General features: G+C 35.4%; 2 protein-coding genes and 1 long non-coding RNA gene across 5 annotated transcripts; 1 reads left to right on the forward strand and 2 right to left on the reverse strand.

Moving 5' to 3' along the window:
* Positions 1-4,110: 4,110 nt before the first annotated feature.
* On the reverse strand, positions 4,111-9,669 carry LOC145332677 (uncharacterized). 2 transcript variants are annotated; one of them, XM_080177687.1, is made up of 7 exons: positions 9,498-9,669; positions 7,850-7,897; positions 7,258-7,324; positions 6,696-6,758; positions 6,108-6,151; positions 5,233-5,332; positions 4,111-4,529 (listed from the first exon to the last, which is right to left on the reverse strand). In XM_080177687.1, exons 1-7 carry the CDS (start codon positions 9,626-9,628, stop codon positions 4,416-4,418), a joined length of 567 nt encoding a protein of 188 aa, XP_080033813.1. In that variant the 5' UTR covers positions 9,629-9,669; the 3' UTR covers positions 4,111-4,415. The 2 variants fall into 2 exon arrangements, with proteins under 2 accessions (XP_080033813.1, XP_080033812.1); XM_080177686.1 differs by having other exon boundaries at positions 6,696-6,765; positions 7,265-7,324; positions 9,498-9,668.
* Positions 9,670-10,339: 670 nt separating this feature from the next.
* Positions 10,340-12,014, reverse strand: LOC145332678 (uncharacterized). The gene is made up of 2 exons (XR_013884260.1): positions 11,796-12,014; positions 10,340-10,459 (listed from the first exon to the last, which is right to left on the reverse strand). It is a non-coding gene; the product is annotated as an uncharacterized LOC145332678 (long non-coding RNA).
* Positions 12,015-19,211: 7,197 nt separating this feature from the next.
* LOC145332679 (uncharacterized) lies at positions 19,212-52,741 on the forward strand. 2 transcript variants are annotated; one of them, XM_080177688.1, is made up of 10 exons: positions 19,212-19,307; positions 24,388-24,568; positions 32,302-32,385; positions 34,620-34,715; positions 35,123-35,283; positions 36,474-36,544; positions 39,140-39,213; positions 39,837-39,975; positions 49,876-49,995; positions 51,648-52,741. In XM_080177688.1, exons 2-10 carry the CDS (start codon positions 24,544-24,546, stop codon positions 51,676-51,678), a joined length of 801 nt encoding a protein of 266 aa, XP_080033814.1. In that variant the 5' UTR covers positions 19,212-19,307; positions 24,388-24,543; the 3' UTR covers positions 51,679-52,741. The 2 variants fall into 2 exon arrangements, with proteins under 2 accessions (XP_080033814.1, XP_080033815.1); XM_080177689.1 differs by lacking the exon at positions 49,876-49,995.
* The last annotated feature ends 5,352 nt before the right edge of the window (positions 52,742-58,093 follow it).

Genomic DNA, 58,093 nt, shown 5'->3' on the forward strand with positions numbered 1-58,093 from the left:
TTAAAGATTTTATTGAATTTTAAAAACTGGCAAGCAAAATAGATATATGACTATAAGATTATTCAATAAAATTGACGCCAGACTTAATCACCGCCTCTACCAGCCTCCTCAACCGCCGGCAAGTCCAGGTCAAAATGTACCTGTCCAAGCTGGCGTAGTTCTCCTTGATAGTGGCAATGAGGGAGGTTTTTTTCGGTATGGGCACGTCTATTGGTGCATGCTTCAAAGTAGCCCCAGGCCCAAAAGTCCATTTAATTAAGATCGGGCTGCTGGGAGACCGCATTTCCATAGGAACGTGAGTAACCGCAGGATCCAAATTCCCCAACTTTCAAGCTACCCTTATAGACGGAGGCTCTTATTTGGACCACAGTTGAGCTAGAACGACGTTCTTTACCTTTTTAGAAATGGCATGAAGTTTCAGCTAGGGTTGTCAGCGCAACCTATAGTCTAAAATGAGTTTTAAAGTTCCATATGGGTCCCTAAAGTCAAGAACAGAGAAATTTTCACGAATTTTCACGGTTTTTGACGTTTTTTACATCTCAAAATCTGCCCCGTTCCACTTTGCTGGAGTACTACGGCCAAGCCATTTCAGATAGAGAGCTCTAGTCTTTTCTAGTGTCTTACTTATGTATTTAACAGTATCCCCAGCGAGTTGCATAACTCTACCTCACCTACAGATGGGCTGAGGTCAGATGTAGTGGGCCCTAGTCGTGAATCAAGATTAAACCACCGGCGCATTTGGAATCTGCCTTGTTGAACATATGCGCGGCCAGCACGTTGTACACGCCCATCTTCGTCCAAAGATTTTTTTGTGCTAAAAGGTCATTACCTAAGCTTTTTATAGTGTGGTCAAACGTCCTGATTGGTCAAGTAGTTTTGACGCTATGGCCGTTGAAAGTTTGTCCGGTCTTATTTGCCCCACCCTGTATATAATTGATTTTGTATTGATGTTTTTCCCAGAAATAAAGGTGACGCTATATAAAATCCTTTGCTAAATACACTTGTGAAATAAATGCTTTGTGTTTATTGATGTAAGAGTGAAGCTTCTCTAGAAAGGAATCAAAATGAAAAGCAAAGTAATCAGGCTTAATCCTTTAAGTGCCTCTTCCAGAGCAACCCCCTCCCCCCTCCCTCCTTATTGTTGAACATTAAAAAATAAGGGGATTATTCAGCTTTGGATAGGGTTAAATTATGCATGAATAGAAATAAACATCTCTTCTTGCCAATTGCTAATATTTAAAGATCTGAATGATATTTACACTGTTTAAAAATATTAATTTTCTTTTTTTTCTAATTTTGTTAAGCAGGGGTACCATAGGTAATTAATAATAAATAAGACATTGATGAGACAAGAGACATGAATGAGGCATGAGGCATGATTGAAACCTGAGGCATTTGCAATATATTAGACATAAATGAGACATGAGAGATAATACATGAAGCATAATACATGAAATAGACATAAGGCATAACACATGAATAAGACATGAGGCAAACACATGATTGAGACATAGTACATGAATAAGACATGAGGCATAACACATGAATAAGACATGAGGCATACACATGAATGAGACATGAGGCATAACAAATGGATGAGACATGAGGCATAATACATGGATGAGGCATGAGGCATACACATGAATGAGACATGAGGCATAATACATGGATGAGACATGAGGCAAACACATGAATGAGACATGAGGCATAAGACATGAATGAGACATGAGACATGAGACATAAGACATGAATGAGACATGAGGCATAATACATGAATGAGACATGAGGCATACACATGAATGAGACATGAGGCATAACACATGAATGAGACATGAGGCATAATACATGGATGAGACATGAGACAGACAAATGAATGAGACATGAGACATAAGACATAAATGAGTAATGAGGCATAATACATGAATGAGACATGAGGCATACACATGAATGAGACATGAGACATAAGACATGAATGAGACATGAGGCATAATACATGAATAAGACATGAGGCATACACATGAATGAGACATGAGACATAAGACATGAATGATACATGAGACATGAGATGTAAATCAGACATGAATGAGACATATGAAATGAGTGAGATGCAAGACATTAATGAGACATAATACATGAATAAGACATTTAATTGAAAATAGGAGGAGGGACATATTTATTCCTAGGTCTAATCCCCTGAATTGGGGCCTGACCCTGTCAAACCTACATTTGCCCAAACTCAAACCCTACATTGCTACCCAGTTACTAAAATAACCTAACCTAACCAAAAGTAAAACCTGCAGATATGGCTTAGTGGTTTAACATCCGCTTATCTGTTGGGGAGGTGTCGGGTTCGAGTCCCCAGACCGCATCAATACTAAAGATGTAAAATTAGTACCTACTGCTGCTCTTTCAGGTGTTAGAGATTTGGAGTAAGAGTCGGGGGAAGCCTTAGCCCTAAATCAGGTATGCAATGGTGGTCCTTGGCATGGTGCACTAGTGATCGAAAAACGCTGTAAGGTCATAGGTTGATTGAAAAATCCTTGTGGACTAGCATTATGTAGTAGCTCACTAGTGTATTAGTGGTGTTTGTTAGTTCAACGACTAGGAGTCATGTTTTGATCCTAGGTTGCATTGAAAAGTCCCTAGGATTTAACGTGGCTTCAGTCATTGCTAATACAGCGTCATGTTCATGCTTTGGTTGCATTAATTGTCGCAATGATACCGTGACCAAAAAATCACGAAACCTTAACTATCCACTCATAAGGTTAAAGTGTAAATTACCCACAAGTCCTAATTAAAGTGCCAAGGAAATTGATGGGAAGGATGCAACTCGAATTCGCATCATACCAAAGACGTTAATAATGGTACCTACCTGCTTTGTTTGGCACAGGACATCAAAAAGTAGAGTAGGGGGAATGCCTTGGCCCCAAACAGGCGCAACTCATTACCATGCACAGTTAGGATCTCCAGACAAAGATCGTGCAATCAAAGGGTTGGTTGTCTGTAATGTACTGTACCACGGGTATGAGGTGAAGGACCAAGAGTCTGGCCTTTAGTTGACAAGTTGACTATTCAGTCCAGGTGCAACTCAACCACACGACAGTACCATTAACCAAAAGTAATAAACAAAGAACCAAACAAAACTAACTTCCTCCAGTTTTAAAGAATATTTAAAATAAGTTGGAGGGGGGTGGGATTTTTTGTTCACGACAAGGCACTTTAAGGGATTAAGCCTGATTATTTTGTTTTTCATTTTGATGCCTTTCAATCTTTAGTGCAAACAACTATTTAAAGCACACTGTATCATGGATAGACTGTATTGCTCTTCTCAATGCCAACATTACAGTAATTATTTAGCTTGTATTTCTCAGTTTCATTTGTTGTAACAAACATATGATTAAATATTCAATATATGTTTAAATTCCAGCTGAACTAACCATTAAAAACTTAACCCTACGAAAATCTGTATTAATATACATATATTTTCTCGTATTCATTCGAATCCGGTGGTTAGGAACCGGTTCTCATCCAAACGAAAAAACTATGTCTAGCATCGTATTATATCCAGTTTTCTACGAATATAGAAATGTACAATCATAATTGTACATTCTATATCCGCGGAAAGCCGTTTATAATACGATACGAGAAATAACTATTCTCGTATTTATTTGAATCCAGTGGATAGGAACTGGTTCTCATATGTCATACATACGAAAAAACTATGTCTAGCATCGTATTATATCCAGCTTTCTACGAATATAGAAATGTACAATCATAAGATTAAAACCAGTTTTTTTAGCCGGTGCCCTCGAGAAATAACTATTCTAGTATTGCTTCAAAATCAATTAATATATATCAGCTGGATTAGACGTGGTTCTGAGCCATACGGAAAAATTATGTATCTATATATGTTTATAATACGATGCGATAAGTAACAATTGTAGATCTTTAGATTAACCCTGAATACTTATTTCTAAATATTGAATATTTTCTTATGCTACGCTAGAGGCATAACAAATGTGTATAATTAAATAAATTAAAATAATTTTAAATCTGAAAATTAAAACATTTTTTCATTTATTCCATCAAAAAATTATTAACCAAATAAAATAATTAAAAAGAAAATTTATTTATTACTATAATATTTATTACAACAATGGTTAGATTTAAAATTCGTGGATATATTGACAGTGGAAAATTTCTTTAACTTAGGTTACTACTATGGACCTCATTTATAGATCAATTCGTTCATCAAGTAGCAGTAGGAAAGGGGGGGAGTAGAAGAGGTGGATTTGAGGTATATATTATATTGCATATGTTTAAAGTCAAATTTTATTGATATGATTATTTTATGTCAAAATTTTCTTCCCAAATGACAGTTTCCTAAAAGGTAGGAAGTATGCAGTAATGTGTATTCACACATTGTTTTCATACAGGCCATTAATAAACTCAGGATTGATATAAGCCACAGCTGAACCAATACAAAGAGATAAGATAATTCCAGCAACCGTCAGGCTTCTTGACACCTCCTTGCCACATTTTAAGGTTCTAGCAATAGTTGAATAAGAAGACAGACAGATGAACAAGGATGACAACACCCATGAGTATAAAAGCACAAAAAAACATTGATTAACAAACAGACAAAGTCAGTTATTTAGCAGATGTTCATTCAAAAAGAAGATAGAGAAAAAGAAGAAAAAAGCTTGCTGTTGTTAAAGGTCTTTTATATGTGGCAAAACAGCATATAAAATCGGTTTATAAATAAGAACCAGGATAACAACATCCATTAAAATTATCAAAAAAAAATTATATATGAAAATTCGGACAAGGAGATTTTAGGAGCATTTGTTAAATAGGGTACACTAAATCTGTCGCCACAGCTAAGCCCCGACCACTAGTGGATATTCCTTCTAGAACATGATAGTTCACTCTATGCTTGACACGTAGGAAAAGACCACGTAAAATTATCTCTACCTATTGAGGAGCTGAAAAGCAGTCCTACCCCTGTGAATATTTCCCATAGAAAAGTAGTCCACCAAGGGTGTTTTATAGTTCATAATTCTCCTTAATGATGTGAATGTTGTCAAAATGTTTTAGCCGTGTATTTTGATTAGGAACTCAAAAAATCATGTGTCCCCTAAACCGTGTCATACGGACAGAAAGATGACGGACAATGGGAATTATAGAGTAGCTTTGCTTCTAAAGATATGAAGCACTAGAAACTTGAAATGCCTGTTTCATTCTGGTATGAAGGTCGAACTTGAGGAACTGATCCACAATATTGCTGCTGGTACCCCCCACATTCTCCCGGGGGAAAGGAGTGTCAGGTACCTCCTGTAGGACACCATTAAAATCAAGAACAAACCCCAAACTGTCCCAGTTTTGAGCAAGACGATTCCTGTGACGTCATATAAAAAGGGAAGGGGGGAAGAAAATCTCTTCCCTTTTCTCCCATCTCTCTTGAAGAGATTTTCTTCCCCCCTTCCCTTTTTCTTTCCCGAAACGTATATGACGTAACTGGAATCGTCTTGCTCAAAACTGGGACAGTTTGGGGTTTGTCAAATCAAGGTGTAAACATAATTATTTAAAAGTGAGTAAATGAATGATTCTGTTTAAGGACATATTTATATTTTTTAGGATAATATAGATGCTCCGCTTACACTATTGAATCTAGTTTGTTCTAGGAATCATTGTTACAAAAATACAGATGAATAGGATAATTATATCATGGAAAAAAACCAATAAGTGTGTTTACATAGTTAAATTACCCCCCTCAAAAATTTTAACATGTGGTACAATTTTTAACTTCTGGTTATATTTACTCCCTTTAACAGATTTTAGGGGGTTAATTAACCAGGAATAAGGTATAACCAACAAGGGATATAAATATAAAATAATATTTGGTGGGCAAATGGAGAGGTCATCAATTTTTCGATATGTTGCCCCCCAACAACAGCTGAAAAACACATATAGGTTTCGTGATTTTTTTCCTGTTAAGATTTTACCCCCCCTCAAAAAAGCCTGGAAGTACACTACACATGATAATTGTAAAGCAGCTTTAATATTTATTTTTTAATGAGCTTAATTAAGAATATAGATGATGTCTTTCCTTTCCAAGAAATTTGCACAAGTTTTGCCAGCCTTCACCAGTCTGAAATAAGTAGATAGCATAAATAACAATGCTATGTTTTATTCTCAAATGCTAATTTATTAAGAAATATATTACTATTTTCTTTTAGAATGGTTATTTTTTACTGTTTCCTTTCTTTCTCTCAATTATTTTTTTTTTTCTTTGTGATTTTTAATTTTCTGACATTCAATACATTATGATGCTTTTGCAACGGCTAACCCAGGTTATGAAAGTACCAAACCATGCATAAAATTATGTAAATAAGTGTAATAATATTATTTTTAGGTGCGCTTATATTGAAAAACATATCTATCTTTATGTTTCAATATATAACAGTTACTATTGAAGGTAATCATTCTTGTTTCAATGCTGGTATTTTACCGTATACTTATACTATGAAGCAGCTTATAGTGCCTAATCAAAATGACGTAATATAATACAAAAGACCAATGATATGTCATTATACATTTTAATTGACCAATTGTAAAATATATACTAGTCTATTAATGGTCATTTGTATTGTTGACGTCATTTTTTATTATGCGCTATAAGCTGCTTAATATACCTTAAATACAAGTAGTTGATCAGCAGGAACTAGTTGTTTTACTGCAGCGTTGTGCATCTCATACTGATATTTAGAGATTAAGGATTAAACGTTGGTGCTTTGCATATTGAACACTAGACCCCCACTACTACTTATTAATTAATTTGAAAGTAAGAAAGAGGTTAGTTTTTTACCTAAACTACTGCGTGGCTTATGAACTTGGTTCTATACCACAGCGGGGCTACCATGTACTAAATATAACTTAACTTAACCCGATCTACATAAAGTAAATCAAAAACACTTGAAGAGCTACTCCCTCTCCCCCCCCCTCCCTCCCACTCTGATTTTCAGTTTATTTAAAATAAGAGGTAAAGGGGTCTATAGTGCTCTGTTAGGGATACCACCAATAAGTTTGGGTACCCCCCACACCTTTATTTTTTTCAAATGGAAAGTAAAACAAATTGGTTGGGGTTTATTTTTCTAGGGGAGATTTCTCTTGGGAAGGTTGTGACACCCTCACCTAAAATATTTATAAACCTTCCTAGTACCTAATTCCTAGTCTGAATTCCTAATCCTGTCATTCCTGATACATCCAGCACTCTTTGCTAACAGCTTTCTGTTCCCAATATGGATCTCTGAAAGCAGCTGACCTTTGGGGTACAGGGATAATTGGAGCTTAGTGAATTTTATTCCAGTTTGACTTCGAAAATTTAGTTAGCCCGGACCTTCTGCCCCTCGGGTCTAGCAAAACTGGTTTTCGTCATTTTTATTTTAATATCCACGAAAAGCTGTATAATACGAGGCAAAATATTTATTATCATATTTAGAACAAAAGTGTATGTTTATCCATAAAAACCTATCCTATTATATGAAGTAGTAAGCTTTTTTTTGTAGTGAATGATCTCGTTAACCACCGAACCCATTTGGTTCTCTTTTATAGTGAAGCTGAAGTATAATTTTTTTTGAAAGGGTATCTCCAACCTCCCATGAGAAATTGTCCTAAGAAAAATATTACCACCCCCGAAAAAAAAAAATTGAAAGCAAGGAATGGGGGTGATCGACACCATCTCCTACCTAAATTACCCCTAGAGGCTTATAGTTGCTTTAAAAATAATACTCGAATATGCAATACGATATATTAAGTATCATCTTTGTTTAAAGTTATTATCCCGCACCTCATCATGCAATGTTCTGCCAACTTTAACCATTTAGTATAGGTTGGACTTCCAGACAATACAGATAAATATACATACAATCTAAGCAAAGACGTCCAATGGCGGGAGGGGGGGGGGTAAATGAGTGATCCCTCCCCCCCTCCCAAATTAAAAAGCTTAGACGCACTTGTATCCCAGGAATCTAAAGGGATAAGACAAAGGCCGATAAATTGATGTATATCCCCAATAATGATAAACAACATTAACCCTTTTTTAGATCACATGAAATGTTTGGACACTCAACTTTATGTACCAATCAATCAAAATTTAATAAAGGTTCCAAAAGTTGTTAAGTCAACAAATAAACGTTAGTATAAAACTTTGGGGATTGGTGTAATAAACAACTCAATGTCCTCTCCCTCCATGGATCTTTGAGGGGGTATGCTAGGATCTTATTAAACTAAAGGGAATATCACTAAAGACTTCAGTTGTACCTTTTTTACCTTCATTACCCTATCCCCTACCCTTACTTTTACTTCCCTTTAAAAGCGACGCATTTCTATAATTAAGGCCCTTTTTGTTAATTTAGGCATGTTAGAATTGTCCTATCGACTTCAAACTTTGCATGGTGATAAGTGCTTAAACATTATCCTGTATTTAAATTCTGATTAATTATTAATCTTCAGTTTTGTTTACCCAACTTAAAAATAAAAACTTAGCATATGTTGGACTATTTGTTGCAAAACTTCTTAAATGCAGAATTCTGTTTAAGGACATACTGACATTTTTAATACTTTATTATAGAGATACTTTGCTCATAATATTGTACCTTATTGTAATAGGAATCAGTAATTAAAAAATCAGATCAATCGGATGTTTTTATCACATAAAAAATTGTTATTAAAAAAGTAAGAAAATCAACATGTTTAAAATGGACGTACGGACATTCTGGTAACGATTATAGAGTTGCTACGCTTTCTAAATCGTACCTAACTACTACAGGAATAACCATGCAAAGTTTGAAATCAATAGAACAATTCTAACATGCCTAAATTAAGGAATAAAAGCTAACTATCTCGGACGGACGTACGGACGGACCGACCCTAATTATAGAAGAGCTTCGCTTTTAATAAATATACATAGAATTAGAGGAGTGCAGAAGGTGGGTTTATATCCCCTAGGTGTTTGTCTTCTTGATCAGGATCTAAAGAGGGTTGTCGAGCTCAAAAAGTAACCACCCACTTAAAATCATTTGATGACATTTCTTCAAAAATCGCTTAAAGTTTAAAAAAAAAAAACAATGGTAAAACTTTTTTTTTTGATGATATAACTAGCTATATTAAACAGAAACCATATTCACCAAAAACAAAACTAAAAATCCCTTCTTGAAGGTGCATAGTTAGGTTTCATCTAATCAGGATATACAGTAGCTGTGTTTACTGCCCTAGGAAAATGGGGATAAATGACACAGCTTTTGGCCTACCTATTCTATTGACGTTATAGTAGAGGGAAAGATAAAGGGAAGGGGAAAAGAAAACCCCTAGAAAAGAGATGGGGTATAAAGAATTTTTCGACGTCAATAGAATAGTTAGGCCAAAAGCAGTGTTATTTATCCCCATTTTGCTAGGGCACTATAAACAGCTACGAATATAAATATGTAGATTTATTCCTGATAATGGGGAGCAAAGCATGTGAAAGCGAAGGAAGATTTTTTTCAAACCAAGAAACATTTTTTTCTGTATAATAGTCTAGCATTTTTATGTACGAGTTGTACCAAACTTCAGCACTGTCCCTTTCCATCAAAATCACCTTCACAGAAAAAAAAGAAATTATTTCAAGAAAGTGTAAAAGATAAAGTAGAATGATGCCCTGTAGTCTATCTGTCCCTTATGGTCATGCTAACCCAGAGAGAGGAGGGGGGGGGGGGGCATTGGGCTGTTTATTAAACTTGTCACCAATGTTGTATAATAACGTTTTCTCTATATGCTGGCTTAACAACTTCGGGGAATTCAGTAAATTTACATTGGTTGGATCATTAAGTTGAGTGTTCAAACGTTTCAACAATTAATTTTAATCTACTGAAGGGGTAATTTTGATTATTTTTATTGGGGATTTACATCAACTTATCGGCCATTGTCTTTTCCCTAATGCTAACCACTTAACTCATTGTGTTGTGCTTTTCAGAGATTTTACCAACAAGCCTTTGCAATGATGTTAACACATTTTTCTGGTAGCTGTCCTAGGAACCTCCCTATTTGTAAAATTCACCTTAACCTAAATATTTTTCCTACAAATAAAAGTACAACAATTTTAAAAATATAATGTGGCATTTTTAGGTATTTTGTTGCAGTGGCCCTTAAAGGGTCTAGGTCCGCACAGAACCTCCGCCCCCACTTAAAAAAAAATCAATAAGGGAAAAGTGGGGGGGGGGTAGTTTTTTGTTTGTTTGTTACTTTAGGTTAGATCGCTTTTTATCCCCTAAATTCCCCCCCCGCATAGGAAGCCACGCTGAGAAACTAAAATGAAACCAATTATTTTCAATTTTTTTTCTTTGCCTTCGCATCCGGATAGTTGTTGAAGAAAGTGAGCCACATAGTACAAGTAGGCTGATCAGTGCAGGCATCAATATTTCTAAACAATAGGATTAGTTTTGATTAAAAGTTTTTAAAGATAATGGCGATTTTAAATATTTTTAGTAAAACAAAGTTCTTTTACTTCAATTTTATTTATCTTTGACTTAAAGTTTCATGTTTGTGCAATCTTCAGAAAGAAACTAAAAAAATGAAATTTTTTACAGGAGAATTAGATTATGTTTTCAAAATATTTTAGGAGATTTGTAACAAAATATTTAATTAATCATAAAAATGCCAATTTTAAACAGCTACATTCTTAAGTTTCTTTAGATGATGATATTTTCTATGGATGCATTTAGAAAAGATTTCATGGAGTTTATTGATAATAAATTCTGGATCTACTGCAGTTCACGGTAAAATATTGTTGGTAACGAATATTGCCAAAAATTTATGAATTTAAAAGGCTGCTAGCTGCCAAACGGCTGAACGTACAGATCATGCCCGCACATAAGAAGGCCTACAAATAATCTGGAATAGACATAATTCAATAATGCAAAATTATCTCGCAGTGCAGAGAAATGCGCGATAAAGGCCTATTTTACGCTTTTTTTCTTTAGTGAAGCTTTCCCTGTGCATCATTGGATCTTGACTATTCCAGATTATTTGTAGGGCTTCTTATACCGCTTAAAATGGTGTGCGGGTATGATCTGTACGTTCAGCCGTTTGGCAGCTAGCAGCCTTTAAAATTCATAGATTTTTGGCAATATTCGTTACCAGCAATATTTTACCGTGAACTGCAGTAGATCCTAGATTCTTTTTCTGAATATAAAATTGCAACTTTTTCCATAATACACAGTTGGCATTTATTAGAATCAGGATCAAAGGTTGGCTTCACATATGTTCTACATGTACATTGTGCTTTTTCGAGAAGAAGAAAAAATGTGCATTAAGTGGGAAAAGCTGTTTTAAAGCAGTCGAACTGCTATGGATATTATATACTTAAATATGCCACATAATGATGGGAAAATTGGCAAAAAAAATCAGAGGCCTAGCTTTAATAGCAGCTGATTAAATTCAATTACAGAATGACATAATGAGTGATTGACGGACTGACAGACAAAATGAATTATAGAGTAGCTTCAGTACTTATAATATAAGATGTGTGTGTAATACAAGTTGACATTTTATTGATTTTTTTTGTAGAGTAGCTTTGCTTAAAATAAGAAATTTGAAGCTCTTTATCAACCTATAAAAAAATGACGTCATACTATTCAAATGACCAATGATAGGCCAATTTACAGACTAAATTGCCAGTGACAGGCCAGTCTACATTTTATTGACCAATGGTATTCCAGTATGACTTCATTTTTTATAGGAACTATAAAAAGATTTACCTATAAGCTTCCATCAATTCTGAAGAATCTTTGTATCCATCGAAATAATCGTTGAACTTATCCATATTTTCTTCTAAATGCTCCTCAAAATCGTAAACAGTGTAGCCTAACTCTCTCAGAGCCTTGGCCATTGACTTGGTCCCAGTTTTTGGGAAACCTGCGCAGATAATCTGCATTTTTTAAAAATAAGGTGTTTATCTAAAATCAAAGACTGCATCAGTGCATATGGTCATACAACGCTAAGATCATATAGAACGCAATCTATAATACAAAGTAGAATAATGTCTTTCCGTCTGTTCCTTAAGATCTCGGTAACCACTGAACCGATCGGATTCTACTCTTCAGGGAATATACCTACTGGTCCTGTGGTGGCTTTAGGCTATTTTCTTGGGGGGTTGGGGGAGTGGGACTCCCCCAACCCCCCAAAAAAAACAAAATAACAAAGTGGGGGCACCTCAAAATTTTTTTTTTTTTTTTTTTCATTTTCTTATATTTATTTCAGTTACCTCATGGGGCATTATATACTCCAAGTAACCATTTATCTACTACACTTTACATCACTATTAAATGTAGTTTATGTAGCTTATATTCCAAAGACTATTTTTAATTAAGCTAAAATTTAATGCACCCAAAATATACAAATATACCTATATAAACTTAATTATCTAACTCCAAGGGGCTAAGAAATACAATTTTAAAAAGTTTTGTAACAAGTATCAAACTTAAAATTCAAGAAAAAACTTCATTTTTAAAACTTGAGTATACTTCAGAGGATAGCTCAAAAACTAATAATAGTACAAAAACGTTATATACCAAAATGAAAACTAAAGGTTATGAGCTTTCCAATGGTGCTGAGAAATGACATGTTTATAATGTCTGTTTTTTTTGCAGGCTTGCCAATGTGAATTTTAGGTTAAAAATAGCTAAAATCTTTTTCCCGGATTTTCTCCCAAGAAGGAACGCTTTTGATTTCGTTTTTTGCATTTTTCATTAGTCTTTATGTATCAGAATCTGTAATAATCTTAAATAGCCCCTTTCAAAAATACTGCTTTTCCTTTCCGGCGTCCAGCGATACAACAGACACTAGTATAAATGTAGATAAAAACATGTATTTTAAACGAGAAATGTAGAAAAACTATATAAACATGTTTCATCACTAAGAGACAGAGTACAACTTAAGAATAAGAATAGACAAGTTTGGAAGTATTTTTGCACCAGGCGTTTCGTGTTGAGGGGGGGGGGTGTGTAGAGGGTTATCAACAATCAAAATGTACAGACAAAGGCGTGCCGTAGGAACAGGGAAGGAGGAGACAAAATTGGGCTGTTAATTACACAAGTCCCCAAAGTTTTATGATTATGTTTTTTTTTATTTGTTTGTTTAACAATTTTGGGGATTTCATCAAATTTTGATTAATTGCTTCATTAAGTTTAGTGATCAAACGTTTTAACCACAAATTATAACCTACTAAAGGGGTAATCTTGTGCATAATCATTGGGGTTGTATATCAATTTATCGGCCATTGTCTATCCCTGTAGATTCTTGAATATCAGCAACAAAAAATGAAATTTAAAAGGCCTGCCTTACCCTTTTAAGTGTCCAAACGTACGTTTCGTCCATTAATTGCAATCTACTAAAGGGGTAATCTTGGGGTTGTACATCAATTTATCGGCAATTGTCTTATCCCTATAGTTCCCTGAGTATCAGCAACCATGAAATTTTGAAGACCTGCCTTTCCCTTTTAAGTGTCCAAACGTACGTTTCATCCAATAATTGTAATCTACTAAGGGGTAATCTTGTGCATAATCATTGGGGTTGTACATCAATTTATCGGCCTTTATCTTATCCCTACAGATCCTAGAGTATCAGCAACCATGAAATTTGGAAGGCCTCCCTTCCCCTTCTTAACTCTCTAATGCTTTCACGACTTCAATTCAAGACAGCTTTTTATTCAAATGGAATCTTTTAAAAATCATAATTTTTTATTCACATAACCCTATAATTAGCCTTTAATCAAAATGTATTTTTTTTTAAAATTTATTTACACAATTTTCCATACTTACTAAATTAAGCAGCAAATTTTATTTGCACTTGTATTCACGTTTCTTGAGGGATAAGACAATTGACAAAAAATTTATATACATCCCCAATTATGATAAACTAGCGGCTTCGCCCCTAGCCTCTAGGGGCTTTGCCCCAAGAGATAATTAAAGAAAAAAAAACAATTACCTCTGGTTATGCTCCCACAAATTTTAAATAATTTAAAAAAAAGAAATTAAGTACCTGATGAGAAGCCCCCACTCCACCACTAATTTTAAATAATTAAAAAAAGAAGAAAAAAAATGAGGGGGGGATTTTTTCATTTTTATGAGGGTTGGGGGTGTTCCACCCCCCTAAAAAATAGCCTAAAACCACCACAGGACCAGTAGGTATATTCCCTGAAGAGTAGAATCCGATCGGTTAAGTGGTTACCAAAATCTTAGAACCCAGTATTAGTGTCGGACTGATTATGACGTAACAAAAAAAATTAGCCAATGAGAGGACACTATGAATTTTACCATTGGTCAATAATGTCCTCTCATTGGCTAATTTTTTTTGTTACGTCATAATCAGTCCGACACTAATACTGGGTTCAAAATCTTAAGGGCCGGACAGACGGACAGACATCATTCTACTTTGTATTATAGATAACATTCTCACCATTTTTAGATTGGAATTATTGGTTGAAAAGTTTGGGCACTTCTAGTTTGAGCCAACTAATCAGAATTTAAAGTACCCAAAGTTTGAAGCTAGCGAAGGAGAAAGCGCTATCATAAAACTTTGGATGTCATGATAATTTTCGATCTAATGTCCCCTCCCTCCCTGACTTGTACTGTGTAATTCTTACATGTGTAATAAAAGTTAGTAGCAATGCCCCCCCCCCCTCGGGTTTTTTCTATCTCATTTTCTGTGTGTAAAAGATAAAGAGCCCAAACTGCGTGACTTTTCAAGTACGGGTATGACACATAACTGAGAGTCCTGCAGGTCCTGATCCTCCAGGTCTCCAGATATCTTTAAAAGGCTCCTGTGGCCGCAATTTTTGACTTAGAGACTTCAAATTTGAAACTTAAGCTTTTCTGACATGTCTACATAACGTATTAAAATTTCATAAAGATCCGCCGCCGTTTTCCCGCCGACCGCCGACTTCAGCAGCTGGCAGCTGCCAAGTACAGCTGTGGCCGCTGAAATTTATATTTTGATATGTAAAATTTACATAAAGATAAACATTTTCTGGAAAAAAATTGTTCTTCTAGCTTCAAAAATAAGAAAATTACAGCCGTTTGAAATTTTTCAGTAAAAAAAATACCTAAAAACAAAGGTTGTTAAATAAAAGGGTGAAGGAAGCGAAAATTGACTTAGACTTATAAAAGGTCGGAAATTTATTATCAAACAGGGGACTTGCACAAAAAAATTTAGCCCTTTAGCTTTAATAGGAACTGATATAATAGGGGGGGGGGGCGTTGAACGACCGCCCCCCCCCCCCCCCCCCCGACAGTTAAAGGTGCGGCAAGGGGCCCGACTGTAAAGGGTTATGGATGCTACTAATATGGACCTCATTAATTTTGTTGTACAGAAGAGATTCAATGCAGTAAGAACTGAAGAAAGGCAGTTTTAAGGCTGTGTTTGTAAATCAATTCAAATAATTTGAGATTTAGTTTTCTGCTTTTGAAGACATTTTTTTCAGCTGTTATCAAATATATTTTATAGAATGCTGAAATTTTGTGTACAGATATAAACCCTGAACCACTTCACTATGCAATCTACATTTTCCTGGATATTTTGTCTGTGGTAGTCCATAAGTGTACAGCTTTAAGCTTGTTTCTATTTGTTAAAGCAACACGTATGTTAAAAGAAAAAGATTCTTTTTAAAGTAAAATGCTTATATATCAAGCAAAATCTAATTTTTTTTATTTTTTACTGGTCCACTTCATTATGCAAATCAAAAGAAAATCAATGGGAAAACGTTTGTTTTGCAATTTTCTCCACTTTTAAAAATTGATTCTGATAAAATAATAATTTTTAAGGGATTTATGCATTAATTATTATGAAAAACTGTTTAAAGTAGATTTTAATGATTTTTCTAAATAAGAAATAATTGAAAAAAAGAAATTCTATCCCTATCACTTTAGAGGACAGCTGCTGACCCCCAGTCTTATGGATGAACCTAAATACATATTAAAGATAAAAATTACCCTGAAAAGTATACAAAAATGTTTTTTGATGTGTTAAAAAATCCAATTTAAAATCTTGATTTTGAAGATGATGGCCGTTAAGATGCTCTTACTGGTAGTGATGATGAGCTAAATGTTATCTAAGTACATGACCATTACAACAACTTGTCTATTAACCAATGTATCATTTTTTGTAGTCATATCAGCCTCCAATGGAGCCTCTTGACATGAAATATAACCATTATCTACAAACTACATTATTTACTTTATGAATTTTAGTAATCAAATTTGCAATTTTTTTTCTTTTTTAATATTGCTTGGTTGGAGGCTGCTATGACTACAAAAATTGGATCATAGTTCAATATATAAGTTTTCATAATGGGCCTGCACTTTGATAACATTTAGCTCACCATCACCACTAATAAGAGCATCTTAAAGGCTGTCTGTTATTCTTTTCTTTTCCTTCTCTGTGTTTACTTCTATGATTTGAGCTTCACTACTCATGTATACACTTTTAACAGTTATAAATTTATATCAACCATAACATTAATAAATTAGTAACTACTGCTGCTTCACAAAGAAATATATTTCAAAGAAAAAAGATCTTTATCATCAATCGCATCTGTAATAGAAAATAACAACATAAATAAATATAAAAAAAATTAAGACTGATGCAAAAGGAGTAAAATTGTTAAAAAGTATCATTAAAAAAATCACAACTAATGTATACATTTTTTATTGTATAAAAATCAAACAAAAAATGAGGAAATGCAGTCAAACTACTTATGAATGTTTTCATCCTTGTTTTGTAAGAATACTGTCCTCTAAAAGGTTAAATAATTCTCATTATCTTGCATCTCGATTACACGAAAGATAAAGTGACAAAAGTTACACAAAACAACAGAGATGACGATATCTGTGAAAGCGAAGCTCTAAAATCAGACAGTGTGACAAATAAACTTGTAGAGTGTCAGAACAGAATATTGATATATAAGTCTAAACAAAATTATAGGTTTCAAAATTGATGAGACAGTTATAACATAACTAAATTAACGAAAAGGGCTATCCGATACGGACTATTTGATAGAGAAGCTTTTCTTTTTGAAGATAGGGGCAATGAGGAAAATTATATCCATAAGTTGCGCAGCAAAAAAGTAATGAAACATTTGTATTCATTTATTTGTAGCTTGTCTAACACTCAACCCGCGACAGTAGCGCATCCGCTCGTCGTTGGGGAAGTTATGGTTTGGAATTCCGGCCCACACTGCGTTATTAATTTGTACCTACTGCTATGTCAGATGCGCGACTGTAATAGTATACTAGTAAAGGGAATGTCATGATCCAAAAAATGTCATTACCAATACCATACATAGTTAGGACTTCCATACAAAAGTTGAGCAATTAAAGGGTTAGTAGCCTACTATTAAGTGGCTCGATACTAAAAACACTAAAAATTATAGGGAGGACATTGGACTTAAAATCATACTGGCTCCCAAAGTTTTGCAAACACAAACTCCTATAAGTAGGCCTAAAAACTTTGGATACTTCTAATAATTCTTGATAACGTTGTACAAACCTTAAGTCCCCAAACTTTTCAACGAGTGTGCAATTTTAGATGTACACCAAATTATCGCACTTTTTCTTATACCTTAAAATCCATGGGGAAAAAATGACACGCCATGTCAAAAACTAAAAACATTTCTTACAATTGAAACATTTAGAAATGAGCAAGGAGGGAGAGGACAATGGCTGAAAAAAAATTCAAGCTTTTAAAAAAATTTAATTTGTGATAATCTATTTTCTTTTCTCAAATTTTAGGTGTCCTATCAAGTACTAGATAATATGCCCCTAGCATCCAGGGTCTAGAAATATAAGTTAAAACTATCCTAGATTCTTAAAATAAAATAGCCTAAAACTGTCACAGGGCTTATGTGAAGCTTACCAAAAATAGAGAACACAATCGGTTTAGTAGTTATGGAGATATTTAGCGCCAGACAAAAAAAACATTACTCCTTTAAATAATAGGAATAAAATAAGGCTTTTTATTTTAAAAAAAGCTTTTTATGGAAAGCATAATTAAAATTTCAGTGATCTTAAAGAACAAAAAGACATAAACCTTTATTTATTTGTTGTTTATAAGATATTGTTAATTCTAATATGTAAAACTTTAAAAATCCAGTTTTGCTTAAATCTAAGTAAATTTAAATTATGTAATTTTAAATTGTTTAAAAGTAAAAATAAATTCTTTTGACGGCGGCTAAATATACGATAATGTCTGAAGGTGCTATGCTTCAAAAACAGGCGAGCAAATCGTAAACACTAAAAAAAGAGTGGGTCTATTTTTCAATGTGTTTTTTTGTTATTTTGTCTTTTTATATGTTTGTTTGTGTGTGTGTGTGTGACTAATTTTATTTGTGCTTGTGTGTTTGTGAAATCATGGAAAGAAGATAAATAAATTATCTAAAAGTTTAAATGAATTTCTTGGGGTATAGTCCCTTTCGTAACATATCTCCTTATGGGGCGATTCTTCACAGTAGCTTTTCTCCTATTTCTAGACCCTGCGGGGAGCTCTAACCCTGCGGGGCCAATTACCTAACCCTGTTGGGCAATCACCTAACCCAATATAACCTAACCTAACCTAAAATAACCTATAAAAAGCCATTTTAAAAATACGACGAATCGCCACTAATGGGGCGATGTTACGAAAGGGACTATTCCCATTTCTTGTTATTTTAGGATGAGCTTTGTACTAAACTACAGATACAAATTGTTTCTAACTTCAAACTTTAGGTTAGGTATATTGGGTTTTTAAGATGTATACCCTGGAGGGTTAGGGGGAAAAATTAACCTCCCCTACCCTTATTTTCAATTAATCTAAAAACTAAAGTGAGGGGTGGAGGTTTTTAGTGACTTAAATAAAGGAAGGCTTCACTGAAAAGCAGTCGTAAAACAGTTCAGCTCAACGGTTTCATCTTTTTAGGAAGCAGGATAAAATATATTATTATTTCATAATTAATAAAAAATTTTAATTGCAAAAGGAAATAAACTACTTAATTGTACTTAAATTAAATATTTAATTACACCAAAAATTTAATTTGCTTAAGTTTCTCATCCCTTTAACCTGGGTAAAACTGCATGCGCCCCCCGCCCAAATCTATCCATTGTGTGTGACGAAACTGTATCAGGTAGGATAGATAGACAGATAGCAAGATAGATAGATAGATAGCTAAGGTCGGTGTTAGGGTCAGCCCGAGATTGTAGTCCAGTCCCAACCTCCAGTCTGACACACAAGAACATTTTTCGGTAAGCCACAGAATTAAAGATAAAACACACAGTATTATTTAGTGATTAAATGTATAGTTATTTATCGCATCGTATTATAAACAGCTTTCCGCGGATATAAAAATGTACAATTATAAGATTAAAACTAGTTTTATCAGCCCCGATTTACCAAAGGTAAAACTGGTTTTGATATTATGATTGAACATTTTTATATTCAAGTGGATATAATACAATACGATACATGATTTTTCAGTATGCTTAGAACCGGTTCTAATCTAGCGGATATTAATCGGTTTCGGAGCCATACTGGAAATGTGAATTATCAGCATAAACCTAATGAATAAAATAATTTGCAACAAGTTGCCTGCAAAAAAAATTACCTACAAAAGTGAGCCTAACATTTTAGGACAATTAATTAATTTTTAGCCAATTATATTCTGAAAAATGCAATTTCAAACAGTTAAATTGCTTTCCTTAAAAAAGGTAAATAAAAGTTTAAAACGACTTTCAAGAAATAAATGTTTTTAAAAGCGAAGCTTTTCTATAATTAGGGTCAGTTCTTCCGTTTGTCCGTAACGGTTAGCTTTATTCCACCTTAATTTAGGCATGTCACAATTTTTCTATCATTTTCAAACTTTGCATTGTGATTCCTGTAGTGGTTAGGTACAATTTTGAAAGCGTAGCAACTCGAAAATCGTTACCAGAATTTCCGTACGTCCATTTTAAACATTTTGATTTTTACCTTTTTTAAAAACAATTTTTCTTTGATATAATTATCCGATTGATCTGATTTTTGGAATGCTGATTCCTTGGACAACGCATTACAACATCATTAGCGAAGCAACTCTATAATCAAGTGCTAAAAATATAAATACGTCCTTAATTTTGTTTAACTTTTATATATTTATATTCAGATTATTCCGCTCTGACACTCTGCAAGAGTTAAAGTTCATTTGTACTACCGTCTTAAAGCTTCGTTTTTATGGATATTGTCATCCTTGTTTGTTTTGCATGACATATTTAGTTGATATTAAATTAGCTTTGTTTGCACGAGATAACAAAATTAATGCAACTTCAAAATATTCTTGAACAGTCTTTCAATCAAAGGTCTTTATTGAAATATTTTCTTCTAAATAAATCACTTGTAGCATTAACAAGAAAGATAACATCCACAAAAGCGAAGCTCTGACGGTAGAGAAAACTTAAATTAATTCTTGGCAATCTTTAAAAAAAAATAGTTTTGAATTATAGTATAAACAATTAAAATTTGTTGCAATATTGCTTAAATACAAGATACAGTTTACATACATTTCATGATTTTATTGAAGAAATGTTTTGCTTAAAATATTGTACCTTGTTGTCTTAGAAATCATTGTTCTACAACTCAGATGAATATTCTATCAAACACTAAATTGTTGTTTAAAAAAAGGGGCGTGCAAAAGGCTTTCAGTGGGGGAGGTGGTAAATTTTTACCTTAAATCCCTCATTGGCTATTTGAGGGGGTTGTATACCTTTGACAATGAGGTGCAGGGAGGTGGATACCTAGAGGGTATATCCATCGGGCCCTTAATTTTCTTGGATGGTGGATTTACCCCTTATGCACGCCTCTGCTTCTGACCATACCCTTGATAATATATTAAAAGCTTTTTGTAAAAAAACTAGGCAAATTGGTTTTTGTGTCAAATGTTTTTCTAAATTCAAACTGATAAATAAACCAAATAAAATCAAATTATTATTTCCAAAGATAATTGGTTGCATGCAGAAAGTGTTATGCCCATTTATTTAGGAATCCTAAAGGATAAGACAATGGTGGATAAATTTATATGTACTCCCTATTTTAAGTAAACAACCCGATAAACAATATTGAATTCAGTACCATTGTATAGAAGTTCTGGTGTACATGGTAGTTGAATTAGTTAAGTATTCTGTAAATTCAAAGGCATTTCTTCTTATATTTAAAGCGAAGCTTTTTTTTCGGTCCGCTTGACGTCCGTCAGTAAGTCCGAGACGGAGAGCTTTTTTCGTTAATTTAGGCACGTTAAAATTATCCTATCGATTTCAAATTTTGCATGGAGATACCTGTAGTAGTTAGGTTTCAACAAGTTGATTTTTTCACTTTTTAACAACAAATTTGTACACGATCTAATTATCCGATTGATCTAATTTTTGGTATACTGATTCCTGGAACAACAAAGTACAATATTATTAGCGAAGCAACTCTATAATCAAGTCCTAAAAATGTAAGTGTGTTCTTAGACATTATCCTGCATCAAGCAATTTTTCAACAAATTTACTTTAAATTTTGCTTCAGTTCTGACACTCTACAAGTGTTAATGCCCTTTTGTCCAACCGTTTCAGAGCTTCGCTTTTATGGATGTTGTCATCCTTGTTTATTTGCAGTTCGCTTAGCGCTTATCATGACGTGATGAGAAGTGGCTGTTAAAAAAATAACTTCGTACTTTATGTTTGGGGTTAAGTTACTTTTAGGAAACGTTTCTATGAAAGGTTAATTCAAATTGAATTGTTTATCATTATTGTATCTCTAATTTTCACAACAGCTAAACAATTACAAACAAAAACTTGGCAACAGAGAATATTTTTGCTCGTTAATTTTAGCTTATCCTTTACCTTTCAGAAGAAAAAAACAAAGTGTTTTTTAAACACTAAACTAACGGTCTGTTAAGAAAATTGTAAAAAGTGTTATGCTTTAAAAGTAAAAAAGTTTTAAAAGTAAAAATAATATTTAGCGTTATCTCAGCAGTACATTGCAGGGACCTTCCTTGACATTATCAAGTGAAATAGTTAATTTATAATTATTTATTTTTTTAATTAATAACCAAATTTAAATACTTATTGCATTTCTTGACATAATGGAATTGAAATATATTTTATGATTATTATTAATAACGTTTGTAAAAGGACTTAAAATATTAATAATTTAATAATACTATGTGTTATTTTAAAGTTGGATAGCCTCTGGAGGACAGGATACACCATTTGTTCTTAGTAATTCTGATCCAAATCTTGCTTATGAATTGGATGATTAGACATCCATACATCCTAAAGGCAACTATAACTTTGATTACACAACCATTGTCTTAAAGTCCTAACTTTGCATGGTAATGACTTTTGCCTTATTTTTTGCTAAGGAATTCCTTACACTCAAACGTTGAGCACCTACATAGCAGCAGTAGAAACGATTTTTAATGTCTTTAGCTATGAGGCGGTGTTAGACCGAGAATCAAACCCGACAACAAGCGGTTGAGCTATAGTCGTTGGTTTTCTCATATAAATTATTGATTGAGAAACAAACCAAAAGCCTAATTAGTTTTTAAAAAGTTTTTTCACTAGATATTGCTTTTATTACATTTTAAAGAACAATTATAAAGTTAAGCTTAATATTTTTATTACTTTGTTACTAAGGCTGAAATATAAATATGTGATTATTCTTCTAAAAAATTTAGTTATGAACAGAACGGCTAAAGATTTATTTTTTTACTTATCTTTATTATTTATTAAAAAGCGAAGCTTTTTTCAAGACGTGTTTGTTCATCTGTTTGTAACCTATAGCTCTTATCGTTAATTTTGGCATGGTTTGTTTAGTTTTAAATCGTGCTCGAAGATTCCAATACAATAAAAATTACCTATAAATAAAGAATAAGGAAGGGGTTATTTTTGTGAACACTGGAGGGATTACCAAATTTTGCGGGGCTACCCTTTACCATAAATAATCTATCCTGTCCTGACTTACAGTAAAACAAAAACACACTCCCCCAACCATCATGTATTTGCGACTTTTTTTCAAAGTTGTTTTTTATATAGATTAGGCCCTTTGAGGGAAACCATCCTATAAATAGTGTTTGGTGTTTAATTTTCTCAAATCCTCTGGCCTTTGCTGTTTTCTAACATTTGTTTTGAATAATATTATTCTCCGCCCCTCAAACAGGTCAAACACAGTTTGAGTATTTTTTTGGTGTGTCACAAAATCTGCTTTCAACACACAAGCGCACACACAAAAAAAATACTCACCTTACTACCATACACACACACACACATACACAAACACACACACACACTCACATACACAAACAAAAAGACCTCCACAAAAAGCCACCTCCAAATATGCATAAGAAAAACACATACAATATTTTTCGCACGCTCGCAAAAAAAGATAATTTGGTGGGAGTGCATATTTTTGGTCAGATTTAACACAGGGTTAGTTGTGAAATAGCAGCCTTGAAACTCAAACAACTATAATAAATATTGTTAAAGCTTTAAGTGCTTGGACAGTTTTTTACAAAATTTTGTTTTAAAAATTTTTAAACTAAAGTTTTATGATGTTTAAAATGCAAGGAGGGAGAGGAAAAAGTTATACATAACTTTCACTCGCTTAAAACTTTTGGTATTTAAAAAAAATCAAACTAGTTTGTTCAAACTAGGAGTGTCCTAAATTTTCAACCATTAATTGTAGTCTACAGATGGGTTATTTTTCAATTCAATGTCTATTGTCTTATCCCTTAAGATCCCTGCTGAGTGGTGTAAAGCAAACCATAAATTCTATTATTTCCTACAGCCGTTCGAATCTGTAAGTTTAGAGGTTCGATTCTCGGCCCAATACCAAGTCATTATGTGCACAGTTAGGTCCACCAGTTAAAGGTCATGTAATCAAAGGATTTGTTGTCTCTAAGACTTTTGGCCGCGTTAAAATGCACATTTCTACCAAGATTTGGACCATAAATAAGACCTAATGAAGTAGCCCGTTATTTATTTTTATTTCTATCAACTGCCATACAAAAGTCTAACTGTTTAAAATTAAAATACATTTCAAAATGTTGCAAAAGGGTTTTCCAATATAGTAAGCTTCGAAACTATCTAAAATCCGGTGGAATAGAACTGGTTCTTAGACATACTAAAAAATCATGTTTAGCATCGTATTACAGACAATTTTCCACGGTAATCAAAGTAAAAATCATAAAATCAATAACAGTTTAGCCCTGAATTTTTTTTATTTTAATACCCGCGGAAAGTTGTCTATAATACGATGCGATAGATAACTATTTTAATATATTATTTTCACAAAATAATTTCTATTTAATTTCAGAAATCTTGTGGAAGCTTATTGCGAGGGGATTAGACTCCCGAACCTGACCCGCGATATATCGAATCAAAATACGACAAAGCTAACACAAAAATTGTAAAAAAAAATTGTAAAAAATATTAGTTTATCCCGAAGACCCCACAGGATTACAGTTTCACCATGTCTTACTACAGATACATCACTGGTAAGTGGAGCAGTTTTAGTAGTGCAGCTACTCTTTAAAGATTTATTGCTTTATGTCTAATATAACATTTAATTCATATTACTTCATTTAGACATTAAGATGCTTTTAAAGTTTTAACTTCAAAGTAAAAAAAGATGATTTTGTAAGTACAGATAAAAAACAACAATAAAAAGCATAAGCAGAATAAAGGAAGATAAATAAATGAGGGATTTTGTTATTGAATGAGGGAGACGAACTTTTCTGCTCTGTGTGTGTAGCCATAGTTTCTTAGTGTTGAGAACTAATTGGTCATGGAGTATGAGGAGACACTTTTGAATAGCCACCAGGGCTAGCTCAAGCTCCACGTTCATTATGAATTGACTTTTATGCTGATTGCTAGCAACCACAAATTTTAATTCCTTCATTCAAAGATTAAACGTGTAAAGTTTTGATTGATAACTAAAGAGTTATCTTATTAAAAATGTTGAAAATAACGACCATACAGTCTATAAAAGGTTGGTTAAATTCTAACCCTAAGCTAGTTTTTTAAATAGTATACACTTTATGAGAAGTTGCGCATTGAAAACAATATTTCACCAAAAATCTATTACCCTAGAGGGTCAATCAGACACAATAACATTTTCAATTTCAGAATATTATTGTTAGGACAAAAAAATTCCCAAGCAAAGTTTAATACTAAGAATAATTATTTATCGCATCTTATATAAACAGCTTGCCGCAGATATAAAAATGTGCAATTATAAAAACGCACGGTCTAACAAAACTGGTTTTAATATAATGTTTGTAAATTTTTATACTCGTGGAAACCTGGATATAATACGATACGATACATGATTTTTTTAGTATGGATTAGAACCGGTCCAATCCTGCGGATATTAATCGGTTTTGAAGTCATACAAGAAATTATATTCTACGAAGAAAATAAAATAATAACCGGACTTTTATACAAAAAAAATGTGTTCACTTTACTGTCAATGGGATATTTTTAAGCTGTACTCCTATTGGTCCAATTAAGTGATTAGGGGTTTAGACTTTCTATATTTATTATTTGACCTTACCAATGCACTAAAACTACGCTACGGGGGGTTAATCCTTTATCTCATGAGTAAGTGAGTAGTATCAGGGATGTAAAGGGATAAGACATTGGCTGATAAATTGATGTGCATCCTCACTTATGATACACCAAATTACCACTTCTGTAGATTAATATTAGTGGTCAAAAACGTTTGAACACTCAATTTATAAACCAATCAATCATTTTTTTAAAAAGTCCCCAAAGTTGTTGAGCCAACTAACAAGAAAAATTTTAGGACTATTGTAATAAACAGCCCAATGTCCCCTCCCTCCCTGGGGTTAGACAGACAAATGGAAAATTGCATTTTACTATCTTTGTAAAAGTGTCCATCCGTGACTGCTTAAAATACAATTCAAAGTTCTCATCACTTTTTAGAGAAGCTTTATGATAATTTCAGGCTAATAGAAACTTATCTTATTAACACCCAGAAGGGTGGGAGGGTAATCTTTCCTCCAACATATTTATTATTTTTGTGTGTGGGGAGGCTTCTTTTTCTAAGGGCAATATCTCAAGGGGGGATCTAAAATAAACTTTTCTGAAAGTGAGAGCTTGAGATCTTAGCGGACTTACATAAATACCGATAGATAGACATCATGTTACTTTATTATTATATGGGATCGTAAACAAGAATGACAATCTCCTTAAGTAAGTAAAAAAAAATCTGCAAACTGAACTGCTTATATATACATTAGCAGTTCAGTAAATCACATTTCCCTTATTATATCACATTACCCTCATAACATCAATTACGGACGGATAATCAAATTTACAGAGTATGTTATAAAGAAGATTCGCTGAAAAAAATATATTCACTTTTAAAAGGAAAAGTAAAAGAAATATTTACTGTATTTACTGTTTTTTGACAAAAAAATACCAAGGATAACAAATACCAAAATTCTATGGCGATTTTCATAATTATGTAAGTTTTACACTATATATGTATATTACATAAAGATAAGGTTTTTTTTATCTGAAGCAAAAGATTTCCATGATTACTGAACCGATTGAGTTCTCCATTTTATGGAAACTTCTCATGGGTCTGAGTTTTATTATTTATATTATTTTTATAATGTAGTTTTGTGATGGTTTCAAGCTATTTTTGATAAATGTTTAAATACAGAGCTCCTGGATGCTAGGAGCGCAACAGAAGTAACATTTTTGTCTGTCTCAACAGATCTCAAATAACTTAACTGAGTTTTTAACTTTAATAAAAAAATCATAAAGGTATCGGAATGGTTTTATGCTATTTCTTTTATTCCCTTGTTATCTATTACAACGGTTTCTGTGCCTTTATGAAAATCGGCAATCTAACTTTAAAATGATAGAGTAGCTTTCAAGAAATGCAAATTTATCTAAACTTAATACAAAAAAAATATAAATAGAAACAAATATTTGTTGAGTAGCTAAGCAGCTTTAAATTTAAACATTTTTTTAGAAAAAATTTTAAAAGACAAACTTTCTCTGTTTATGTACTTTTAGTTATTTGTGATAAATCTTGTGTGTGTGTGTGTGTATGTGTGTGTGTGTGTGTCTGTGTGTGTGTGTCTGTGTGTATGTATGTGTGAATTTGTAAGTGTTACTATACTCCTTGACAATTCTGAACTAACGAAATTGCATCCATCTCTAGCGAAGCTTTAATAGAATTAAAATATATTTATGTTATGCCTAGTGGCGAATATTTCTTTTTTTAAAAGTGTTATTCAATACTGAAAAATGTTAAAATATTAAATTTTTTCTGTATAATACTTAGCTGTTTTTTTTTTAATGTTAATTGTCGGTTATGCTTAAGCCACTTATTTACGTAAAGAGGCATCTAGGGGTACTTAAGGTTGGTGGGTTGAAATCGAACCCCTTATTTTTTATGAAAAAAAAGTTTTAATTTGGAAGAGGTCTTTTTTGGGAGGGGGTAGGATTTAAATATTATTAACCTTCCCTAGACCTATGAGATCTATATTGTAAAGGAGAACCAAATCGGTTCAGTAGATGGCGTGATCCTTCAGTAAAGACAGACACACACATACATAGAGATCCTGTTACTTGATTATAAGGATGAGAAATTAGAGTTGCTATGCTGCTAAAAAAAATGTAGCTACACAGCATTGCGTAATGAATACTTCACTTTCTACTAAATAAACTCGACTAAAAAAATATAAAAAGAATGCTTGTTTTATCTAAAATGACCTAGGCATAATATTAAGATGACTTCATTAGCTTACTTAATTTACTTTTGATGATCTTATTTGTCAATTTAAACATTCTAAATTTAAAACAAATTAATCTTTAAAACTTTTTTTTTAAAGTAAAGTTATTTTTAAAAGGACTCTCCACAGAAAAATCAACTTTGGATTTTTGAAAATCTAACCTGAAACTATTATTCTCTGTTCAATTTTAGGCATTTTTTGTTTTTGTGGCATAGCGATCGAAGCCCTTTGAAAATTTTGTCCGCCGCCTATTTGTACTGCAGCTATAACAATATATACTACACTTTCCTCCACTCAATATATGTTTGCCGCTAAAGAACATTTGCTCCATTGCAACCGGCCGCTCTACGATTTATCCTCTTCCTTGACTGGACAATCCTGCCGCCTCAATTTTGTGTTCGCCTCCGCCAAATATAACCATCTTTTGCAGCAGTTGCCGCATTCATCGCCCTTCTCCGCCGCTACTCCGCTATACATTGCGTACGTCGCTATACACAACACCCCCAGCCTCCATTTAATTTCTGAACAAGGGAGAGGGGAGCATGTATTGAACCGCGACATACAGCAATGAATAGCGGAGTAGCGGCGGAGAAGGGCGATGAATGCGGCAACATAGAAGCTAAAAATCACTAAAGCAGCACAAATTGAATGGCGGGAGGATTCACTTAAAGAAGGTAAAAAATTTCAAAGGGCTTCGATCGCGATGCCACAAAAACAAAAAATGCTTAAAATTGAACATAGAATAATAATTTCAGGTTAGATTTTCAAAAATCCAAAGTTGATTTTTCTGTGGAGAGTCCTTTTAAGAAGGTTAAATACAAGTAAAACAAAGATGACAACATCCATTTTCCCGTAGAGTAAAGGACTGACGAACGTACAAAGTGAAATATGGAGTAGCTTTTCTGAGGGGATAGAAAACGACCTAAGAGCTTTATTTTGGAGATCTTAACCAACAAACATACAATGCTAACAACATGGACATCCAAGCCTTTATTTTAGAGGGAGTTTACCTGAGGGGTTTCATAGATTTGCAGGGGTAATCTAAGCTGGATCTTTAAATAATTTTAGTTGTGAGCCAGATCGGGGTGAGCCAACTTTCCACCAATGAGAGCACAGAATTTTATGAACTGCCGCGCTTTGATTGGCTGAAATTCGGCTCACCCCGATCTGGCTCACCACTAAAATGATTTAAAGATCCAGCTCTGATGTATTTCTATAAATTTTAAGGGGGGTAACAAGAGGTATTTCAAAGTTTGAGGGGTGTTTCTCCCCACCCTTGGACGTTTATTTAAATGGTCTTTCCTTGATAAAACTTCTATAAAATTGTCTCCTAAAAATTATTTAATAAAATTGTTTAACAAAGCTAAAATCGTAAAATTGCAACTATAAGTTTTGTTATTTTAGCTAAGACAAATGACTACAATAATAAATAATTTAGTCAATTAGTCGCCTGCTCTGTCATTAATCTTAAAGTAGACAAGGATAACAACATCCATATGATAAATGCGAAGCTTAATAAATCAGACAAAGAAAAAAAACAATTATAGAGTAACAACGATATTAGGGTATACCTTTCGTGGCATTGCACCTTAAGGGGCGATTCCTCGTATTTTTCACAGTAGCTTTTCTCCTATTTCTAGCCCCTGCGGGGGGCTCTAACCCTGCGGGGCCAATTGCCTAGCCCTGTGGGGCAATCACCTAACCCAATATAACCTAACCTAACCTAAAATAACCTATAAAAGGCCATTTTAAAAATACGACAAATAGCCCCTTAAGGGTCGTTGCCATGAAAGGGACTATTGCCCGATATTAATATAGAAGAAAAACCCCTTAATTAATAAAAAATGCTTAAAATAATGCTTGTTACAGAAAACTTCACAAAAGTTTTGTTGAGAATTGGACATTTCTAACATGTCAAAATTTACAAATATAGAAATATGTTACGGACGTACGTACCGAATGCAGAAACAAAATGAAAGATTGGAGGGGGGGGGGAGCCCATATGTCTATCTGCAAAGATAAATGTAGATCAGCTGAAATAAATTTCCTATTCGAGCCCTAGTTTCCTAAAGTGTACAGCAGATAACCCAATTATTGCAGACCCTATTTTCAGCGACTCCGGTCAAATGGAAAAGCGATTTAATGTATAAACGATTTATACATTATACATTCAAAAATTTTATTTTTTCAAATTTTGATTTTTTAAAAAGTTTGAAGCTTTTTTAGCTAGTAACAAATATTGAGATAGGACGCGGAAGCTACGCACACTTTCGGAAACTAAATTCAGTTCATCTAAATGTATAATGCTGCAGGGAGGGAGGGAACATTGGGATCCAAATTTTATAATAACGGTTTCTTATTCGTTGGCTCAAGAACTTTGGGGACTTTTACTGTATTTTGATTGGTTGGTTTTTAAAGTTGAGTGTCCAAACGTTTTAACCACTAATTGTAATCTACAGAAGGGGTAATTTGGAGTATCATTATTGGGGATGTACATCAATTTATCGTCCATTGTCTTATCCCTTAAGATCTCTGATAATGCTCAAACAAAATCTTCAGCTTGACATGGCAGTGCATTTTTATCTTAGAATTGAAACTAATAGGCTTGCACATGAACAGATAAACTGCTCAAATGTATCTCTTTAATAATCAGCTAAAATATAATACTATTTTCAAGAAAGTACTAGCGGCTAGGCCCCTACAGGACCTTAAAGTGCACTTGAGGTTAATGGTGGGGGAATTGTATTAAATTTTGAAAAGAAAAAGGAAAATGGGGAAGGGGGCAAAATTTTTCTAGAGGCGATTGGAGAGTCGAGGTACCATCAACCAAACTAACTTTAAACCTTCCCAGGACCTAAGAGAAACTGCAAAGGAGAACCATATCGGTTCAGTGGTTAGCGATATCCTTCTATTTTTATACAGATAGATTAACAAGTAAAGGCAGATATCCTGTTACTTTAAAATAAGGATAATCGAAACCTATTAATATCCGCTTCCGAGCTAATAAAACTGGTATTAATAATAATTTTTCATTTAATGTCCGTGGAAAGCTGTCTATAATACGTCACGATAAATAAGTATTATACAATTGCGCCGCAAAGAAATGAATTTGAAATTTCAGAGTGTCTTTTTCAACAACAGCTGACCTTGACAGTGAATCTCTTTTACAAAGCTTAAATACAATTATATTAATGGATATACAATATACGTGGATATTATGACATGGGGGGAAATTAGGTTGCTAACATGGACATGATTTATTGGTCAGTTTGTTCATCCAGTAGGAGAAGAGATGATGGGTTAAAGGGGTGGATAATGAGGCGAAGGGGGTCAATATTTTAGTCAGCTAACCGATTTTACTTTTTTAGAGTACATAATATTTTGGTGTAAGATCCAAGTTATAATAAATCCATTATCATATTCTTTCTAGTAACAAATCTCAGGGAAATTAAAATGGTGTAATATATTTATACTTGCGGGTGCGCCCCTAGCATCTAAAAAGCTCTGTAAGGGCAGATGGGGGACAGAAAAATGGCAAAAGATGAGGACTAAATTTTAAATCAAAATAGCCAAAAACCATCCCATGACCTATGTGAAGGATCGTCATATAGGAGAACTTAATCAGTTAGTAGTTATTAAAATCTAAAGCTTCAGACAACCTAAGTACTTATAAAACCTTAATACTTTGAATTATAGGATTATCTCACAACATAAATGAAATTAATCCTAAAAATGACAAGTTAATGACTAATAAAAACGTCTAATAACCATTATAAAGCTTTACTGAGAGGCAAATCTCTAACTCGTTAACTGTTTCTTTATCATTAAAAAAAGATACATGTGAGATGTTTTTACATTTAAGCATTTTTTAAAATCTTTTTTCGTTACTTTTCCCTTTAAACGGCAAAAGAAATATTATCAATTTTCAGACTAAATTTACATACTCAAAGAAACAAAACGAATTTTACAAATACACAAAAACCCGAGACACGCACACACAAAAACTTACACAGTTACACACAATTACACAGACAACTGCATTTGCCCTTGGCTTGGGTCTAAATTGAATGAAAGCTATTGTAGTATAACAAGAATAAATGTATGCCCATTAATGTATATAATATAAAATTAACTGGATGTATGTCTATCTATGTACCGAAAGATCTCGCTAGCCGCTGATTCTCCTTTTCAGTGTAGCTTTTCATGGTTCACGGGAAAGTTAAAACTAGTTTAGGGGAGAGTACCACCAACCTACCAAGAGAAATCGCCCATAGAAAAAATTATTGCTTGATTTACTTCTACAAGAGACAAAATTAATTGAAAATGATTGCTGAAATCAAAATATGTATATCTTCATGTCTTAGAATAGCAAAATTTTAATTAAAATAGGGTAAAGAACATTTATCTTTAAAATAAAATATTGATATGAGATAATAACTTTGTTTTAAATTTTTTAGGTTTGTACAAATCCTACCTTCCCCAGTTGAACAGGACTCTCAGGTCTTCCTCTGTCCCCAGAACTGTCCCTGAACTAGATACCAGTAAGTACCTTCCTATTTTCTCTCTTCATATGTTCCCAGAACTATTCCTGAATTAGATACCAGTAAGTTCCTTCCTATTTTCTATCTTTCTATCTTTATCGGTCCTTAGAACTGTTCCTAAAGTAGATACCAGTAAATAACTTCCTATTTTCTATCTTTCTATCTTCATCTGTCCCCAGAACTGTACCTGAATTAGATACCAGTAAGTACCTTCCTCTTTTCTATCTTTCTATCTTCATCTGTCCCCAGAACTGTACCTGAATTAGATAAAAGTAAGTACCCTCCTATTTTCTACCTTTCTGTCCCCAGAAGTGTTCTATTTCTTTCTATCTATTTCTATCTTTAAATCTTTATATGTCCTCAGAACTTTTCCTGATTTAGATACAAGTATTTATGTTCTATTTTCTATCTTTCTATCTTTATCTGTCACCTGAACTAAATGCCAGTAAATATTTATCTTTACTATCTATCTATCTTTATTTGTTCCCAGAAATGTTCCTGAATAGTGGGTAGTCGACTTTAACCCACCCACCACACTACCACCAAACCTCAAATGTCCTCTAGAAGCCAGCCGTTAACTATTACTATTACTAGAGTGATATTTTTGATTTTTTTAAACTGTAAAACCTTTAATTCTTATTATAATCAAGAGCTTTTAAGACATTTTTTTTACAAATTCTTTTTGAGATGACTATTTTAATCAGATCTATAAATTTTCTAATAAAGCACCTGGTACATGTTATTTTTAATTAAGTACTTTCTTTTTAATGACTCCGTCTTATATTTTAGGTAATAATATCTCTTATCTCTAAATCTATTTTAAGATATTTATAATGATGCAAAAAAAATTTGTTTAAAAACAAATGCAAATGTATTTATACATTCATGCATCAATACAAAACAAAATACCTGATCCCCCCCCCCGTGCAAAGTATTATTGTCAACAATTTAAGAGAAAGAAATGATTGAGAATTATCCCTTTTCATTGCATTGTTGCTAAAAATACCTTTAAATGCAGATTTCAAATTTGTCCAAGGCCATTGTGAATTGTATGGCCAATACAGTGAAAATTTTCAATCAGAATTATGAATCATAATCTTGTTTGACAATTTAGGATTTCTGAGTAACTTCTGTAAACCTTGTTTAAACATCATTTATTTTATTTTATTTCATAATTAGAGTTGGAGTTTTTCTTCAGTTTAGAATAAATTTTTCATTAAGGGTAGTTGTCTATACTGCCCTAGCAAAGAGGGAATCAGAGTTCTTCTTATATTTATTGCTATTTCATTTGCTTTAAATATAGGTTTATATAACAGAGTTTAAAATAAAATCATGTAGAAAATTGAAAAAATAAACTATTGTAATGAACATAATATTCTATTTAGGGCATCTTTTTTTGGGTGGGTGGGGGTTTAGGGCAGAAAATATTGATCAAGCTAAGAACATACTATTAGAAATAGTATATGTTCCACCATAACCAATAAAATCCAGAAAAGTTTTTATAGATTAGCAGAACTTCTTGGACTTCTTTCTTATTCTTTTGAATGTAACTTTACAAAGTGTCTCAAAAATCAGCCATGTGACGTCATAAAAATTTATGAGTTGTCTTTCTCACTTCTCCTCTCATCTTCCTCATTTTAATGATGTCATATGGCTGAGTTTTAAGACACTTTGTAAAGTTACCTTATGGATGCAATTTGTTTTGCAGAATACTTGTACATATTTTGTCCTTTTTATGCGACCTAAAAAAACAACATAAAAGGATTATAGATGTGGCAAAAATAAAATCAATTTTCAGCTTTCTATAATTCCCCACTGTTGGCTAAAAATGATTGTCACTATTTAAAGATTTCAAAATATTGGGTAGATAAATTCTGAAATATTTTATTTACTTTTAAGTACACTTATAGAATGAAGCTAAATATTAAATATTATGAAATAGTCAAAACAGAAAAAATTAAACATCCTCTAATTGCGTCTATTAGTTATTTTTGGTTTTTAGGGGGATGGGTAATTATTATTTTAGACCGCTACAAGGTTTGCTTTATTAGAGTACATGGTACTTAGGTGTAAAATACACTAATAATAAATAGCGTTTGTCAATTAAAATGTATACTGGCCTGCCATTGGTAATTTAGCCTGTGCATTGGCCTTTCATTGGTCATTTGTATTGTATGACGTCATTTTTTTTATTGGCACTTTAAACAGCTTCCTTAAAATATTTTCTTTTATAGGTAGATATGCACGTGCAAGCAGTGTTCCCCCCTCAGCTTTTAGCTCCAACGAGTTCATGCGCTCTGCCACCCCCTTCGCTGATAGAGCTAGATCAGGTAATGATGATAAACAAAATCACCCCTTCTGTAGATTACAATTTTTGGTTTTAAAATTTGGACTCTGTTAGTTCCTACCTGTGAAATGTTCTTCATAAAATTTAATGAATCAAACATAAGATGAGTAGATAACATAACAAACAAAATAAATATAATTCAGATTAAATCACTTCTGTTTTTTTTTCATTTATGTGTGAGTAAAGCCGTTAGAATAGAAAATCCCAAAAAGTATGTGTATGCAAGGAAATAATTCTTTTAGGCTGCAAAAAAAATAATAATAGGAGAAATAAGGACCTTCTTTGCTTGGATAATAAGATTTAATTATCCAGAAACTTGCAAACTTTTATATAATTATGAAACTTAAGATAACCACAGAAAGAACAAAGTATTAATTAAATCTATTCCAGTTCCCCCCATGGTGCCGTTCACCTACACGCGCAATATCGTGCACTCTACCCCGTACTCGTACAACTACACCACCTCTGCCGCCAACAACTACTCCTCCTCCTCCGCCGCCCACAAGTACAGCACTGACACATACACCCACTACACTGACTACGATTGCAAGGTTAGTAGTAATTATGTTAACAGTTATTTATCGCATCGTATTATAGACAAATTTACACGGATTTTAGAATGAAAAATGATGAGATTAAAAACAGTTTTGGTAAGACCCGAGGGGCCGAATGCCCGTTAAAAACTGGTATTAGTTTTAGGATATTCATCTTAATACTCATGGAAAACTGTCTGTAATAGATAGATCCTAGTTTTACCATGATCAAAATTAGGTTAAATGCGACTGTGACTAATTGGTTTTAAGTGCTGTTTTTTAAGATGTCAAGTTGCGCCTGCCAAGCCAATCCCTAATTTACTCAATTATATCAAGATTGACAAGTTTTGGTTTTAATAATAATATATTATCTCCAATCATAAAATTCAAACTAACTGTCAGCATAATTGGTTCTTTAAAAATATGATAAGCAAAAAAATGAGTCATCTTTATTGTATTAGCTTAAGTTAAATAACTTTTTTGAAACTGTAAATTTGTTACTTTAAAATCATTTAAACCCTTACTTCTCTCTGCCCTAATTTAGCAATTTGATTTTAGTGTTATGGAATGGAATAGTCACTTTGGACGTCAAAATTTTAATCAATTATCGGCAAACATATTTCGAAAGTTTAATTGCCAATATGGTACCTAAATTACTATTTAGATATTTTTTTCTTTTAAACCCTACTGTTGAAATCCCTTTTCCCTGTATAGTAGAAAATATGGCCAGTGGCCACCTCTTGTCCAGAGAAAAATGTTCACACTTTGCTAATTTCAAATCTTTTTAGTGCTTTAAACAAAGAGACACATTATTTTGAATTTAAATATGTTGTTTTAAGCCTGTTGTAATCTCCTAACTTTTTTTAAAATAATGACTTTTAACATTATTTTTTTATTTGCAAACACCTTTGAAATGTTTAAATGTATTTGGTTAAAATATAGTGAATTAATTTATTTTACTATTTACTGTAAAAAATTTCTTGGACACTTAAAAAATTACTATCTAAAAGGTTTGAATTGTAAATTAAAACTAGGAAGTCATAATACTTTAATGAGAAAATAAAATAGAAAACTGCATGAGATATTTTGCAACATAACAGATTAATTTTCTTCAAATGTAAATTCACAATAATTTTTGATAATATAAACTTGTATCCTTTTATGATTGTCAATTTTTTAAAGCTTTATTGAGTGAAAAAATTATTAAGGTTATGGATTATACTGCCAAGCTGAACCAACAGGATGAGGTCAGATCCTTTGTCAAGACCTCTGGATGCAGGTTAGCATTTTTGTTCACAAGAATTTGAGTTTCCACTCTTAATTACTTTTAGTTATATCTTTTTAAAAGTTCCTTTTTTGTAGACAAACCACCCATTAATTTTTCAAAAGCAATAGAATATTATTTGAGTGACCCTGTCAACTTAAATTAAACTAATTATGTGTCAAATGCATCAAATGTCAGTTTTATCTGGAGTTTTTTTGTCACAATCTAAATTTCTTTTTTTTCTGAAGAAATGAGTGTCTGTTCTTAATTGTGAATGCAATTAGCTCAGACTTCATTTTTCTTAGTGTTCACACACTACAGTACAAGATTTATAAAATTTCAATAAATTATATCTAACATACAAAATGAATTACAAATTATAGTATGAATATGCTAACATAAACTCTAAAAACATATTTAGGAAGAAAAGCTTATAAATGAGTTCACAATATTAAAATAATATTCCTGTATTGTAAAAGCACTGTTTTAATCATTTGTCTCCAGATTATTTTGAGGTCACACTGAATGCTGATAGCATCATCTGGGACCAGCCAGCAAAATAAGTAAAAAAAAATATGCAAAAGTAAAACCCTATGTCCTTTGGACAGATGCTATGTACATTTTTAATTTGTTTTCCTTTCGTAAACATTTGCTCTCTTTAAGTTAATGTGTGTTGGAATAATTTGAAAATGTTAAATAAAATAATATTCAGGCACAAAAAAAATTTTAAGACATATTTGATAAAAAGCAGAAGAAATATTTGTAATTTAAAGAACTTTTTAATGTATATCAATCAATTAAAAGATTAATTAAAATTATAAGGAGTGTTATTAGACGTCTATACAATAATTTAAATCCAATCAGAAAATACAACAGGGATTGGCAGTTTCATTCAATTATGCAGCGCAATATGCCACCTATTAAGCCTCAGCTACCAAATTTCAATTCTGCCCTGTAGCTTACTATGCAACCCAATAAGCCTAACACTCAGCCTCACCCACCTGTAGCCTCTCAGTCACAATTTGTCTAAAGAACACATAAGCTAAACTCATGTTCAGACACTGTCAGCCCCCAAATTTGAATTCAATTGGATCCAGTTGAAAGCGTTGATTCCGACCCCTTGGTTTAAATTGTTTAGATTTAACTTATGACAACTGGGGCATATTTGAGTTTCACCTAATAAAGCTTTCACACACAGTTGCAAGTACTAAATTCTTAAACAACATTAATGCAATTCTAACATACTGGAAAATTCTTTGAGGTGGACTTTATTTCAAGCGTATACAATATACAACTTAAATCTACAATATAGAGATAATTTATTAAAATAAAGAAAAAAACTTTAATGGTCATAACACACAAAGATTAGATGCGAAATAAATGCAAATTTAAATATGCTATTTCTTTTTTGAGTTCTAATGCCTAATGTTTCTTTTTTTCTAACAAATCATCAGTAAGTCCATAAAGTTTTGAATACATTTCAATACATGAGTTTTCTTGTTTTTCTGAGAAGTAAAAAATGTATTTTAAGGGGTGTGGGGTTGATACTGTTTTTTTTTTGTTTTTTTGTAGCTGTAATAATTATAAAATTGGATTTTTATAAATTTAAATTTCAATACTGTTTAATCATTAGAAATTACTTTCTTAGGAAATATACACTACACTGGAGTGCAGTAGTTGTACAATTTTAATTTAATTATGTAAAAAATACTTTGTGGCATAGGAACACAGTAATAGTGTCTGACTGATTATGACGTAACAAAAAAAATTAGCCAATGAGAGGCCGCTATTGACCAATGGTAAAATTTATAGTGGCCTCTCATTGGCTAATTTTTTTTGTTACGTCATAATCAGTCAGACACTATTACTGTGTTCGTGGCATAGGTGTGTTGTGCAGGCAGTTTATTTTGTCTCGACTCATCAACAATTTGTAAAGTCATGCTATTTTAAATTGAAAATAAATACCTTAAAGTGAGAGCTGAAAATAAAACAGTATAAAGAAATTATCTAATTTGTGCATGAATTTTAATTATATTTGGCCTTATTGTGGATAGAATTACTCTTTGTTAGACAAAAAAGGCTGTAAAAAATATTTTAAGTTTTCATAAATAACAACCTTTTTTTTAAAAGAAGACATTGAAATGATACTGAGAAAAACTTTTATTAGTAAACTTTTAAAGTACAAAAGAATTTAGAGGATTTTTTCCTGTCTAAAGATATTTTCAATTATAAAGTTATCTTCTAAAAAATGAAGTTATTTGTCTACATTAAAACTCATACAAATTTTTAAATTTAATACCTAGCTATTAAATAGATTAGGTTTGTTTTAGTTAGGATAGGTGCTTTCTTTCTTAATTCTGCAGAGCTTATAGTTACCAAACAACGATGAAAACATCCATAAATTGCAAAGCACTAAAATCACAAACAGACGGACAAGGGGATATAAAGAGCATATTTTCAATGATAAATCAAGAATATGTTTAAATAAAAATTTACAAAACCTTTCACATATGCCTTATATATTTTTCAATATTTCGATAGACAGACAGACAAATTGAACTATAGAATAATTTTGCTACTAAAAATGAATTAACTTAATTATATGATTAGGAGCACAGATGATTACTACAGATCTACAGACTACAGGGCTGGCTTCTCTAACAAGTACAACTACTATGATGCTGGTAGGTAGATAGATAGATAGACTTTCAAATAGTTGCACAAAAAAAACAGACAGATAGATAGATAAATAGATCGATAGGTTAATAAAAAATATATGGACGGAAGCAGTGGCGCACCACCATAAAACCAAATATTAGGGGGTGTTGTATAGACAACTAGAGGGGTGTTATTTTACTGTAAGGGGGGTGTGCCCTCTGCATAATCAACATCTTAAAAGTCAAACAGCTTCCTTTTATATCTTGATACACATTTGGGTATTTTTGGTAGGTGTAGTAGATCCTTGTCAGGAAGGGTTTAGAGAAGTGTAGGTGTATCTACACCTCTTAATTTTGCCAGAGGGGTGGATATACCCCCCTTCTACATGCCTCTGAATGGAAGAAAGATAAGTAGAGACAGGAAAACAAATTTTTATACAATTTCTGAAAAGAGAGAGATAGATAGAGAATGATATGTATAGCTGCTTCTAGTGCCTTTAAAAAAATGACAATCAAATGACCAATGATTGGTCAATGCACAGACTAAATTACCAATAACAGGCCAGTATACATTTTTAATTGACTAATGGTAGGCCATTATGATGTCATTTTTATAGGCACTAAAAAAGCTTCAAAAATAAAAATTTCAGGTAAATTCTACTCTGACTATCTGTACCCCTGCACCAACGATGTGATGGGTCGCTGGAAGCACTACAACCGCTCCTCATCCACCATGAACGAGAGGAACACAAGAGCAAAGAGTCCTCTCATTGCCAGGGAGCTTGATAGGTTAGTAAGAGTTATTTATCCCATCGTATTATAGACAGCTTTCCGCGGACAGCATTATTGAAAATCATCAGATTGATTTCTTGTTTATTAGCATCGAGATGTCAAAGGCCCGGACTAACAATACTGGTATTAATCATTTGTTTTTACTTTATTATTCGTGGAAAAATGTCTGAAATACATGATTTTTCGGTAAGGCTTAGAACCGATTCTAATCTAGCGGATATTATTCAGTTTTGAAGCCATACTGGAAAAAATGCTTGTTTTACATTATCATGATTATATTTGTGTTTGGGGGCATAGGAGAAAATCAGTTTATTTTCTTTAGCACATTGGGAAGGTGCCAAAACACTAAAAAAAATATTTAATTTTAATTATTAATATATCAGATTTCTAGCTCTTTTTTCAATTGGATATTCTTTCTGTTATGCATCCAACAATCTAAAACATTTCTTGAAAAAAAAACATCCTATGGTCTTTTAAACCTGTCAATAAGGCATGCTCTGTTGTTTACCCTAATAATTCAGCTTATTCCAACAATGAAATTAATTCGGGAAAAAATCACGAAACCTATATGTGTTTTTCAGCTGTCGTTGGGGGGGGGGGCAACACATCGTAAAATTAACGAGCTCTCCATTTGCCCCCCAAATATTATTTTAGATTAATTTCGCTTGTTGGTTATACCTTATACCTGCTAATAATTAGGTTTTACAAAAAACTATTTTATATTTCCATAATTTTAATACTCAATTTTATTATATAAAAATTTAGATATACCTAAGATATGAAGTAGCATAGAAAATTCAATTTGACAGAAATTTTAGTTTTAAAATCTCAAAATTCATATGATATGACTTAAAAGTTTTAATATCTCATATTCAAGGCAGCTGGTCTTAAAGGATGTAAATAATAAAATTGTGACATGAAGTTTGACCCTGTATAGTAGGACAAAAACAAGCTTTTTTCTCATTTATTTTATATGTTTCAAAATCAAAGACTTTTGGATGACTTATATTATTCTTCTTTTGCTAAACTAACATTATTTTATTTATATTTTCAATAGTTTTCAGGAAAACAGAATTGAATAGGGAAATAGTCCAGTATTAGATATAAAATTGCTTTTTTAAGCGGTACTAATTATGAAATATAAGCTATTTATATTATTTATGTGCAAGTTAAGGGCAGGAGTATAGCAGAATTTTTTTCTCTACAAAATCTATTTTATTTTTGTTACTTTGACCTTAATATAATGTGGTATTCGGCAACCGTGAGCCATGCCTATGGCACCCCTGACCGGGGTTCGGGGAAGGGCCAAAGGCCCTCCCCCGAGTCCTGGGGAAGGGGTCTGCCGACCCCCTCCCTATGCCTAAAATTAATGATTGAATCTGACAAGCTTTATTATGGTTAAGCTGCATTGTTAATTCCCCCCACCCTTCCCAGGGATGGGGGATCATTATTGCCCAAACTGACTATTGTATATGTATTATAATGCTTTTATGTTATGATTATTTATTCCTATCTGTGTAGTTATTGTTTGTTGTATATAACTTTAGTAATCCTTAGACCTCCAATAAAGGAACAACTGAATAGATGCTGTTTGTTATTTAGTGATTGTTAGAGAAGCGTAGCTTCTCTATAGTAAGGTGTCCACGTCTGTCACACTGCCGTAGTCTTTTCGAACTCTGGTGTCTGCCATTTATCCTAGGCGGATACCACAACTTTTGGTGACAGCTGTGTGAGATTACGGCAAACCACAAGTGTAGAGCAGACGCGTAGCTGAGGCTAAGGTACTCCCAGCAGTGAAACTGGCAAAACTGACACAAGCAACCTGAATTACCCACCCTGGATAGCAAGGTCTAACTCTGCATCCGGCAGTTGTGGAAGCGAAACAGCGAAACTTGACGGAGAACCGCGAGAAGCGCCGACATCTAACGGAGAATTGAGCGCTCAAGGGCTGAAACAGGCCTGCGGACTGGCTGAAACAGGCCAACTAAGTGCAAACGGCTGAAAATAGGCCAACATTTACTGCAAGAGATAGCAGGATTCGAACCAGTGGCGCTAGCAGGACGGGACATTCCCTGCCGCCATCAGCCGGATTCGGATACACGGCGCTGCAGGACGGGACATTCCCTGCCGCCGATAGACTGAAACAAGCCAAGGATTCGAACCAGCTGCGCCGCAGGAAGGGACATTCCCTGCCGCCAACAGTCGGATTCGGATATACGGCGCTGTAGGACGGGACATTCCCTGCCGCCGATAGGCTGAAACACGCCAAATAGCTGCGAGCTGCGAGCCAACATACGAGTGTAGTGTACCAAACAGAGGAAACTACGTCAACTCCAAGTATCCTGAGAGGCTACAGCGCAGCCACCCATCTAGAAAAGCAGATATTATATCACATTTTAAGGATTACCACCCTAGTGTGATGGCTAAACAATAGATTTATGAGCAAGGATTGGCAAACAATTTGTTGTGTATTGTGATAAAACTAAAAATAGAACAGGCTTGGTAAGCAAATCTGTTATGTATTGTGATAAGGCCAAAAATAGAATCTAGATGTAATATAACAATGCCTTGATAAACAATCTAACCACCCAAGCCTCCAGCACAACAAAATACACCCCTTATTCCAGAGGAAAGGGAGGGGCCCACTCTCCATTGAAGAAAATACAATCAAGGTGATATAACAATAAGCCTAGGATTAAGGAGAAAGGGCACCATTACCTCATCACACAGTTACCTCAAACCCACAGCACTCCCCCTTCCCCACAGGGGGAACGGACGGCTTTACCCCGTCCCCTCACACGCGCTTCCCCCCTCCTACCCACACTTGACTAAGTCCGCCCACGGTGTGGAGCTAGCGACCGGGAAAACAGAGCGCCATTTACGGGTCGCGCAACAGAGTTCGGGACATATCATAAAATTCAACGGACAAAGCGGACCAATGAGAGAGCGAGTTGAGGGATAAGTGCGCGTTTTACCTGTGTGCGCGGATTTGACGGTGCGTAAGCGCGCTACAAGGAAAAGAGATTTCACGCACACACACACACACAGGAGCGGAGCTACTCCATAGCATTAACAGAGATATTTTTAGAAAATAAAGAATTACAAGCTTCTCCCTCCTATCTATAGTGTGATAAAGGAAAACCCAATCAGTTCCTGACAGCAGTTCAGACCCTCAACAGCTATCTACCCCTACCAGCCTACTCTACAACCTCAGAATAAAACTAGTGATAAGTACAGCTAAGTTATATCTTTGTAACTAAACTACCAACCTAGTGATAAAACAGTGTTGGCTGCTAGGCTAGAAAGCTTCAAGTGATAAACCATTTCTAATATTGCCTTATAACTTTGTGTCCCGCCGTTGAACCGTTGACCCGATGGAGCAGCCGCAAGCGCCAGGAGGCGACCAAGCCCAAGGATGGCTCCAGGATGACCCCCAGCCGGCTCCAGCCGAGTACCGCAAGCTGATGCTGAGTAACCTGCCGGAGTATAGAGGACCGCCCAAGCAATCCTGGAGTTCCCACATCCGCAGACTCGAGATGTCATGGGCGGCTTACCGCGTGCCGCCCCATGACACCCTCAACCGCCGCAACGCCCTTTTACTGTCACTGGTAGGGCAAGCGGCGGAAATGGCTTCTCATCTGTTTGGCGAGGCAGGCCAAGCCTTGACATACGAACAAGTCAAGGCCGAGTGTGAAATGTTATTTCGTCCCGCCTTTGAATCCCAGACTTTGAAGCAAGCCTTCAGGGATTACAGGCAACACTCGACAGAACCTATACAAGCATACATATCCACAAAGTGCGCCTTGTATAGGGAGGCCTACAGCCATGAGGATCTCGAATTATTAATCGATGAATTAAATCGTGGCATTCGTAACGCTAATGTGAAATGTGAAATGATGAGTCATGAGATCGCCTCTGTACCTGAGTACACGAGGCGAGCCATGTTCACCGTCACAATGATTACCAAGCAGCTGAAGGAGGGTGTGTGCCTAGTGGACGCCACCGACGGGCTCACGGGATCAGCCAGCGTCCAGTTGCCCAATTACGACGAGTCGGAGCCAATGGAGATTGGCGCCTTGGCTCCGGGTCTCCACCAGATGGGGAAGGTCGCTCCAGATGACAAGATTCCAGGCCGCTGTTTCTGCTGCCAAGGGAAAGGCCACCGAGCTCGAGACTGCCCGACGCCTATGGAAGTCAGCCAGGAGGAGAGACGCACCCAGCCACGTCGTGACCGTCCTGCCAAGTGTGAGCGTTGCCACTATGCTGGCCATACGGCGGCCGAGTGCAGAGCCGACTGGGACCAGGTAGCCGGCCGTAGGCGCACCGCAGACAAGGGCGCTCCCCCAGGAAAGCCCAGCAGAGTAGCCAACATGGAAGGGAGCGCGCCCCCAGCACCACAGCAGCAAGCAGCCGCCCCCAACGCAGCGGGCCGAGCCGATGGAATGCCGCAGTTTGGAACCGTTCCAGCTAGGATCAACGTACTGGGAGGCGCGGCTGAACCCAACCGGGTTGGCCTGGGTTTCATTCTCAACCACCTGGGGCCGGAGTTTGTGCAGCCCAACAACATTGCCGAGCCAGAAGTTCTGAGGCCCCACCCCTTTAGCTTAAACATGATGGGGCCTGCCCGACCGAGCCTACCCAGCAAGAGTGTATGGGCGCTACCCAGCGTCACTGAGACGGTGTACGGAGAGGCCCTGGCGGCCGTTGAACGAGAGAGGCAGGAGGCGCTAGCCAGCGCATCAGAGTCGATGTATGGGGCGCCACCCGGCGCCGCCACCTGTGATGACTGGGGGGTGCTATCCAGCGCCTCCAACCTGGTGCCTGGGGCGACAACCGTCGCCGCCACCGAGATACCTGGATCCTGGAACGAGCCAGCAGTCCCAGAGGCCTCCAACCTGGTGCCTGGGGCGACAACCGTCGCCGCCACCGAGATACCTGGATCCTGGAACGAGCCAGCAGTCCCAGAGGAAGGGGTGACATCCGTCACCCCCAGCCAGCCAGCGCCACCAGCCTGTAGGGAGAGCCCAGCTATACACCATCCAGCGCCCCCTGCCAGCCGAAGGAACCCAGCTGCCCAGCACTTCCAGTCGAGCCAGGATAAGTTAAATTTAACAAATGTGTTGTATCCAAACTATTGTAAAACCCCAACCTTGCCTGTGCCCCCTGCACCAGAGGCTGGGGAGATTGAAATTTGGGGATATAAGGACTTGCCTGTGCCACATGCACCTGAGTTCCTAGGGCAGGGGAGGGACGTGAGTCAGGGTGAGCCTGTGCCACACGCACTTCAGCCCCATGCCACTGGGCATGCCGTGGACAAGGGAAGGGACCCCTTGGGGCTAGGGGAGCCGACACCCAGGCAAGCGCCAGTCGCCTGCCAGTCTGTCATTGGGGAGGGTATCGGGGTGCCCCGAACACACAAGGATAACGCTCAATGGAAATTTGTATCTAGCCAGGAGCAGCCCAGCCGTGTCCAGCCCCAAGAAGCAGCCGTGACCCGAGCCGAAGATCCCCAGCCGCGTGCGCGAGGTAGATGGCTGTCTGGTAGCTTCTCACACTGGTGGATGGTCCTGTGGGGACTACTGCTGGCAGCCATGTGGCCCACAACTAGCTAAAATTTCAAATTGTGATTTTTTGATGGATTTCTTTGATGAAATGACAGGCTGGTCAATTTTTAGGCCATTTTTTGCGGTTTTTGGGCTGTCACGCCCAAACGGTTTGAGATAATCTCACGGGACCTTTTGCCCAACCTAAGTCTGGTTATTTGTGAGGTCTAGGAAAAAAATCAGAATTACGCAGAAGATTATAATTATAATCTTTACACAGAAAAATGGCACGAGGTGAGGGTTTGAGGGGGCAAAATGAGCCGACCAGCGATTTTTGACGACGCACAGCGACGTCGTGCTTCATCCAATCCAGGATTTTTTTTTCTTAGACCTCACAAATAACCAGACTTAGGTCGGGCAAAAGGTCCCGTGAGATTATCTCAAACCGTTTGGGCGTGACAGCCCAAAAACCGCAAAAAATGGCCTAAAAATTGACCATCCTGTCATTTCATCAAAGAAATCCATCAAAAAATCACAATTTGAAATTTTAATTAATTAATAACTTTTTTCTCATAAGAGATAATGACACAAGACTTTCACTTGGTGAAAATTCAGCATTGTGGGCCGCCTAGACTTTATAATTGGTGACCCTGGGGTGACGGGTTCAGTGCCCCCCACACCCACGAAGTGGGCATACTTTTGAAAATCACGTTTTTTCAGTTTTTCCCCTTAAAGGAGGGGAAGGAGTCGTTTTAGAGACTTCAAGCATCTCTTTGATGTTGAACAACTTTTTGAGGCGCACATTTCTTTATTTATGTTTCATTCGCCTCCGGCTGACCGTTTAGCCGTTATTCGCCGCCGAAGGCGTGATTTTTGGCGATTTTTGCCGTTTCCGAGGTTTTAATGGACATTTAGGAGGGGAAAGAGTTGTCCAATCAAGTTGATGATGAAGTACATTTTTGTAGGCAATTGCATTGGCTAAATTTCATGTGAAGTAAATTTTTTTGTACCTCTAACCGGTTTTGCTCCAGCTGAATCGATTTACAGATACCCCCTAAAAACCGGAAAAAACCGGTTTTTTATAAAATTCACGGCCGGTTTTGGCCGGATCCGGCTCAAATTTTGCATGGAGTCATCCTTTGATATTCCCAACAGTTGATACTTGACGCAGCAAGATCCCAGAAAAGTGTGGTATATCTACCCCTGGGCCATGAAGTACATGTCCTGCAGCAAGTCAAGATTAGGGAAACAACAGGGTACAGTTGTCAGCTCACTGTGTCCCAGTGGACATTCAGGTGTGGGGTATGGGGTCACCTCAAGGTGACCTCGGTCCCCACCCTCATGAGGCCAACCAAGATCGATCCAGAAACGTGCCGAGACCTGGCCAGGACCCGAGTCTACACGCTGCCAAGCAAGACCCAGCCACTGACGTTCCAGCTGAACCATCCCCTGTTCTTCACCCTCGATATGGTGGGCGCCCTAGTCAACAGCCCCGAGGGGGTGGGTTGTGAAGGGGAGGACGTCCACTTCGAGGGCCAGCTGTACCGCAATGAATTAGTGCTCCAGGAACGACGGCTGCTGGTCAAGGAAGAGACCTACGTAGTAGAGGATGGACGGGTGGAGTCCCAATCTGACCACCTGGCCTTAGAATGTCCCCATTCTGAGCTGTCTTGCATCACTGGGGAAGCAACCTACGTGTGGGACCACCTGGGGAGAGATTGCCCCTTGAGGCTGATCCGCAGCCTCCAGCCTAGCCTAGTGATGGATGCGTTCCTGGTTGACCATCAAGCCCAGTTTTTCATCAACATGACCAACCCCACCTCAATAGTGAACTGCGACTTTGAGGCCCATGCCACCAACCACCCAGCATTGTTCGTGGCAGCTGACCCGGCCGCGGCAGCGCTGCCCAGAGTATCGGCCAGGGATGTGGATGTCCCCCTGCAGGCCCAGATACATGCAGGTTACATTGGATTCACCCTGGAGACACGCATGAAAAGCACAGCGGCAGAAGAAGTAGCGGCCAACTGCTGGAAGCTCCAGCAACTAGACCCGGCCCACCCGGTGCGTGTCCAGGGGAGCACGTTCTCTGTACTGAGGGGAGATGTCCTGCTCCAGCTTACCTGCCAACGCAACAAATACGTTGTCCGTGAAGGCAAGGAATGTTGGGACAAAGTACCAGTGGAGCACACAGGATTTGTAGACGCCGTGACACGGGTGTATAGCGGCCACACCACCAAGATTCCCTGCTCCTCCACCTACCCCCTGACTGTGCACGCGGAGGAAGGCTGGATAGAACTAACCCCCGCACCTAAGAAGAGGCCACCCCCGCTGGATACGCCCAAGCAGCTGCTGACAGAGCCCTTGGATGACTTTAGTTCGGGAGGCTTGTATTCGCAGGCTGAGTTGAACGACTGGCAGCAGCTGCTAGCCTTCCCAGCGTACAAAAGCGCCATGCTGACCGGCCTGTCCTATGGCTCGTGCGTTCAGCAAGGTAGCTGTTCGGCCACTGGAGACCATGGGATCGTGTCCTACAATATCGACCGACTGGCGGAGGAAGGAGAGGCCGCCCTGGACGTCTGGGCTGGGTTCAGACAAGCTATTCACGAGTGGGGAGATGGCGCAGCCATACTGTGCTTACTGTTGTTGATCCTCAAACTGCTGGGGGATCTGACCATCATTTCCCTGGCAGCCGCACAAGGAGGTGTACAGGCCGCCATGAATGCGATGTCACAAGTGTTCCTGTACCATCCAACCTTGTACAGGAAGGCCTTGGCCAGAGCCCGGCTCACCCATGCCAAGTCCCGGGACTTTTCAGTAGACTGGGATGCCATTCCCATTGGCCGGGAAGCCGCCGAGGAAATGGTGTCCATGCAATCGACCGATAGCGGGCATGACCGCCCAGGCAGGCCTGGACCGCCCTCTGGAAGACCCCGCGGCCCCTCGGGAGGCCAGGCTGCCGCTCAGACGGTCAACTTGACAGCCAGTGCCCCAGCCGCTGCCAACAACAACCAGAATGCCCCGCTGCTGACCGGCCCCGCAGCGGCTGTGCCCCACGCCAACCTGACACCTGCCGGCGCCGAGCTACGTGTCCAACCAAAGCCAGCCTCTACCTTCTATCCCACGTTGGGAGCCCATCAGCCCTGAAAAAAATCACCACTAGGATTCCATTGAATCATTATCATTTGTATATATCTTAGCCCTAAGGAGCGGGCCGAAGGCCTCAACCACTGTCGGAAGTCTGGCAGGGAGACCCCCTCCCAGCCTTCCGAGGGGAGAGTTGTGGTATTCGGCAACCGTGAGCCATGCCTATGGCACCCCTGACCGGGGTTCGGGGAAGGGCCAAAGGCCCTCCCCCGAGTCCTGGGGAAGGGGTCTGCCGACCCCCTCCCTATGCCTAAAATTAATGATTGAATCTGACAAGCTTTATTATGGTTAAGCTGCATTGTTAATTCCCCCCACCCTTCCCAGGGATGGGGGATCATTATTGCCCAAACTGACTATTGTATATGTATTATAATGCTTTTATGTTATGATTATTTATTCCTATCTGTGTAGTTATTGTTTGTTGTATATAACTTTAGTAATCCTTAGACCTCCAATAAAGGAACAACTGAATAGATGCTGTTTGTTATTTAGTGATTGTTAGAGAAGCGTAGCTTCTCTATAGTAAGGTGTCCACGTCTGTCACACTGCCGTAGTCTTTTCGAACTCTGGTGTCTGCCATTTATCCTAGGCGGATACCACAATAACATTTGACGACATTTTAATACAGCATCAAAATTTTTATTTCTTATAACTAAATGATTTAGTAAAATTATTCTGAAACATAATTAGTAAAACAGAGCATTAAATGATTTAAACCCAAAATTATTTACTTTGTGGTCACCAATGGGTCTTTTAATCAGGGCTAGGCAGTTGCGACTAAGCCTAAATTTAAACCCTTTTGGATTTTTAAAAAAGAAGGATTGTCATATTTTGTTCAGGTTTAGGCTGATTATTATAAGTATATTTATGTTTCCTTTCGATAAAAATGAAGAAAATTCTAGCCTTAACTATTCCAAAACGAAATGTTATTTAATTATGTGTTTAAGAATTTGGCTGCTTTGTTTTCTAATTTGTTATAAAGTTTCAAATTCTCAACTCCTGTCCTTGAATTGCACTGCTACTATTACGGAAAGTGTCATTTGTGACGTCATAAAAATACGTATAAATCCATCTTATTTTTAAGGGTTTCCTTTTCCACTTCTCCTCTCATCCTTCCTTTTTAGACGTATTTCTATGACGTCACACATGAAACTTGCTGTATCTCCATGATAGTATTGTGTAGTTAAGCGTGTAATTATGCCTTGTACAGGTATTATGAAACCAAGAAGAGAGTTGACTACATGGGGGATATTAGTGCAGGACCTGCTAACGATTTCCGTTTCTACTCCTACCGCAGAGTGCCTTACTTTGGCGGTTCCGACAGCTACCAGTACGTGTATAGATTTTTACAGCACTTGGACGGGACTAGGCTCTATGCCAAGCCTATTTTCAAAAGTGATTAGGGTGGTCTTTTGTAGTTTTTTTTTATAGAAAAAAGGGGTCATTTTTTTCGCGTATTTTCTGTACAGTTTGGTGTAACTGTTTAGTCAAAGGCTTTTATTAAGTCAAACTGTTCGTTTTGAAACATTTGACTCTTCAAACTTAATGGAAAATATGCAAAATTTGACTCCCTTTAATGTTTCAAAATTTATAATATTAAATATTAATATTTTTTTTTAATCTTAAAATCTCATCAAATGAAAACTCATATTTAGAAATTGCAAAAAACTTAGAACCCCCTAGTCATTTGGACAAAATACTGTAAATATATTTTACTTCATATAAACATAAACCATTTTTTGTGTTAACATTGTCAAATTTGATTCTACATTACAAATAAAAACTAAATTTATTATCAAGAAATTTTTTGAACAAGAACTAAAAAGTAAAAAATTTTTAAAACAAAATTTTACACATATATTTTTGTAAATGCTACTTTTACATGGCTTTCTTCTTTTTTTTTTGAAGATAATCTATTTTGTTTAACACTTTTTCTGAAACATAATAAATTTTATTGAGATATGTAACAACATAAACTTAACTATAATTTGTTTTAAATAGAAAAATACAAAATATTTTTTGAATAAATGATAATCTAACCCAGAATGTATTCCCAGAACCTACAACTAACTATAAACTATTGTAAAACATGTCTTTAGAGTTGCCAAATTATAATGTATCCTATTTTTTTAGCAATACTGTATCACAATTAACCAAAATTGCCAACAGCATAATATTGTATCCAAAATTATAGAAAATTTATTGTAAAATTAGACAAAAAAAATTGAGGACAAAATAAAACTATGACAATCCATGATTAACAATAAAAAGCTATAAAAAAAACAGATTAATGCTTTATAGCCTTTTATTAATCCCTTTTTCCTAACCCTGTTTTAACCTTTTATTATATTAAATTTGCATGATTTATAAGCAATAATATGACATTGCTTTCATTAAATGTGTATTTTAAACAATAAACTTAAGATCAACTTAAGTTAAATAGAAAATTATTTAAGTTTACAAAAGTTTTAAATTGATATTATTTTGATTTATTATATAGATTTTGATACAAAGGATTTAAATAACTTAAGATTTTAGTTTGAAAGTGTTATATGTATTTAAATTCTTCTTATTCTAAGACGAAGTTTTCTCGAAAAAGGGCAGACATTACCTTCCTAAAATTTGACGTATTTATATGCTTAACAAATAACTCTTCACAACTTAGGGTCTATCTCTGATATTTTAAGTACTTTCTATAAGTATTTAGCACTTGTAAAATTGATCTAAAATTCGATGAACAATGCACAAATAGGATTTCAATCAAGAGTATAAGTAGATAATCTTTAAGACCTTCCTGGGGTTATAACAGGAATAAGAACAACATGTATTATAAATGTATATATTTTTTTGTGTCAGTATATAAGAAAACTCTAAATATATTGAGGCACTGCATACCTTGTAAAAAGAAACACCAGCACACCCTTGTTTTGTCTGTTTATATTTGTCTTACCACCTTCGCTTTAGTAGATCTTAATTTTGTAGATATATGAAGCATAAACCCAGGAGGCACTAAAGAAGACCTGTATCCTGAGTTGTGGCGGCTCTGTGTACTGTACTGTAGGCTCTCTCACCCTAGCTGTGTGTGGAACCTTCTAGTCATTAAGGCGCGGGTTGTACAAATGCCGTGCTACAAATTGGTGGTACGCATGTGCAAATGCCGCGCACAATTTCCAACCTTTGCATGCGTTGCCGTCAACTCAATGTGGTTAGGGTGAGTCAATCTTTTCTAAAATACTATAATCTAAGTCGACCTTTAAAAGAAATGATTTAATTAGCAAATCACAGTTTAAAACTTAAAAAGGAATATTTATTTAACATCGGTGACTCATTCTAACTACATTTAAAAAAATTATGTTATGTTCTTTGTTATTCACCTTTTCTTGATTTAAAATTGATCTAAAAGATAAAATGGATGAAATGATTGTAATTTCAAAATGATTAAAAATTAAAAATGTGATAAATCACTCTTTAAAACATTTAAGCATGACCTTATTTTCCAATTTAACCCCTATCTGTCTTCTAAATTGTTTGAATTTGTAATTTCATGCTCTGAGTACCTTGAAATTCAAATCTATGCCTCCCTTTCCCCCCTCTTCTAACTAAAAATGTCAGAACTTGCAGAAAATTATCCTGTAAAAAAAACATCATTGCAGTGTAAGATTCTTATAAAAAAATCATGGATTTGTTAAAACTTCTAAAAAAAGTAACATCTCAATATTTGTCTACATTTGATACAAGTAAACCGATTACTACAGTATCAAACGCCTTTTTTATATCTAATAAATTAATAACATTTGCCAATATAGAAAAATGTGTTATTTGTTATAAAATATGTTAATATTGTTGTGTCTGTTATAATAATAATGTATGTTTAAACTGTAAACCTTAGATATTATAAACTAATGTGAAACTAACCCAACTTCTAAAACAAATTATTGCATATATTGTAAGCGTGTATGAAAATCGCTGCTTAGATTAGAAAAAAAGTTGCTTAAATATTATTTGTTATAAGATAGTATTGTGATCGCCATTCGTTGATTCTGCTTTGTTATTTCGAAATAAAAATTATTTTATAATTTTGTTTTTTATTTATTCAATAAAAAGTAACTAGTGGCTGCGCCCTAAGAATCTAGAAGCTTTGTATTCGAAAATGGAAAACAAGCCTAAAACCATCTAAATAGACTTAAATCTTAATATAAAACAGTCCAAAATCACTCTAGGACCTGTGTGAAGCTTCTCTAAATTAGACAACTCATTCAGTTCAGTTGTCATCGAAATCTTAAACCTCAGACAATAAAACCTTACTATTTTATATCATACTAGCGGCTTCGCCCCTAGCCTCTAGGGGCTTCGCCCTATATAGTTTTGGGAAGTCAACCCTCCTTAATATAAATATTCAAAAAAATATTCTTTGTTTAATTACTCTGTGATAAAATTAAACCCAGGTTGTGCGCTTTATGCACAAAAATTTTAATTTGTACAAATTAAACCCAGGTTGTTTGCCGTATACAAAAAAAATTCAATTCGTAAAAATTAGACCTAGGTTGTTTGCATACACAAAAATTAAAATTAAAAAAAAAATATAGTTTGATTATTTTTTTTTGGGGGGGGGGGGGGATTCATGGGGGCTTTGCCCCATGTTGCAGTGGGGTTCCCCCACCCCAATTACTGGTTTTTGTTTAAAAAAATTAAAACAAAAAAAAATTTTGGAAGTGGGGATTTTTTTATTTTTGGGGGGGTTGGAGTGTCCCACCTCCCTTTTATATCATACTAGCGGCTTCTCACCTAGCCTCTAGGGGCTTTGGCCCAAGAGGTTTGATCAAACCAAATTTTCGTATTTTAGATTTAAAGGAAAAATTTTAAAAAATATTTTGGGGGGGGAGAAATTTTTTTTTAGGGAGGGGGGAAGTAGTCGAACCCACTATTTTAATTTTAAAAAGAAAAAAAGTTTTTTTTTGGGGGGGGGGGATTTTTTATTTTTGTGGGGGTTGGGGGTGTCCCACCCCCCAAAAAATAGTTATAAACCTTCCCGGGACCTATGAGAAGCTACCCTGTAAAGGAGAACTCGATCGGTTCAGCGGTTAGTGAGATCCTTCGCTACAAACAAACAGACAGACATCGTTCTACTTTTATATCATACAGACACTAGACATAATATATCTAGATTGACCATCTGACCACAAAATTCGTAAAAATTAAAAAGGAAAATTTCTAGCAGACAAACACCTCTATTTATGTTTGTTATACACAATTCTTTCCGAAAATACCAGAAAGATTAATCCTTATACTAAAGTAACAGGATGTCTGTGTGTCTGTCTGTCTGTCTGTGTGTACCGAAGGATCTCGCTAACCGCTGAACCTATTGGGTTCTCCTTAACAGGGTAGATTCTCATATGTCCCGGGAAGGTTTATAACTATTTTGTGGGAGGGTACCACCACCCTCCCTAGAGAAATTAAATTTTTAAAAAATTTACCAATTTTAGAAAGAGAGTTCAACGAAAAATAAACATCAAACGTAAATTTTTTTAAACTTTTTCTTTTAAAATCTAAAATAAGAAATTGAATTATCAAATTCGACTCTCTCCTACTCAAGTGCCCCTAGAGGCCTCTAGGGGCGTAGCCGCTAGTACCTATATAAAATAACCAGGATATAAGGGGGGAGGGGGTTAATGCAACCATTTCGGAATCAATAAGTAAATGGCAATTTGAATTTCGATCTGAAATTTTGCATGAGTTGTCTTGGTAGGTCTATTTTTATTAAATCGAACAAAAAGTTGCAAAAGTAACGGCTGGCCGCTCAGCCGTTTTTTGCCTATTTTCAGGGCAAATTTATCGTTAATTACGTAGGAATCAACTTTTTGTAACATTTTTTGGTTTAATTCATGTTAAATGATAGCAGCAACCATTTTTAAAAAAATTTTAGTACCAACAGTTCCGGCTAGAACCGTTTGACAACGTTTTGGATCCGCAAAGAGTATTATATGGATATAGGTTTCGTGACTAATTTGCCTTATCTGAGCCGCCAGCTGTTACTTTTTGTTCGATTTAGGGAAAATAGACCTACCAAGGATTACTCATGCAAAATTTCAGATGGAAATTCGAATTCTAAGTGCCATTTACTCATTGATTACGAGATGGTTGCATTAACCCCCCCCCCCCCTTTCCTAAAAACTAGCTCTAATCTAAGAAATGTAACTATTCATAACTGACTTAAAATACATGTTTTGTCATGAGCATCACATTACACGAGCGAAATTTTTACATGGTACAATTTAACCTCACAAGGATCTATCGTTAGTAGTGCGACTATTTGGTTGACTCATAATGCGAATGAACGGAAAAAATAATGGCAATTCTTTCTAATATCTGTGCACTTTCTAACCAATGGTATGACAAGGTTGTTCCTCCATTGTTCTCCTAGCTATTGGATAATATAGAGAGCGTGTCTCTAGATTATCTCTGGTGGGGAAACAATTAACGATAAGTTGCATGTAATTGTACATCCCCAATGATGATAAACAAAACTAAAACTTCTACTTTGAACCAACCAATCATGATTTAATAAAGGTTCTAGGTCTAAAATAATAATAATAAAATATGCATTTGAACAAGTGATCTAAAGGGATAAGACAATGATTTAAATCCCCAATGATGATACCAGGGTTGGCATAAAAAACCCAAGTAAAAAACCCAAGTTTGGTTTTTTAACTCCAAAAAAAACAAAAACCCGGTTTTTTTTTAAAATGTACCTTTTGTCGATAATGTTAACCCTATTTTGAATCATAAGGAGTACTATTTTCAAACAAATAATTGTTATTATAAAAACATTTGGATCATGGAAAGAAAACAAAGTCATTCCTTAATTAGGACAGAAGTCACCTTCCTAGGAAGGACATAAGTAGCTTCCCTTATGTGAGAATTTGTTAGATGAAGGGCATAACTTGTCTCCCTTAACAAAGATTTTGCAAGATGAAGGACATAAGTAGCCTCCCTTCACCACACAAAACCTAGCTTTTTGGTCCTTCACATAGCAAAATCTTGCATAAAATAGTTTATCTGTCCTTCACATAGCAAATTCTTGCAAAACATAGCATTTATGTCCTTCACATAGCAAATTCTTGCAAAACATAGCAAATTCTTGCAAAACATAGCATTTATGTCCTTCACATAGCAAATTCTTGCAAAACATAGCATTTATGTCCTTCACATAGCAAATTCTTGCAAAACATAGCAAATTCTTGCAAAACATAGCATTTATGTCCTTCACATAGCAAATTCTTGCAAAACATAGCAAATTCTTGCAAAACATAGCTTTTATGTCCTTCACATAGCAAATTCTTGCAAAACATAGCAAATTCTTGCAAAACATAGCATTTATGTCCTTCACATAGCAAATTCTTGCAAAACATAGCAAATTCTTGCAAAACATAGCATTTATGTCCTTCACATAGCAAATTCTTGCAAAACATAGCAAATTCTTGCAAAACATAGCAAATTCTTGCAAAACATAGCCTTTCTGTCCTTCACATAGCAAATTCTTGCAAAACATAGCATTTCTGTCCTTCACATAGCAAATTCTTGCAAAACATAGCAAATTCTTGGAAAACTTAGCATTTCTGTCCTTAACATAGCATTTTGGTCCTTCACATACCAAATTCTCACAAAACATAGGTTTTTCTGACCTTTTTCTACCAGGAGATCAGAACTAAATCAGAACACACATAACAAGAGTTTTTACATAATACATTAAGATTATCAATTATGCATTTAACTCTGCATAAATTATGATAATTCATTATTAATACCCCTCCCCCCCCACCTATTTAAAATTTACCCCTGCATAAATTATGATAATTTATGCTGAGTTAAATGTACTGTTTGAACTGAACTTCTATCTAACAGGATATGAGAACTTAATCAGAACACACATAACAAGAGTGTTTACATAGTACATTCAGATTAACAATTATTGAATTGGCCCCTTTTCATTTTATGCAGCCTAAATTCCACTATGCAATGCCACTTTTCCTAAAAGGCGTCATAGCTGGCCTCTTTTGTGTCCATCATATGACATGGAGGTTGTGACACAAAAGAGGCCAGCTATGGTGCCATGTAGGAAAAGTGGCATTGCATTCTAGGGCCTAAAAGGCGTCATAGCTGGCCCCTTTTCAGTCCATCATATGACATGGGAAGGAGGTTGAGGAGCATTTTATGCAGTCTAAATTCCCAAGAATGCAATGCCACTTTTCCTACATGGCACCACCTCCCATGTCATATGATGGACACAAAAGAGGCCAGCTATGACGCCTTTTAGGAAAAGTGGCATAACATAGTGGAATTTAGGCTGCATAAAATGCTCCTCAACCTCCTTCCCATGTCATATGATTGACTGAAAAGGGGCCAATTGAATAATTGTTAATCTGAATGTACTATGTAATCTGTGTTCTGATTAAGTTCTCATATCCTGTTAGATAGAAGTTCAAACAGTACATTTAACTCAGCATAAATTATCATAATTTATGCAGGGGTAAATTTTAAAAAGGGGGGGGGGGAGGGGTAATAATAATGAATTATCATAATTTATGCAGAGTTAAATGCATAATTGATAATCTTAATGTATTATGTAAAAACTCTTGTTATGTGTGTTCTGATTTAGTTCTGATCTCCTGGTAGAAAAAGGTCAGAAAAACCTATGTTTTGAGATTTTGCTATGTGAAGGACCAAAATGCTATGTTAAGGACAGAAATGCTAAGTTTTCCAAGAATTTGCTATGTTTTGCAAGAATTTGCTATGTGAAGGACAGAAATGCTATGTTTTGCAAGAATTTGCTATGTTTTGCAAGAATTTGCTATGTGAAGGACAGAAATGCTATGTTTTGCAAGAATTTGCTATGTTTTGCAAGAATTTGCTATGTTTTGCAAGAATTTGCTATGTTTTGCAAGAATTTGCTATGTGAAGGACATAAATGCTATGTTTTGCAAGAATTTGCTATGTGAAGGACATAAATGCTATGTTTTGCAAGAATTTGCTATGTTTTGCAAGAATTTGCCATGTGAATGACAGAAATGCTATGTTTTGTGAGGTTTTGCTATCTGAAGGACAGAAAAGCTAAGTTTTGCAACTTGAAGGACATAAGCAGCCTTCCTAATGTAAGAATTTGTCAGACAAAGGACATAAGTCACCTCCCTTAAGTTAGATTTTGTTAGATGAAGGACATAAGTAGCCTTCCTTAGACCAATTTCCAGTGACTTCTGTCCTAATTAGGAATGACTTTGTTTTCTTTCCATGATCCAAACATTTTATTTTAATTATTGTATAACTGCATTTTAACTGCTTATTTTTATATATAAGTAACGGAATGTCTGTCCCTATGTACCAAAATAACTCCCTAACCACTGAACCGATATGGTTCTCAAATACAATTAGCT

Source organism: Acartia tonsa, chromosome 11, assembly GCF_053477335.1.
Source record: "Acartia tonsa isolate MP-2025a chromosome 11, ASM5347733v1, whole genome shotgun sequence".
In the NCBI taxonomy this organism is placed as follows: Eukaryota; Metazoa; Arthropoda; class Copepoda; order Calanoida; family Acartiidae; genus Acartia; species Acartia tonsa.

What these genes read in the sequence shown, in the direction of transcription:
- LOC145332677 (XM_080177687.1), bottom strand. Translation starts at nt 9,628, where the DNA reads ATGGAAAGGGACAGTGCTGAAGTTTGGTACAACTCGTACATAAAAATG. An exon ending in GCTTTGCTCCCCATTATCAG is followed by an intron (nt 7,898 to 9,497) that starts GAATAAATCTAC and finishes ATTGTCTGGAAG; the next exon opens with TCCAACCTATACTAAATGGT. An exon ending in TGCAAATTTCTTGGAAAGGA is followed by an intron (nt 5,333 to 6,107) that starts AAGACATCATCT and finishes TGTCCTACAGGA; the next exon opens with GGTACCTGACACTCCTTTCC.
- LOC145332679 (XM_080177688.1), top strand. Translation starts at nt 24,544, where the DNA reads ATGTCTTACTACAGATACATCACTG. An exon ending in TTACTACAGATACATCACTG is followed by an intron (nt 24,569 to 32,301) that starts GTAAGTGGAGCA and finishes TAAATTTTTTAG; the next exon opens with GTTTGTACAAATCCTACCTT. An exon ending in TGTCCCTGAACTAGATACCA is followed by an intron (nt 32,386 to 34,619) that starts GTAAGTACCTTC and finishes TTTCTTTTATAG; the next exon opens with GTAGATATGCACGTGCAAGC.